Source organism: Pygoscelis adeliae, unplaced genomic scaffold (genome assembly GCF_000699105.1).
Source record: "Pygoscelis adeliae isolate BGI_AS28 unplaced genomic scaffold, ASM69910v1 Scaffold286, whole genome shotgun sequence".
In the NCBI taxonomy this organism is placed as follows: Eukaryota; Metazoa; Chordata; class Aves; order Sphenisciformes; family Spheniscidae; genus Pygoscelis; species Pygoscelis adeliae.
The window spans coordinates 3,022,803-3,090,334 of NW_008825076.1; the positions used below are offsets into that span (position 1 = coordinate 3,022,803).

The 67,532-nt window shown below is 41.3% G+C and overlaps 1 protein-coding gene across 1 annotated transcript; it reads right to left on the reverse strand.

The window, feature by feature from the left end:
* Positions 1 to 8,169: 8,169 nt before the first annotated feature.
* On the reverse strand, positions 8,170 to 57,390 carry ATP9A (ATPase, class II, type 9A). Its single transcript, XM_009326856.1, has 28 exons — positions 57,233 to 57,390; positions 56,814 to 56,958; positions 56,367 to 56,480; positions 53,032 to 53,140; positions 46,053 to 46,111; positions 45,392 to 45,443; positions 44,712 to 44,806; positions 43,415 to 43,495; positions 41,930 to 42,005; positions 38,708 to 38,784; positions 37,968 to 38,128; positions 37,056 to 37,198; positions 36,165 to 36,277; positions 33,117 to 33,329; positions 27,602 to 27,763; positions 21,477 to 21,569; positions 20,553 to 20,636; positions 19,493 to 19,663; positions 17,508 to 17,606; positions 17,137 to 17,226; positions 16,860 to 17,004; positions 16,281 to 16,345; positions 15,339 to 15,494; positions 13,866 to 13,930; positions 12,957 to 13,065; positions 11,628 to 11,685; positions 9,486 to 9,689; positions 8,170 to 8,306 (listed from the first exon to the last, which is right to left on the reverse strand). Exons 1-28 carry the CDS (start codon positions 57,388 to 57,390, stop codon positions 8,170 to 8,172), a joined length of 3,234 nt encoding a protein of 1,077 aa, XP_009325131.1.
* Positions 57,391 to 67,532: the final 10,142 nt, after the last annotated feature.

Sequence of the window (67,532 nt, forward strand, 5' to 3'; positions counted from 1 at the left end):
GGCTTTTATTCAAAACTTTAATCTCAAATTTGCAAAGGGTGCAGAGGAATTCTGCCTCTGCGGGCGGCATCCCTTGCCTTTCCCACAGGCCCAGCACCGAGCGGCGTTTCTTTCCACGGCAGTTACACCATTGCTGCTGGAGCAGGTAACATGCTTCATCGAGACCATTACATGGTGTTTTATATAACTGGCGAATGGTTTGTTCTCATTTTAAATAGGAATCCCGATCAACAGCAATTTGCATCGCTTTTTGACAGGTCACACGTTGGTGAAATCTGCCACTGTACAAAATGAATCCGAAGTGACATGTCCTAAAACCAGAAGGGCCAGCACAGGACAGATCCGTGTCTAACGGCACACAAATGTAACGCCTACAGCACAGCTACAACACAGCTTTTCTGGAGCAGATGTGAAACACATGAGTAAGTATGCTGTCTGATGAAATCTCAAGCGCAGGAGATACCTGCTTCCCACGTGCCCACCAAGGTGTGTGCTCCGGGAGTACTTCTGAGCTAAGCAGAATCGTGCAGTACAATCAATTCACCTCTACTCATGCTCTTAATTTATATTGTGGGTAATTCTACTTTTACCCTGGTAAACAAGTTTCTGGATATAGTTAAGCTACTCAGTGTACATTTAAAATAAAATCTGTTTCACATAAAAGGACAAATGAGAATGACTATTACCCCCATCTTTAATGCGCTAAATTCTTTTGCACAGATTGTTCTTGTTACTACTTCTTTCTGTGAGAGAATCTGAACGGCACACAATATTCCTCCTTACGTGCACAATTACAGCAAGCCAAGAGAGGGAGGCTTTAAAGTGGGAATGCAATGATTTTAAAGCCCTTTTTTGTAACCCACTCACTCAATAACAGTTAGGTCTTAGGCCACAAAGGGAGGAACAGCAGCAGAGGGAAGGACGTTCTTCTGAAGGCCAGATCCTGCAAGATGCTGATCATCTGTAACTTTAATTACAAGCAGCAAAAATTCAGAGATTCAGCATGTAACCTAGAGAGCCCCACACCACCCAGAGAGTTTTAAGGCCAGGAAATAACCAGCTCATGGCCCGAGGAAACCACAGCATCAGTTTTGATACTGACCTTAAATAGGTGCTGGACAGGACTTAGTGCTGCTATTAACTGCTGTCACACTCAGCAAAGTTTTTCCTTGCATTACCTTTTTGCAGTTGCAGCGATGCCATTTCTGCAGCGAACTGCTGCTCACACTCTCCGAAACTCACTGCTTTCACATGCAGTTGCAAAACATTTAGCACAGATGTAATTTGGATCTGCAGTTCCAGGTTCAAGATGGAAGAACCCAGCAAACTTTTTGGATTGGGGTTTATCAATACTCCATATAATGAGGACAGGGTTTTTGAAGCCTGCAATCACATTCCTAATTTAAAAACAGACATCTGCATACTCTGTGGAATAAGTAATCTTCCTATAGGATTGACTCCAATGTGTAAGGCGGGGAGAAAGTCTAACAATCAAAACAAGAATATTGTTCTGCACTCCATGCTCCGCCATGGACTTTGGGTACAGTTCGGAGACCGCAGGTTCCCTCTGCCCCCATCTCCTACCTGTGAAACGGGAACAGAAGCAGTTACCTTCCTCTAGTGAAGATTTACCATGACGATATTTAATGCCACGGTAACGCAACAGAGAAGAGGCAGAGTAGGTGCACAGCTGCCATGACTTGAGCCATCAGAAGGCAAAGACAGAGGGCACGTCGACAAGGTTTTCTTCTCTCCAAATGGTTTAAGGTAAAGGGAAGCTTCTGTACATCTTCATACAACACGTAAGGCTCAGCGCCACAGTAAGATACCCAATTACCAGCCAGCACCTATTCTTTTTTCCTTTTTTTTTTTTTTAAAGAAAAAAAGAAAAGAAACACACTAGTGTATAATACAACCACAATTTGAAAAATAAAGGCCAGGCATTCTTTGGTAAAGCCCAGGCTGAAAACTTATCCCAAGATGCGTGATCTTCCAAAAATCTGCCAACCCCTGCAGTGTTCAAACTTCTTGTATGACCACAGCCACATGAAGAATGAAATTAAACCCCATGGAAATCTTTGACATTTCTACTATTATGCAATGTTTGGGTGAAAAAAAAAATTGCAGAAATTCTCCTTCCCTTTCCAGAGTGAGTTTAGAAAAACTATTTCTAGATTTTTTTAATTACACATTTCACCATTAAAAAGAAACCATCCATAAATTAGAAGAACCACTAACTAGGGCTTATGTAACCCATTTAGAGTGGGAAATTGGTAACACTTGGGAGTGAAGCCTGTTACTGTAATTTCTGGAGTCTACAGCATTCATTTGATGTGTGCAAACATCACAAAAATTATTTAATATTTGCATTAACTATTTTATACAAAAAAGTTAATAATGAAAAAGGTTAAGATGCTGGCATCTGTGTCCTATAGAATCTAAAAGAAGATCTTTAATAAATGTTTAATGATCTGAGGGATAGTTTATCACTGCTTTAATGAAATACTCTCCCAAGTTATAGATTTACTTTATCCAATTTTTTTCTTTTTTTTTTTTTTTTTTTTTGAGAGTGTTTATGACTCTATTACTTTTTTGGTAGAAAACTGTTGTACTGTGTTCTTAATTAATGTTACTGAAGTTTCCCCTGCAGAGAATATTCAATGTTAAACTCCTGCCTCTCCCTCCCGTTTCTGACCCAGAAGTGGGGCAGCCAGCCCTCGCCGTGGGACTGCTGTTGTGCCGAGCCAGTTACTTAATCAAACGTTCAAGTGACGAGAACATTCCAAAAATAGCTGTTCCTAGTGCTATTGCATCATTGCTTTTCCAAGAGCAGCATATATATGTTTCAACTGAAAGACTGTCTCCTAACTCACAGCAGTGGGTGCCAGCAGGAACGACCGTCTTCTCCCTAGTTGGGGTTGCACCAAAAATTGTGAGGACGATTTGACCAGAATCTTCCTGAATGAGCTGAGTGTCTTGAAACTGAATTTACAAATTACAGGGCTTGTTTAAAATCCTCGGGACAGTTGGGTACTCTGGGACTAACTGGTTGTAGAAAAGGCAGCAGCAAAGCCGCAGCCCGGGGCTGAAGTTCCACCTGGTGGCCACAGCAGCCAGGTCCTCTTGCCAGGGTGAGCCGGAGCGCTGGCAGGACGGCAGCGGGCCAGCAGCCTGCCCGTGCCCAGCTGCAGCCTCTGTGCTCCATGGAGCTAATCCACACCATTAGATTGCAATGACGACTTGCAGAAAGCAATCTTGCAAGAAATCACTGATAAAGTGAAGGGCAGCAAAAGCTTACACCAATACTTATTAAAAAAAAAGAAAAATCAACAGTCAACCCCCTCCCCCAAAAAACTCCCACCTGTTAAGACTGTTAGAAAACTGTTTATAACAAAGAAATTAATGAAGCAGGTCCACACTGATCAGCAGAAAGTACTGACCATTTCTTGGATATGCATTTCCCACGTAGACAAGTTAAAGGGCCAAACAACTGAACCTATATACTTACAGTTCTGGCAAAACACATCTTGGACTGATCACGCCAGGACTAACTCAGGTGCATCATACACGGTGTATATGGATGAAGTAAAGAAGTTGCATAAAATTTATTTTTCCACCTTGTTTTACAACATTCCCCTTTTAAGTTTTTACACATCTGCAACATATAACTCCACAGAACAATAAATAATTGGCATTCATATTTCTCTTGAATCAAGAGTATTTACACGTTGTTTAACTAGATGACAGGTACAAAACATTGGCATCACAGTAAATATCATTTTGACACCAGAACCCATTTCCCCAATTAAAAATTAAATTAACTTCACATTCATTCTTTAACAATTTTAACAATTAAAAATGTTCTCAAAGGCATGTAAGTACATAAGTAGTAGTAGGCAGTGGTAATGGACCATATTGGCAAAGCTGTAGAACCCAGGATTTCACACAAATCAAAGAGTTTATTAATTATGAAATAACTAATCACAAATAAAAAAGAGCCCATTCAGCTCACGCTGAAGATTTTAGTGGGCACTGGACTGGCCCCAGCAACTGTGGAGATGAGTCAAACCCCATCCAAACAGTCGCGCGCAAAGAACTTGTGACGGTGAGCTGCATGCAATAGTTGTTCACATACGTGGTTTAGAGCACTGCTTGTGCAAACCAAGGATTTATGATGCATCAGATGGTGCAGCAGCTTTCTTCAAAAGATAAAGCCAAAAGACAAGCTTTAGGGATTCACACATCTAACTGTCTGGGGCTCCCTGACAAACTCAGCTCAACCATAGCAAAATTCTCCTCAGCAGTTGCAGAGGACGAGAGAGGTTGTCACGGCATTTAATTGTGATAGTTCAGTAGACCACAGAAAAACAACACCTTTGGTGCTGCTCAGTTTGGTCCAGCCACAGCTGTAGCTCTCAGCACATAGTTCTCAACACCAAGGGGACACCAGGGATGTCGCTCATCGCTCCCCAGCCCAGTTCTGATCAGACCCTGCACAGATCTAAGCTGCTGCTGTTCAATAAAGAATGTTGCATTTCAGTTGCACTATGAGCTGAACAAAACAAATGTTTGCAAAGATAAACAGGACAAGCTCTATGGAGGAAACAAATACAGAGTTAAAGAAAAAAAAATTAAGAGGGTTGCAACACACCTGGAATTACTGCAGAGATGCAAGAAGAGCACAGTGCATGTAACAAAACCTCCACGTTAACTAACCATCGCAGCAGCACAGCACAGAGCGTTGGCTCCCCTAGAACAGCCATGGGAAGCAAAAGCAGCACACTGTGAGACATACACCGCTACCCTACAGCATCACTTGGAGCACAGTCCCAAAGCACACAAGTTATATGAACTGCTACAGTACATAAACCAGAACAAAAAAAGGAACAGGAAGAACACTAAGTAAGGCTACAAACAAGATACTACATAGAAGAAGAAAACAATGCTTCATTCCCAATAAGCACAAATTATGAGCACACTAGAGGAAAAAGATTAAATTAAATTTCCAGCAGAGAATCAATTTATTCAAATGTACAGTAAGTATGAACATATGTATTAAACTTTGCTTTTAAAAACATTTTTTAAATAACTTAAGAGAAATAGATTGCAGACATAAAGTGCTAAACTTGAAAAATACAACAATCATTCCTCTTTCCTGCTGTTTGTTAGATGGCAGTTTTAATTTTCTGATTGCTTTTAAAAAAATGCAGTGTATACCCAGACAGAAATTACTTCCTGGATTTACAACCTTGTGCAAAAAAAACTAGCTGCAAAGGAATATAATTCGCACCCCAAAACACAGCTACAGATTACTATCAATTCCACTAAATATGCGTTCCTTATTAAAGTTATGATTCAATAAATATCACCAAAATCACAATTCACTCCCTTTCTTGGTGTAAGCTAATATTTTGCAAATATGGTCCACTCAGTGTAAACTGTATTGACTTCAGGAAACAGTGAATTCTACCATATATATGTCTCAAATATTTACATATAGTAGCATGGCACTGTTATTCTTGCAGGACATTTAACTACTAATACACACTAGTTAGGGACAGGGCTTCACAAAGATGTGTACGGCGATGGGTTTGCCAGCGGACAAGAGGGACTTGACTTCTCAGTCAGAAGAAGTTGCCAAAAGAAATTCTTGTTTCTTCTATTTAAATCTACTTAAATCAAACGCTGACTGGGGACTCCAGAACACCTGCATGGCCAACACTATCCAGGAGATGTAGCAAGTCACGATAAAGACAACATTAAGTATCTTTTTGGCAAAGTGGCATAAGTCACAAAAGGCTGTTAGCCCAACTCCCCCACAAATGGGCTGTTCAGGCACTGCTTTTCCTCTGTGAGACAAACCACTGAGAAGCGTCAGACTTCTAGGGCCTTTCCCAACATGAACATGCGTGTCAAATGGGCAGAAATATATATTATTATTATTATTAGGAAAAAAATTTAGAAGACAAGGAAAGAAAGGCAAATTTTCAAAATATTATGAAAAAGTGAATATTAAGAATTATCCTTCCTTAGTCAGTAGGGTGTTTCTAAAGTTTGTTGCTATTTATCAGGACTTCAGACAAGAGTCTAATCAGAAGACCGGCACAAAAGAAAAAACAGTACGTTAGATTAAAGAGCATTTGCTGTTCTTATTCCTGAAGGATTTTGAAACATCATTTTCTAAATCAAGAGGGTTTACCCCACATGAAGTAATGACAAGGTCATATGGACTTGCACATTCCACTCACCCCAAGCCACATGCATTATGAAGCACATCCAATTTTTCTTTAAATCTTCTGGAACTTGCTTCCCCTCCTCTTTGATATTTACTTATAGGAACCGAGAGCAAGGAAAGCAGGTCAGGTTGTGCAAAATATTCCCCGGAGCAATTACCACACATCAACCATGCAAGCCACGGCTATCTTAGATCTGAAAATTCAAGATGTACCACTATGGGTCAACACAGACTCCATCTCTTTTAAAGCAACACTCTGTTTTCCACTGATTTTCACACCAGACCTTTTAATGCAGCATTGTGCTGCTTGCGACAGTGGAATGCCAACAGAAGCTGGCAGTCCACTAAAGAGGTTCAGCATAGCAGAGGGACGGACCAGGGAGCTTCTGCTCCTCACACCAGCGTGGCTGCCCTGACCTGGAAGGGCTGCCTTAAGAGAGCAGAAGGGAGCTCAGGCTCTGGGCTCTGCCGTTCCTGGTGCCTCCGCGCAGCCAACCAACAACGGCGCCAAGCAGTGCCAGCTCCGACGGTGGTTTTTATGATGTGGGAATGAGACAGCAAGCAACTAATTTAGCACAGACTAAACAGATGAGGATGGCTGCCACTAAAAGCTCATCCATGTTTGATGCACGGACCCAACGGTAAAAGGTTCCCGTAACTCTCTGTCATTCTGAGCAGCCTAAGTATGTGTTGCTCTCCTCACGGTGTTATGATGTGGGCCAATGCTTACTATAAAAACAGAACTCATTAAGTTTTATTTTTGAAAATTAAAAAATCAGTAAGTGAATTTGCTCTGCACACCAGCCTAACGCATTCATACGAACCCCACTCCTGCCTCTGTGATTCAAGTTTGGTTTTTAGAGCAAAGCAAGTGCAAGGTTCTCAAAAACTGCCTCTCTGCAGGGAGCGTGTCATGAACAACATTCACCTAGGAGTGCCTCAGTTCATTTGCAGCTCATCTTCGCAGTTTCACCCTAACAGGAAACAGATTCAGTGTAGCTGTGAGGAGTAGCAGCTCTGTGACCTTTCCTTTTAGTCTCCAAGGATTCAAGACACGTCTGCCACATTGTCTGCAGAACAGTACGAGTCTCTTCTCACGTTGTCGACACATTTCAAGTCTGATCAACTGCAAATTTATTTTCCAAAGAGGATTTGCTTTAGTTTAGATAATTTTCTCCTATACAAATAAATACAGAGTAAAGCTATTATATCACCAGCTCCTTTTAACAGGAAGCACAAAAGCTTAAACAAAACTTAATTTCTTCAGTTTTGGACTGTATTTCTCTGTATTTATCAATGGCTGGATACCTCCAAAATCACTAGGGTGACCACATTTCAACTGAAGGAAAGTCTCAAACACACTCAGATTCTCAAGTGTGTGTAGAACCGACATGCTGGAGCCCCATTATGGAAACAGCATGCCATAAATCAGGAATCAGCTGTCAGCAGTAGAGTGCATCACCTACGTTAAGGGATTTCCAAGATGTAAAAAGAATGTAACTACTTAAGTCAAAAAGATAAATAATATAAAACAACATAACACAATGCAAGGAACAGCACAGATACTTAAAAAAGTAACTTAAATTTGTCAAATGTAAATTCCAAGGTCAGTTAGCAGCTTTCAGATACTTTTAACCATGCGTGAGAAACCCATCATCATCACAGTTACGCGCATTTGACCCCAGTTAAGTTGAACAAAAGTGACAAGAACTGGATGAACTAACAAGTGCCTCCACCCTCAAAAAAAATTCCCTTTTATCGTTAGGTTTCTGTTCACAGCAGTTGTGAAGTCTTTTTTCAATAAAGCAGCATGTAATAGAGATTACCACATGATCCTTATGCAAATATCAGACATATTCGTTATAGTAACGACTACATGATTTTGTCTCTCAGCTATGTGCAGTATTTGTCTCTGGTGTGCAAGAGCAGCAGCCCTAGGATGTGAGCTTCGAATAGCTTGGGGGAGAAAACCTTCGTCTCAGGTACTTCAGGACGTAGAGGGGAAGGCAGCTCACCAGAGTGATGACGGTGACTTTCCACAAGAACGACAAAGTTGCAATGAAGTAAACATCTGCAAAAAGAAAAGAGCAGAGAGTCAATGAAGATGGGAAGTATGCTCTGGGAAGAGGTGCAGAAAAGCAATTCAATCTACCAACACTTCTTAAACAGCCTCACCTTCTCCACACGCAAGTTCAAAGCTCATACGATCCCTGGTTCCTCACTCTTCTGCCCTTCTCTTCCACAAAAGATACAGCTTTCTGCGCAGTACGTTTCAGTAAGGCATGCAACTCCTCACAGGCAAGTGCCCATACATACCCCATCTGAAACAGGGCTATCCATCTCCTGGCAATACTAAGCTTCCTTTAAATGGACTACTTGTCTTCTGACTCTGGAAGTTGCCCTCGGCTACTTTGCTGGTAGTCCAGCAAATGCATCTCTCAACTCAGTTATAATACCTCAGAATCATTGAAAAAATAGTTGAAGCATCGTTCCAAATGGAGCTGGTATACTCATATGCAAGAGATCCAGATCTAGCCCATTGGGAAGTTATCCTCATTGTCTTCAGAGTTAGCAAAGAGCTTTATGGAAGAAGTAGTGACATCTTGTGGTTCCCAAACGAACACTGGCACAAACCCTACGGATCTGATATTTACAACTAGACAGCTACCGGGGGAATCTGGAATTCCTCACCCTTTTTCCTTCAGCCAGGGAAAAGGATTAGCTCTGACCCGGGGGGGGGGGGAGGTGTAGAAAAAAGAAAAAACCAAAACAAACAAACCAACCCACCCCCAAAAAGCCCCAAAACCCACAAGAGAAGGGCCCCAATGAAGCAGATAAAATAAGGTAAGTTTTAGGAGGCAACTACTTCACCCAGTTAAAAGATGAAATCTTTCAACCCAACAACAGAGGCTAAAATTTTTAGTCTCAAGTTCAGTTCTCATATGGAAACAAAGACCACTATTACATGACAGCTGATGCGTGGTGGAGCTCTGAAAGTAAGGATGAGATTCACTGAGCAGCACACAGTTTACTGACCACCTTTATCTCCTCTAGCATTTTGCTATGAGAAGGAACCATAAAATGTCTTTCAGGTGCCTTCAAATCAAATAGAGCTTATTCTGGTCAGAACCACTGTGATTGTAATTATGTTGGCTTCATCAACAGCCTTTAAACTCAATTCATGTCCTTACAGTCCTGTTACTATTCAGGTCATAAACCAACTGATTGGAGAAAAGGCATTTAACCTTACCAATAAACTCATGTAAGAAGACCAGAGAAGCTATGTAGCAGGAGAGACTAAGCAGCTCAGCCACTATCATGAGCCAGTGCCATGTCTGGATTGTCAAAGCGACCATCAGTAACTCGGTGAGAATCAAGGACGTGAAGGAAATGGCGACAATGTGGACAAATTCAGATTCAAAGAGGAGGAGTGCTCCATACATGATGATGCTACCTGCAAGGGAATGGAACATTTGGGTATTTTATTTAAACACCAGTCTAAGCTCTAAAACCCACTGCTAGGTCTTGGAAAGGCTGAAACATAGTCATGTCTTGAGACTATTTTTCATGAAACCTGATGAATGTAATGATAATGAATCAGTTACTATTTAGGAGACAGAACTGATGAGAAGACAGGGAAAAGTTACAGCAGAGGTGTCCAGACTTTTATAACAGTCTATCATATTCATAGACACATGGAGATAGGAAATTAATACACGCTATTTTGGCAACTGGAGATTTCTAACATCACGAAACTCTATCCTCCCAGAAAAGCAGTTGGTCACTACTCAGAAGCTAAAAGATATCAAATACTTCTAAAACCTACTGCATTGCCTCAGTGCCCAGATGGAAGCAAGGTGTTGAAAAGTTCAGTGGATACAAATTAGCCTCTCTTTGCACTACTTCGGCCAAGATCTCTCCCCTTTACACTTCCCCCTAAAAGCAGTACACATTAAAGCACTGGTAACGATGCATTGTTTTGTGCTCCTATTCTGGCTAGCCAAGGAATGCTCACAACGCCCCGCACAGCCACCTGCACAAATAACTCATGTTAGCAGCATGAGTAATCCGCACCAACATCCATCACACTAGGCTAGTTTCGGAAGGGAAAACCTGCAAGTGACTGGAGCTCGAGCCACAAAGTTCAAATCCAGCTGTGAACTTTCCAAAATTTAGGACTGCTCAAGTTTTCGGTCAGGCTCATCTCTGCTAGCAACTAGCCCAATTGTTTGGCCTGCTGTTTTCTAGTTATTTAGCACATCAGAAGTGAAGTCACTTTAACCAAATATTGTAACCAGATAGTGGTCTTAGCTCAAGAAGAAATCTTTCCCTCAATGCATCACCCTCTGGCTTTAGCTTTCCACCACTTGTGAGTTTTCTATAAATGCCTTGGCTTTGCCATCGTATTTGTACAGCATCAGAAGACCATTATCCCTGTCGTAGGGTTCTACTGTAATAGATTTCAGAAGATAATGCCAAGAGAGCTTTTATATTCTTGGTTTCGCTCCCTCCTGAGGATGGTAATATCTATTAAAACAGTAAGAATTAGCTGCTTATTTTGGCACATTTATTCTGACTCTTGTTGATAAAGGAGTTTTGGAAAACAAGAAATTTTGTCACAGAATCATATTGCCATTTTAGCTTTATAGCTCCACATTATTTATGTTTTCCATGATTCCCTGAACAGCACTTATAGAAAGTATTTGAGTTTGAGGTTACTTGATAAAAAAAAAGACAAACTGAAAGGAAAGACCTTCTTAGACATATACCCCAATTACTACATCCACTTTTGGAGAACAGATGCATTGTAATTAAGGCATTTGCTTAACTGTTTCAGCAGCCTAATTAGAGTGTATGGGATATGATCAAGCACCTGAGCTCTACTATAGTCCTTCATTACAGATGGCTACGAAGTAACCAGAACTATTGCCACTTCTAATAGACAGGGTTTAGATAAAACACACAAAGCTACAGATTCTGTATTTTGCATGCTGACTTAATAACCCGTATAATCCATAGGTTTGAAAACCTTTTTCAAAAGAAGGGAAGAGTCACAAACTCTGCTTTACAGATGGAGCAATTAAAGCACTGAAAGGAACTTGCACAAAATTACAAAAGGATGGTCCCAATGGGAAGAGGCACAATGCTTTGAACTTCTACATCATTGCCTACAACAGGGTTGACCAGTTGCTGCCAATATTTAGTTTTAGATAATTTCTTCTTTTGGAAATGCTACCAGCATTTTCTGAGACAAAAAAAAAATTTATTCATTATCCTGAGGATGCATTGCTAAATTCACTTCATGCCTTACTTAACTTCCTGCAATACAAAAAATTAGATAGTCTGTACTCATTAAAACATCTAAAGGCACAAGGAGAAGTTAATTGCTTACCTTGATAGATGCTTATTAAGACCCATATTAAAAATGTTTTGTATGATAACGGTCGTCCCTGGGGTGGGGGAAGAGAAAAAAAAAAAGACAAAGCTCCATTGGGTTTTCTTTTATGCACATTCACTTACCAATCAACCCAGCAATTAATAAAAGGGAATTTGAAGGTGATTTAGAAAGAAAACAAAACAAATCAACCAACCCTGAGGTACTGTCTCTTTATTCTCATTTTTCATAATGCATGAAGGAGGCCTGGGACTGTGGAAGCTCACTGCTTGCACAGTACCGTACAACCTCTTCCTTACTGCACACACAATTAATTCAATGCAAAGATGTCTCATGAGTTTAGTCATTGTACTGTGAAATATAAGATGTGTGTATACACATATATGAATATATTAATATTATATTTCTAGACACATACACACAAATCACCATCATATTGAAGGCAGATAGGTTTTAAAAAAAAGCATCTCTAGCCAACACAGCTATACCAGTACAAAAAACCCCCTATGTTTAGACCAGGCCTAAGGATGGTTGGAGAATTAGTGGTTTATGACATAAGAGACAACATACAAGTGAAACCAGATGGAGACTTATTCAGGCTGTTGGAAAAACAGGCTTTGCTTCTGAGAGTATCTGTTTAACAGAAATCCTTGAGGGAAAGGATCTGTTGAAGACTCAGTCCACCCTTTCCTTCAATTAAGAAAGATGTTCCCAGTCTGCATACCCCAGTTATTCAAAAAATCTTCCAGGAAAAAAAAAAAAACAAACGAACCTAAGACAAGATTTACCTTCCCGATATCACTATCAAATAAAGTTTTCTTTGTCTAAGGAGAAGGACCTGACTTTCATGCTAAAGCTACAAAAATGGCACAGCAACCAAACCTTTAGGTCCCTTTAGATCATCCTCAAGGCAAATTTCTATTCACAAAACTATGTGATAACCTCCTCCCTCCATCAAATGAGCATATCACTTCCCTCCATCCCCTCTTCTGGCTTCAGGATAGTGCCAAATCCCCGACGATTTCTCTTTCCCCTTTATTTTGGAACAAATCGGTAATATTAAATCCTTAGAATTTCCCACAGAATGGAACTTCTATTTCCCCAGCCGTTTCTAATAAATTGCATTTCATGTAGCTTTCAGTAACAAACTGCCAGGAAATCTGGTTGTATCTGTTAATTCAAATTTGCCTTTAAAACAATTTTGCTTGAAAACGCATGATAAAGTTCTGTATCTACTGATAATATATGAGACTTTACACATTTAGAGAGTTTCAAATCAAGACAGGAATCTTGTCTTAAACCAAAACAGACAAGAGTCTCCCACACCTTAAGAAGATCTTTGTAGAGCTCTGGGTACAACATTGCAACTTCAGATTTAACATCCTTGTCCAGAACTAGAGAAAACACTGGAAACATCGTGTAAATTGTGGAGTACCTGCGAAGAAGGTAGAAGACCAGTGAATTATCTAAGGTGTAGATGAGCAAACAGAAATGCTAGTCTTCAGGAAAGAAATACAGTATTCTTGAAGTGCCAAATGACGTACATATTATAAAAACTTGCAAATGGAACACACCAGAGTTTTGCATGTAGGAAAAACCTGCAGGATTTGCTTTTTGAATGACTTTTGATTAGAAACACTCATACACAGATGATTGGTTCAAGTATTGCAACTGGTCTTACAGGGTTATTAATGGAGCCAAGGACAGACCTGTCCCCACCCCAAAGTTTGCTCTACAGTTCAGGCTTAATCCTGTTTGCATCAGAAGGCAACGGAGATGAATTTGCTGTTTGTTTTTTAATTATGTCCTTGAAAATCTATGAAGTCATGGGATTACAAGTGTAATCCCAGTATATTTTAGACAGGAATGGAATCCTCCTGTTAAAGAAGTTGGGTCGTCCTCCCTTTCTCTCACTGCTGCGCAGGCCCCAGAGCATGACAACTGTCCCTCTGCTTTTTACTAGGATCGAAGGAGTGCTTCCTGGAGGATGGCTTGCTTCTCGTGTTCTGAATGTGACAAACTGTCCTTTTGGAAAGGCTTCTAGAAGTACTTGTGCTGCCTCGGTGGCTTTGCTCAGTGCAGAGGAGCAGAAAGGGGACAAGGATCACATCCATCTTCTGAAGCAGTGTTGTGAAACATGCAGAGCGGAGATGTGCATGCCTTGCATGTTAATTAGCCCAAATCTATTCATTATGCACAGGTTTTCCACACTATTAGTAAAAAGTGAGCTCTTACCCAATGATGAGGAAGCCTTGGTAGAGAGGAACTGAAGCAAAGTAAAATACTGATGAGAAAACAGCCTAGAAAAGAAAAGAAATAAGCTTTTCAGGCATTAGATACTGCAGTAAAAGTAACAGCTTAAAAATATACTCTGTTCAAACTGGAACGTACTTGCAGTGCGTTCTCCAAATTCCTGAAATGAAGACAGAAGAATGTAATATCAACCCTTTTTATTCCTACGCAAACCTTGGATGAAAGCTATGTTTAATAGCAAACACTGGAGAGCTGGACTTGGAAAACTTTTTATAATGTAGTTCCACAGAAAAGAACGTAAAGAGTTTCCTCCAAAGCCCACTGGTTTGATTAAAGCCGTCCAGATGTTGTGAAGGACAGGTGTGTACTTATTTATGCCCGGATGATGCCTTCACAACGTAAAGAGTTAACACTCACTAATACAAACTCTAAAGAGTTCAAGATTAATTTTTCTTTTTTTTTTTTTTGTCAGAAGTTATGCGTTTGTTTTCTGTTCTTGTTTTTAGCTGCAGAGTAAGCTAGACTGTCCCCTGAGTTTGAACCTTTTGTCTCTATGCATCCCTCTCCAACGTGTCTATTCTAAAAAGGGGAGAGGGCGGAACCAGCCTTCTCAAAAATATCAAGTATTTTATTTTAAAAAACTTAGTATTTTTAAGGAATATATCAGTACACTATGGTGTGGAAATGCAACTCCCAAAGAGTAACCTCTGTCCTTGACTGTAACTTTCACTCAAGTCACCACAGCTAAGAATGGAATTTGGCTCACGAACTCTTAAAATCTCTTTCAACTCTCCCTGCCAACTGGCAATTGCATTTTTGTTACACTGAGGCTCAGCACACATGAACAACTTAAATTTTGTGAATACCAAATCTGTTTCTAAGGTTCCCTTTGAAACAGAGAGGAACAGACCACCTCCACGTTGCTGCAGCAAGCTGCTGAGCACTTGGGAAGCTTAATACGTGCTTCAGCAGCCTTTGCAGCACGGCTCTTGCGAACACTCCACAGCATGCCAGACCGAGCTTTCGGTAACCTCAGCAGGGTCTGAGCCAGGTCCTCCTCAGTTGCTTAACTTTGGTCTCACTATTTGAAGGCCTTACTTAAAACACACCTGAACAGAAGTGCATGGACTCAGCAGAGACCTTCCTTAAGAGCAGCGCCCTGCTGCAGATTTTCAGTATTTCCTAGCATTACTAAGTGACAGCAAAGACATGCTGCATCACAGCACTGTTTTCTAAGGTAGAATACTGTTTGTCCAATTTTGGAGAAGTTGCTGACGTTTGTCCAATACCAGGAACTTTCTTATGTGTTTTCATACCCAGGTAACAACCTCAAGTTCCAACCCGTGAAAATTTTCAGAAGAAATAGTTGCATCCAAAATGAAATGCAGAACCTTTACTTTTGGATTTTGCTTTTTTACCTCTCCATTGGAAAAGCCCTCATGACAGTTCATTTACCTGCATTGTACTGATGCACAAGCTCCTGTGGATTACAAACTGACTGAGAGCTGCAGACCGTTTGTAACTGTTCCTTCCATGCACCATTAGTAAACGACCCAGATGTTTAAACTGAGTGATAGAGAAATCGGCTGCAAGTGATGCCTGTTTTCCTTCCTGTGTACAATAGCAAGTAAAAGCATAGTGAGATCATTTCATTATTAGAAACAAAGAAATATCCTATTATTATTTAGTTATCACTGACAGAATTTCCAAGAAAATTTGCAATACATTAGGTGGGGGAGAGTATTACCTCAGCACTTCTGCCTTCCACCGTGGCTTTTAAGCAAAGAGCAAAAATATGAGGAGAATTCCCATTTGAACCCTGGCCTCCAATTCTAAGCAACCCTCTGGATTATGATTCACAGCACGCATGTTAACGTGACACTCCTATCAAGTCAGTTTTGAACAGAAATTTTCAGTCTCAAAAGTTCACTCAATTTTAATGTTCTGGCTCACTGCAAGCAGAGTCTTTCCACTGCCGCCAAATCCAGTCTTGTTGCTCCAAATAGCTCCATATGCAGGAACCAGAGCTCTAACCCAGAGTTTGCTTTCTAAACTAATATACCCCGTTTTTAATTGTACATGTAGGGTGTATGTTATCAGAGTAATTACAACTCCAGCATTTGAAGCATCTACGCGTGATTAAAAACCCCAAAACTAACCACAGTGGTCCAAGTTCAGGGAATCTGCCAAGAACCAAATAATGAACTTGAACTCTGTTAAACAGTAGTCTCCCTTCCAGCCAAATTATTTTTCATGATAAGGCTACTGGTCTGATGATTATTCTTGTGGAAGCTTCTCACTTTCTTGCACGAATTTCTGAGGATTCATTTAAGAGTTAGTTGCAAACTAGCTTCTGAATTGCCATAGGAAGTCTTATTAAACATGAGGTAATCTCACCTTTCCTTCAACTCCAACACCGCAGTCAGCCTCCTGAATCATGCTAACATCATTCCCTCCATCACCTGCAGGTCAGAGCACAGACAAACGACATTGGTAGTTAAGCAACAGAGACAACTTGCAACCCCACCAAACGCATCTGCACCAGACTGTAATACTAGAAGAAGCACTGAACCCTATCAACAAAAGCAGGATTTTAAATAGAAATTGGGAATTTAAATTCTTTAAGAAGTTTTTTTTATAGACGCACAGGAATTCAAGGCCACTGATCACTTTATCTGACTTGCAGGTGCACCATTACACCTACAATGCTGAAATAACGTTCACAGGTTAACAATGGCACTTTATCTGATTGTGTTCAAGCTTTGTTTTGCAAAGATACCGCCCCAAGTATTTCTGAGTAGTTTGTCACTGAAGTCTCCATATGCAAAATTTCATCTTACCAATCATCCCACAAAAACACTGTTCCCTAGCTCAGCATTTCCAGGTGTTATAAGATGACATGGGACCGTTCACTCAAAAGAAGAAAAAATAAAGACACCATCCTACATGGTCACTCCTCCCTAACTAGTCCCTTACCTACTGCACAGGTGAGTTTCCCGGTTCTTTCCTGGAGCAATCGCACGATCTGGGCCTTCTGCGTCGGAGCGCATCTGCAGCACACGACGGCAGGGCACTGGCAAGCCAGCTCCATGAACTCATACTCATAATATTTCAGACACACCTAATTTACAGAGATAAGAAGTGTCACCTATGTTTGTGCTATGAAAGTTTCTTTTTTAAAAAACAAAAATTCTAATTCAACCACAAGTGTTTTGGGGCTGTTCCTGAACAGCCTGAGGCGTTTGGAGCCCACCTCCAGCGAGTCACCAGAAATAACAAGAGCGCAGTCGTGTTTCCGGCGGAAGGCGTTCAGCTCTAGATGGGCTTCTCCGCGGTTAGTCACCTGGGGACAAAGATGGCAACTGAGGAAGGGTTTGCTTCACTGGGGTGAAAAAACAAACAAGTCTCAGAGGGAGCAAAAGTAATATGGACAGGCACCACACCGAGTTATTCAGAGCACACAGTCAGATAAACAAAAGCTCAGGGGATAGAAAGCTGAGTGAAAAAGAATAAAAATATTCTGGGTCTACTGCTGGAAAACAGTTGTGATCTCAGCACCCCTCCTGTTGCAGAATTTGGGGTCCCGAACAAGTCATGAGAGAGGGAAAGGTGGGTGTTACTCACTAGTCTGAATATATGGATGTCCTGTGTCCGTGTCACCAAATGTGCGTTCTTGGCTGTACATGTGGCTGTCTCTAACTTATCCCCTGTCAGCATCCACACCTGGAATCCAAATATTTAATGTATTAAATACCAAACTTAACAACCATGTCTGCAGGACATCTAGAAGTACCACCTGCCAGTTCAGGCATATAAAAGGACTGTTAGAATATATATACAAATTATTTTTCTAAAAAAGCCCGATTTTAAAACATACAAGGAAATTCTCACAGATGAAAGAAAGCAAAACTTTTAAAGAGGCTGAAATGCAAACTACGTTACAAACCATGTATAACATTTTTCACACCTGCAATATTTCAAGATTCTGCTGATAAACCCACAAAACGCAAGCTAAAGAATGTGTATGCGTGTGTTAATGTGTCCCACCCCAGCTATTTCTCGTGCGCTGAAATAAGCGGGCCTTGCTGCAGAAAGATCCCTCATGGCCCTGCCTGAAATGTGGATGATGCAACTGGGGTTAGCTCACTGCTGATGTGTGCGTCTGGAACCGACTAAGTTGGTTCGGGGTTTTTTTTTTTTTTAAATATACACTGCTCCTTTTATTTTGTGCTGGTGAGGGGGGGCATTAGAAAGCAATGTCAGCAGCAATACTCAGCAGCAATACCCTGTTATAATCTGGCAGGGAATTTCCTCAACAGTGTAAATATATCAGAGTTTGTTTTGGTTTTTGCACTGGTGTTTTTATTCTTTCAAGACACCGCCCAAGAATATTTAACGAAACTTAAAAAAAAACAACAACAAAACCCAAAAAGACTCACTTATTTGTTTAATAATCTAAGATTGGAAAAAGATTTGATCTTAACAAGATGGCCCCTGTAATGAATTATAAGACTGCCTCCACTCTTGATTTACTTCTTGCATGCAATACCCTAACAAACATGCCATTGCAAGGAGTGCTCAGAAGTGCTGCACTCGCTGTGCGACGACACCCTCCACACCCTGACTCCAGCCAAGGTGAAGAGGAAAAAAAAAAATGAAACTGCTTTGGAATAACTGGCCTGGACTATGCTGCGCGGGGAGAAAGCCACAATGCTGCTAATGAGCTTTGTCTGATTCTGCTCATCTTACTTCTCTGCTGAAGTCCCTGTTGTTTACAGGGATGGCTCCAAACAGAAAGCACTTTTGGAAGCCTGTCTCAAGCCTTGAATTCCAGTTCCCACCTAAATCTCAAACACACAGCCCTGCTTTGGATTCACAGCACAGCTCAAGATTTTTGCTCACTTTGTTATTTAAAGCAGAGAAACCACAACCAGAACCTTTTGCCTACTTTTCTTGCCCAAATCTGAATGTTTAGTCCATTATTTTTTTTTCTTTTTGCAAGTCCGAGATCTGACTGACAAGTTTTCAGCGAGAGAAACTAAGCAGGCATCACGCTGCTTCCCTCACCACTGAGCAGAGCTCAGGCCATAGGTGTCTGAGTCTCAGATGCCAAAGCCCGGAAAGCTGGAAAAAAAAATGTCCAGTCCCTGATTCTCTTGGCTCAGACCCCCTCTAGTGGCTACTGAAAACATGTATATTCACAGCCCGGTGCTTCAACCCCAGCATGGGAGTTTGTGCACCAGAGACCAAACACATCCAAAGCGGTCTTGTTTCATGCAACCATCTGAAAGAAACAAAAAGTCTCCTGTAGCTACCCTCCTGCCTACGCACTCAGTTTCTCTGCAGAAGGAGCCAGAGCACGTTAGGGGAAGAAAAGCACAAAAGGTGACATGCTTTCATGTGTTTAGTTAACATTTACTACTTCCAGCGTATTCTGTTCCCAAAGTGATGTCGGCCAGCCCCACTGTTCCCACTCGCAAAGGGCACCTGGTGAACCGTTTACCTTGACAGGGCCCCCAAACTGTCTTAATTTACTGTCTGTAGGACAGTGCCACATACTCCAGAGGGTCTCGGTGTTCCTGCTAGAAGTAACATTAGGTTAGGCAGACCTTAATGCCAGCATTTCTCAGCGTCTCCAGAGTGGGTCTGACGTCTGCCTGCAGCTGATCCTCCACGCCAGTGAGACACAGCAGCTCCATCTCCATTTCCAGGCTCTCAATGACTGTGGCTACCTTCAGGGAGCGGTCGTGCACGCTTAGCTTTGCCTGGACGTAGCGTGCCTGAGGACAAAGCAGACACAGCCGCAGTCACTCACACAGCCAGCCTGCACTTTTGTGGAATACACAGTTAACCAGCATGAGGGTTAACCAGTTAACCTCCCTCTGTTAACTGTCATTCAGTAATGACAGTAACCTGTAATGGCTGGCGAACACGAGGTGCGTGTTACAGAATAAGGTGGAAAATACTTCAGGAAGTTTTTGTCATTTTGTTCCTGCCCTGTGCCAGCCAGGCAGCACGGTGCACAGCGCGTCCTTGTGCACACAAATGCACAGCAGCTGCTGGCGCGACACCTGCAGAAAGCCTGGAAGCGACTCCCTCGCACCACAGGTCTAGCCACGGCTTCTGTGACGAACAAACGAGGGCAAGAGAGAATCCTAAACATTTCCACCGTCTCATCTCTGCATTTAACTGAACAGTTCTCCTTCACGTTTGGCCTGCCTGGGGTATGCAAGTTAGTGCTGTGTGTAGAGACCCATCTAACAAACCCCATGCGTGAAGCCCGTGTTTCCATGAAGCCAAGCTGGGTTATATTCTGGTTGTTTGTAGTTTCCCTGGCTGTCGGAATGCAACAATGAAAATTAAAAGCCAACACATTTCCCCACACAAACACAACTTGTCTAACAAATGATGAATATTTGCAGAATTTATAACCGCAGAAGATTGTAAGGCAGGATTCAGGAACTGTTTTGGAGGGTCCTGGCTGGGATCCAGTTTCATACATATCACTTAAAAAGCCACTTTGATTAAAAGAACAGCAAGACATTGAAGAATGACAATTCTAGCAGGAGTAGGGAGATGAGAGGCAGCATTATCACGAGAGGTCTGTGAGAATCACTTCAGTGATTGTTTGTTTAAAAACAAAGAAAAAAAAAACCCCTAAAAACTTACTTCAAAGTCTTGATACTGCTCTTCCGTCAGAGACTTCTTGGCTACGACAAGAACCCTCAGGCCTTCCCGAGCCATGTTACCACACTGGAAAGAAGTATCACATTGTAAACCATAAACTGCATCTCAAGTAAGATGATTTATGCACAGCATTGCAGAGATGGCAATGTAAGATAGCAGGTTAAGAAAATAACCGTCCCGTTTGAGTAACCCCAGTGAGTCTATAATGTCTGATAAAGTGCATGATAAACCCGAGAGGAAAAAAGGAGATCTGCAATAGTTTGTAATCTATCCCAGTGATCGGAAACAAAAATGTCCTCTCTGCTATACCAGTGTGGCAAAAACAACCCCATTGATTTCATTTTCTCTGTCTCCGAGTAAAAGGACACAAGCCTTTGATTTGTAGACTTCACATCTTTGGCCATAAACTCTTTAAAACAAGACCAAGGTATTATTATTTCTTTGAACACCAGAGTTTGGGGGTGGGGAGAATCAGTAACTGAAGCTACTGCTATGAACTCTGTGTCAACATTACTACTAACCTGACAAACATATCCCAGTACAAAGCTGCCAAATGTAGTTTTGAAATTAGAGCTTTCAGCGTAAAGTAAATCCAAACACAGGATCAAGCCCAGAACAAATTTGGTGATCTTGAGTGGCAATCAGTTCTGAGCAAAATCCATTTTATTTACAGGACTTATTCTGCCCTAAATATATTGAACTTGCCACCTGACTTCCTTGTTACTGCATATATATTTGGCTGAAGACTAATCCAATGAATTGCCAAGATCCGTGACCTTCTCGCTTGCAGGTGTTTTAGCAGTTATGTCCACTCTGCCACACTGACAAGCTTGTCATGCGTTGCCCTGGAAGGAGAAAAGCACTTGCATGAGAAACCCTCCCTATGTAGGAGAGATGGCCCCATACCTCCTCTTCCAGCCAGTCGTTGTACTGCACAATCCCAGCCATCACCACATCAGCCCCCTTCATGTAGAAGGTGATCTCTCCTGTTGATTCATCCTGCAGATAAGAAACAGAAGAGTCTAAGCTGGGCCAATATCAGCATATTTGGAGTGGCCTCAGCAAGCTAAGTGATGAGTTTTCCGCACATCAGTCACAAAAATGTCTGCACTGTGTCAGGCTGAAGGTCCATCTGGCTCAGCATCTTGTCTCAGGGCCAAAAGGAGATGCCTATTCAACTTCAAAAAAAAATACTTTAGGCAAGGATGATCAGCTTTTTAATCAGCAACATGTGATTTCCATGCAGACACCTCTCAATCCTGACTACATGTGCCTTTGGAATAACTTCTAGCCCTCACCCTGAAAATTTATTTCATACTTACCTGAAAAAAATAGAACAGATGCACAAAGCTTAACAGAGTAAAAATCACTCTAGTTTACCCCCTCTGATACATTATATGGCATAAGCATAATTAAAGTTTACGCTTGCCGCAGAAAGGTTAGATTGCTGCCTGCCTTATCTGATCCAAGTAATTTGTAGGCTGCAAGCAAAGCATATTTACATTACCACAAATTAAAAAATCCCTTCTAACCAGGCAGATACCTAAGGAGGTCACAGCTATTAGTATTACAAGCTAATGGAAACCCTGGCAATTTCCTCAAAGGAGAAAAAACAATGAGTAAGGAACAAACTGCTCTGTAAACCAAGATAGCCACCAGGGATAGGAAGAAAATAAACTTAACACGCAAAAACAAAAAGCCCAGGAAGGTCTGGAAATAGACATCTGTGAACGAAGGGGGAAAAGTACTTCAGGAAAGAAAGAAATGAAAGAAAAGCACAGTGGACACTTTTCCATTCTCATACTATTTAATATACATGTCAGTCTGTCCCGCCATTACAGAAACTAGTGGTTAAGGTTCTCACACATGGAGTTTGAGTCGGTAGGTAAAAGCCTAACGTCCTGTGGCACTGGCAAAACAGAGTTTACATCTATGGCAAAAACAACAAAAAAAGCAGCACCTGATGTGGATACTAAAAACGCAAAGAAGAGAAGTAAGTGTCTTCACTAGGGAAATTAAGAAGTAGCCAAGGATAATGAAGCTCCTTTACTGAGCATTTTTGCCAAGCTCATAAGAGATATTCACAAGGAAGATTCTTATAATTAAGCTTAAGCATGGTTTTCAATGTCCTGAAACATCCAGCCTTCATATACCGATATCCACACATCCCACATACCCAAAGCAAAATGAGTGTCACTCTACCAAAACAACTAGCATCTGCTTAAATAAAACAAAACGCTTTTGGCAGCATCCAAAGGTAAAGGTTTATCTATTAAATTATTTGATTAAAAAGTGTCTAACAACATCTCTGTAGGAAACTGAATAAAGACTCCACTTCCCGTGCTGCAGAACTGGCTTAAGATAGTTTAGATTTTTTGTCCAATATAAATACTGTATGAGCTATCTCCTTGCATTAGTCATTTCCTCTCACTGAGTTCAATAGGAGGTTAGTGCGTTCTCATATTATGGTAAGATCACACTATAAATCTACACAGAGATTTGCCAGTTATATTGTTTTGGAGAGACATCTTTTTCCACCGTGGTCTGACTCTGGCCACGGTTCAAAGGCTTCTTTCAATTCCAGATATGACAATAGCACTATCTTTGCTTTACAACAAAGATCATTCCACATGGGTAAGGGGAAAAATAACGCAAAGAAAAAGAAGAATGGAAAATATTGTGGTCAAACAAACAGACCTTCTTTCAAGAAGATAAGTCAGTAAACAGAACGGTGAAGAGTGGCTGCTTTGGTAGAACAAGACTTCTTAGAACTGAAATAACCAGGTACAGAAATGACAGTTGATCACAAATAAACAAGCAGATATTGCAAAAATATCCCAAACGAGACAACATCTGCTACTTGTTTTCAATATTAACTACTACTTTATTTACTAAAAGTTATATGTTGAAGGAGATCTTTTTATAGGAGCCAGAACAGACAGGACCAGCAGGAGAGACGGGCGTCCCTGCCAAGGATTTCAGCAACAGCATTACTGGGCTGGACACATGAATCACTTGCTGAAACTCTATACCCAGATTGTACAGGAAGCCTGGCAAGATGATCACAATGGCTCCCGCTAGCCAAAAAAATTGCAGTTTATAAGAACGGGCAATATCTGTATAGTTGAACAGAAAATATTACCATTTGAATTCTACTCACTACAATCCTGAGTGCAGTTTCATTCTGCAGCTTTCTCCCTCCCTCCCCTCCCCGGCTGCTCACTGCATTTGTTGTCTTCTGGATACTTCACGCTACTTTCCCTCCCCTTACTTCTGTTTTTTAAGCAAGCAGCACAGTTTTAGAAGATATATGGAAGAGGTAAACACCTTGCAAGTTGTGGATCAAAACCAAATGGAGTGTCTACACATGCATACATATATGTTTAATAAAATAAAGTTTTACTTGACAACTACCTATTTATAAACTTTTCTTTTTTCTTTTTTTTTTTTTAATGAAAATGAAAACCTTGCTTGAAGATATTATTTTGGAGTATACAGGAACGTGGCAAAGTAATACCCAAGCAGCCAGCACCTGCTACTCAAAACCTACTTCTGCATAGGGTGTACAGGGAGCTGATTTTAGCGGCTTAGCAGCAGCTCAATGGCTACAAAACAAAGACACTCAATTAACAAGCGCAACAGAGAGGAGCCAATGCTTCTATTAACAGTATTTACAGTCAGGATCTGGGCCTGATCTTGCTCCCACCGACCACAAGTGGGAGTTTTGCTGGTTTTGGCAGCAGTAATATTCTAATACAGAAATGCAAAATAGAAACCTTTTTCTTCCCAAGGTGGGAGAACATAGATCATAGATAATTTAAAAGGAATAAGCCTCAAATCAAAGAGGAAAAAAAAAAAAAAAAAAAGAGGACTCCTTTCCACTTAGATGAGAAAATTTAAGGGCATCCACTTATCTGCTGAGCATACAAACACAATTTAATGAAGCATACCCTGGCTTCGAAGGTTAGCCCACTTCTTACACCTTGGATAAAACAGCACCTCATCAAAAGTTTGCACTTACAGTAAGCAATGGGGAGGGAGGTTGTTTAGTCCTCCCTCTTTTATTGTTAATATTTTTATTCTAGATCTTAAAAAGGTTGCCTGAAGTCTCCACATCATTTTCACTATAAAAATAATTAATCTGAAGAATTTACACTTGCTGTATTTAAACGGATATGCAATACACTTGTTGCAGCTATCCCACAGAGCACGAGGCATTCGTGGGAATACTGATGACTGTTGTAAGTTCAAACGCATTCAGTTGGATCTCCAGATTCACAGATTTAACACACTGATTACTTTGTACAAGCTCAGCCTATCAGCCCACTTCAACTAACATTCCTGCCCTTGGGCATGTTTTAATATTCCAAAGTGTGGAACAACTTGAAATACAGATTTGTCCCCCCTACACCGTACTGTGGTGTGTGATCCAGAACTTAAAAGCAGTTCCTTGAGCCACAGGAGATCCAGGTCCAAAATACTCAGGTAGGATAACACAAATACAGCCATTTGCATGAGCTTTAATGATTTTCAGTCTGCACTAAACACAGCTTGTCCTTCATGGGTTTGCGAAAGTAATTATATGCACATATTACAGTTCCATCTTTATCACCAAATCTCTTGGTAACAGGAATACTGAAGTTCTCCGTAATATTTGTTGTTGTTGAATACAACTGCTGCATTGCTCCATTTTACATCATCCTTTCATGGTGCCGTTTCTGACAGGGGCTGTGCTCTTCCAGGGGTCCAGAGAAGTTGAGATTTGTGAAGCTATCAAACATCAGCCAATAAAGCAGACCAAATTAATCTGCCATCGATGAGACCCACATGTGCGATACTGATCCCGACTGTTTCTAACTAAAAACAAAGGCTGCTCTTCCTACTGTTGTAACTTAAAATAAGTGAGGCAGAAGATATACTTACACCCTATTTCCAGATGCCCCAAAATAGACATGCAGCAACCCAGTTTTGTCACAAAGTAAATGGAGGGGGGAAAAGAAGAAAAAGGGGGGGGGGGGGGGGGGAAAAAAAAAAAAAAAAAAAAAAAAAAGAAAAAAAGAGGAAAGAAAATTAAATAACAAAGCTGAAGATCCCATGAAATGATACAACAAATCATATCTTGCCCTGGATTATAGGTTTCATATTCATGTTTTAGATTCCTGGTACCAATTATCTGTCTGTACTCTCAGTAAAAAATAACAAGGATGTTTTAATTATCTCCAGAAGAATTATTCAAACTGCTTCACCTTGTTTGCTTTGCAGGCAAATGGAAGTGCTTTACCATAGCTGGCTTTGTTTATCTTACTAACATTGATTCTCTAGCACTATCTTGAAAACTAATGATGATAATGGTGACAACTGATCTCAACTGTTTTTAACACCCACACTTTCTTCTTCTTCTTTCTTTTTAAGGTAATTTTTTTCTGAGAGTCCAACCTTATATTGTATTTGTATATAAAACCACAAAGCTATGTGTACAGTTTCAGCTGGGCACGTATTTGGCGTGCACAGTGCCTGCTGCTGCTGATAAAGGTACTTGCACAAATGCACCCTTTTACCTTAAATCAGCTATTTTCAAACCCTGCTCATGACACCGTGTTCTCAGCATGGCTGCGGGCTCTGTTAAACAGCTTAAAAAAAATCTCCACAGTTCCCTGCAGCTATAAATGCCTCCTCCTGCAGCGTTGTACTTCTGCAGGGTCTAACAGGAGTTTCGATGCCTGGCAGAGATCTGGGAAGCACTTCCACAATACCTCTAACAATATCCTAAAGTTATTTGTTGTGGCATCGGTCCAGGATCCCCTCCCTGCCTCCCACTTGCTGCCACCTCCATCACCTCCTGTTGTACCACCACACCTGCTTTGGAAACACAGCGTAAGCTGGGCCCGTGAACCTGTGCTTTGGTTCCTGTTCCTGGCTGACCCCGAGGGGGGAAAGCACTTGTGACCTGGGTCGACTCCAGCCCCATTCGACCATATAGCCCGCGCAGCAATGCCAGCATGACCGCAGCATGGACACGACAGGAAGGGCAGGAGCTTTTGGGCAGATGAAAAGACAACCCCAAGGATGCAGACTGAGGCTTCAAAGTCAGCTCAAGCTTCCCTGAGACACTGCTGGTGCCTGCTCACCTGGAGAGAGTAGTCCTGCTGCTACCAGGCTCCTCTTCCTCCTTGCTGTGTCAGCCACTGTGGGAGCGGACACACAATTCAAGTCCCACGAGACAGGGTAACTCTGACTATTTCTTTTGCTGGCAGTGCTGGCTTCAAGCTTTCCTGAAACAACAGCCTTACCTGAGAGATGACACATCATCTCTGCTGATTATCAAAGCTGTTGAGCCTTGGTTCAGCACAGAGACAGCCAAAACATTCAGATTTTAGCTCTTCTGCTCCACCAGTCCCTCCTATGTCTCCTTCCACCTTGCACTTGTAGCAAAAATGCTTTCCCAACATTTTCCAGCATCCCCAGGGCCCTCAGTTTCACAGTTGGAGGGAAATGCTCAAGCTCCCTCTTCCTTCCCAGCACCATCCTGGAGGCTCCATTGCACTGCTGAAGATATGCTTTCACGGTTGGTGGCACTGCTGGCTGGCGGACTGGCCAGACATCCATCCCCAGCCTGACATTGCCCCCAGCGGTGCCCGACAGGAACCAATGTGTGCAGACAGAGGAACTGTACGGCTGAAACCCACCCCAGTGTACATGATGAATTGAAAATGTGAGCGGGAAGGAGCAGCTGGAGGAAGCTGGAAGCTTAGGCTCCTTGTTATTTTGAACGAGGGACCAAAGATCAATAAACTAGAGATGTCTCAGGGCACTACAGCACTTACCACCAAATATGGCCAAGGAAAAGGATGTATCACTAAACAAACCCAGCAATGAGATGCTATTAGCTCAAAGCAGAGAACCAGCTTATAGCCTGAGGTAGGAGAGACTGCAAAACTCAGCCAGGAAGAACAGCACAGCTGAGGGCAAATGTTTTCTGTGTTTCACGTTGTGTTAGCAGAAGATTCACAAAGACATGAGAAGCCACTTACCCGAACAATTATCCCCATGCGCTTGCTCTCGTAAGTGAAGGGGAAGATCTGGAGGATGGTGAAGTTCAGGATGTGGCCACCCGGTGTCCTCAGCTGCACGGAGGACTGGTCTCTGCCCACCAGCGTTAAACCCACGCTCTCGGTCCACTGTACCAGGGCCACCTGAGAGGAGAGGGACATGGTGAGGGCAGGCAGCCCACACCACACCTCCCCTGAGGGGACAGCAGGTAGGGGCTGCAAAGAAGTTCATTACTCATCAATGGTGCTATAGAGTGGATTCGTTCATATACGCAGGTGCTCCTATATGGCTCTTTCTAGTGGGCTTTTTCTGAAGTTAGAAGCTTACTAACAGTATTTTTGGGGTTTGGGCAGCCCAGCTCCTGTCTGATTCAGCTACCAGGCTGTCCTAGACTCTCAGCAGGAGGTGGTCAGCTCCCTGCCTTCAACTGCCACATCCTGAAGGACAACCCTTCAGCAAGGGCAGGCACAGGTACCCTCCACCCAGGCCTGGGGTGCCCGACCCTCTGCTTGGGCACATCAGGTAAATCTCTTTACAAACACTTATTTTTTGAATATGCTATTTCCCAGCTTTCTGTTTATGAAATCAAGAATTCAAAACGATGCATTCACCCTGGATTTACAATATCAAAGCCAGAAACACTAATGCAGAGCACATTAAAAATTCATACTAAAAAAGCAAACAAACAAAATGAGCTCTGTGTTATACTCTGTTTGGTAGTAACAATTCATCAACATCTTTCAACCTCTCTACTGATCAGCCAGACAGCTGAAGGCTGACTCACAGACACTTCTTAGCAGAGAACCCCTTCTCCCCAAACATTAAAAAAACCCAAAACAAAAAACCCAAAACAAACGCCAGATTTTTCAATGCACACACCAGAACTCATTTGATTGAACTTATGTGGGTATCATTCTGATTGCAGCTTCTAATAGTTAAGGAGCTACAACACTGAATTCTTTAAAAGTTTTCACTAGATCACAACCAGAGTCATGACAGAAGACCAAAGCCTTTATTTTGCTTCCCTGACAATCCCCCCAGAATCCCCACCTCAGCTGACACATCTAAGACTTAGTCTGCTGAGATACAGGGGTTTAACTCTAGAAGCTGTCTTGACATAACGGATGGGAGCAGCAGCGGACATGAGCCCCTATATCGCTGGCCTCCAGAAAGGATCAAGGGATACTTTCTCCAAGCAGACACGAAATACTGGAAGTATTTTGCAGTGACATTTTCAAAAGCATAAGAGTCTGGGCATATGGTTGCTGCTGACTTGAAGGTTAATTATCCCTTGTGCCTTTCAGGTTCTGCCTTTACTGCCTTAAGTGACCACAAATACCTTAGACAAAAATGGATTTATTTTGGGAAATCACATACATGAGACACAGATAAAAATGGAATCTATAAATACTTGCATTGAGTCAAGATTTTACTACATGAACTGATACAATTGGGTCTAATTGGAGAATCTTTTGTGGACTCATCTCCCTTTCATCCACATTTAGGCTTACAAGACAACCTAAAATAAACTTTTCCTTCCATAAATCACCAGATTGAAAAAAAATTAGTTGAGTTGGCTTTGCCTTGAAAGACCCTTAAACCAATTTGAATCAATGTTTGTTTTAATATTAGCAAGTTTTTGCAGCCTTATTCACAGAGATTACAACAAATCAAAGGTTCTTTCAGGCTTATCTTTTTCAAAAGTTTCTTCAAGCCATCCTTAGTGCATTAAAGTGTGCAGTTAGATAATCCTCCTAATGGTCTCCCAGAGCAGAGATGGAGCTTGGGTTTCTAGTACTCTGGTTAATAAATAATTATCGAGAATTTTTCACAGCATGATGTTAGGTGATGTTCACTGTGCTCAGCACTGGCTGTTAATTTGCCTATGTTGGTAAGCTGCAAATGTCTGGAGATACAAATCTCTGCTCCCAGCTCAGCCCGTTAAAGCATCTCCTTTGCTACTTTCTTTCACAGACACCTCCTCCCTCCTTCCCTGCCAGCATCTCATTTAAATCCTCTCAGGAAGCATTTAAACCTCCCGAAAGAAAAGCCTTGCAGAGAGGAACGAATGGATGAGCAGCACGTCAGAGGTGCTACTTCGTGCACATGACACGCTTCAAACTAACTGCACTGCATTGCGCAACACCAGTCGTTTCGGATGGCCCCGAGACCACAAAAAGGTACGTCAATGGAAGGGGAAGAATAATTAAAGAAATCGCCCTTTCCCATCCTGCTCCCAAGCAGGCATGGGTCCTGTCAGCCCTTAATGGCCCTCTAGGTGAACCGCATTCAGCACCCGAGGGGAAGTGGGGCTGACCCCTTTGAACATGCCACTTCCCAGCCTCTATAGTACTTAATGAATAATTACTGAGAGAAAGTGATATAATTTTGAAGTGTTCCTATCAGATGTACTAAAAGCATTGAAATTACCGTCCCCATTCAACAGGCAACACAATGGGCCCAGCCTCTGGGAAAGTGCCACGGCACCAGCGGACAACACCAACGGCAACAAAAGCGCCGACGGCTCTTCTGGTAGGGCCTGGGCAGCCCGGGACGGGGGCCACGTTCCCAGCTCGGTGCGAGACAGAGAGGTTTACTCTGCACCGTGCAAACAGATAACGAGAGGTGCTCTCAGTCACAGCGAAAAGATGAGAAACATTCAAGATGCAAAAATATGTTTACAGCTTAAACCGAGGAGATTTAAAAGCAGGCGTGAAAGCCCTCAAACAAGAGGGTCTTCAAGAGAGCCCATGCTCACTGACAAGGGGAAGTCAATGAAGTCCCTGACCGCACTCCAGGAGTTTGCAGCTGCGCCCAGGCCAAGTCAGATACAGATCTGAGCATTACAAAGCAGAGCAGCTACAGCAGCTCAGCACACTATCCCCCAAACTTTGCTCTTTCCGACAATCAAATTACCCAAGCCACCACTGAAGTGGATATCGACTAATAAATTTCATTCTAAAGAGACAAATTGATCCTTCTGTGCCATGAGTTGCTCTACAAACGTCCCATTTAGGGTTGCCTAGGCAGACAGACAACAGGCAGAAACCAATTGATCGGTGCACCCTTTCATGTCCTGGCAGCTGCGGCGGGTTGTCAGGGTTAAAGACTGTTTGCCCAGGAATCCCAGGCACTCTTATCTCTGATCAGATTATATCTATTTCATTTCCCCTGTTAGTTACTGTATGGCTACAACTGACACGCTTGCAGAGCCCCAAGGCTGTAACCGATATCTGAATAAAGATACTTCAAGACTTCTAAATGGCAGCGTGCACAGGAAACAAATTTAGGAAATCCTGCTTTCTGTTACAGGAAATGAATCCTATGCCAACTGGTAGAAATTACTCTTGCTGTTAAAGTAAAGAGAATACAAGTTTTTGTACTCATTTCATAAACTGACCTTCCCTGCCATGGCAATATTTTATTGATATAGGATTTCAAAGGCTGGCTTTAACAGGAGTCCAAAGCCATTCCCCTACAGGGAATGTTATTTAACAGCATCGCTCTCTTCTCAAGGACTCGACTTGTGCTGATCCTGCGTTTTGTACCATCTAGTATGACATACACAGAGCATGTCTAAACAATATTTGGATATCTAAGACCTACAGACAAGATTTCTTCAGTGCAGCAAAGCATATCTGATTTCTAAACCCGCTGTAATTCTCTACTTAAGACACCACAAGAAAGGAAAAAAGAATTTAAACAGTAATCTTGGAAGGATTAGTTATCATGCTATAGTAAAACAAACAAACAATAATCCCTTGGGTATTTGAGACAAATTGCTGCATAAATATTTTAAAGACAGAACTGTATAAAGCAAAAAAGGAAAAGAAAAATCACTGACTTCACTATATACCACAGAATATATGTAAATAAACAGAGGATCTGTGCAAAAACAGCCAGTAAATGCTTTAGGGAAAAAAAAACCCTTAAATGCAGATCAAAAAAATTACCATCTGGAAATCATTCAGGACTTGTTTCAGTCCAAAGGCAGTTGATTTCCATAAGCTGTCTTTACGTGGGAGAGCAACACATTAGAGGAGAAAAGCAGGTAAGCAAAACACCGACCTAGATTATGTGGTGGGAGAGAACACACACATACACACACACTGCTCACCAGCTCCAAGCCAGGGAGGAGGAAGTGCTTGTTGTTACTGTAGGCACGTCAATGGAAGGGGGGGGGGAAGCAAAGATGCAGCTCTTGTATAATACAGACAAGAACACATCCTATGAAATGAATGAATTGTCTACTTGGGAAGAAAAACACTATGGGGAATATTTTGAATGTACATGAAATGCGGAAACTAACTCTGTGTGCCAGTCTTTCATTAATACATGCAACAATTTCAAAATCCTCACATAGCGGGGCTAACAAATAAATTTATTTCTATGCAAACAATTTCTCACCTCTAACAATGAGGAAAGCCAGCTTCTCTTTTGATATCAAAGGTGAAAAGGTTATTATCGGAGGCAAATCTGTTTTATTTGGGGAAATAAATGGAAGAACCCTTCAAATGTAGTCAAATGGGCGATACGATCTCATACCATCAGTAGGATTCTTATGGGAAGTTTCAAACTTCAGTCTCTTTCAATGGCATAGAGCAAGTGTAATTGTACACATTAATAGAAAACAAATTGTTTTACCTTGGTTGCACTAAAGAAGACGTATCCAAGAAGCATAGCCAATACATGAAACCATATTTTATTCCTCCTGCCTTCGTCACAGAAGGAAACAACACTCTAATGAGATTTTCCAAATTTTGCAAAGGGTGGCAAAGAGCACTTTAATTGTAAGTCCTGTACTGAACCTGATCTCCCAAGTGTACAGTAAAAGTCTCCAGCGAGTCTCTGGAGAGCTGCAAAGTTTCTCTCTACTACACCACCCTGTGTAGCCCTGGCTGGACTGGGTGCCGGCAGAGAACTGGCAGGGCATAGCTTTGCTCAGAGACACACTCTTGTGCACTTCAGTTACTCTGCAGAATTAATTCGGGCTCCGGGTCTGTCCCATCTGCATGGGAAGGGACGTGTCGTGGGTTAGCAGTGCTACCCAGCATGATTTACAACTTTTCACTTGGTCTGGAAGTTCAAACACTTTGCAGATCAGGGACAAGCTGACTTGTGGGAGTGCTCTAACCCCCTCCCACAAGTCGTGTCCCCCCCAAACAAGACAAAATTGCCTATAATTTACCAAACCTGGTCAAAGGGACTCATGGCGTTGAACTGCAAAATATACCCCGGGCAAAAGGTGGAGAAACATGAGCAAAACTCTGCAATGCGGGGGCTGATACAACAGCCAGATACTAGTCACCATGTAGCTCTGTAGCTTCAGGCAGAGAGGCAGATTTGGCTGAAGTATATCAGCTGAGAGGGTACTTGCGGTTATCAGTGCAATAAATGCATTAAAATGTAGACTGGAGTACTTTCACCAAATAGTTTTTTTTTCAGCAACAAGCAAGGTTCATATTTATATTTTTATATACCCAAATGGATAATGACCTCATCAGGACTGGAGGCCTGGTACACCCTGCAGGAGTCCTCATAGTGTCTCTCGGCTTCAGCCTGGTCCGTCACGCCGTTGGACTCGTACACCGGTGTCACGTTGTGGCACAGCGCGATTGCCTTCACCGCCTCGTGCACTCGGCTGCTCATGGTTTTACGCACCTTGGTGGCTAAGGTAAGGCCCTTCACAGCAGGTGGGTCCTGAGATTGCTTATAAAAAAGGAAAGCAGAATAAAGTCTTATTGCAGAAAAAAAAGATTTAAATTTAAGTTTTTACTTCAGTGAAGACCATATATGTAGCAGATGTGCAGACTCTTATGTCCCCAGGAATGAGACGCACTCTTCATACACCTTAACTCAGACCATCACTGGGAACACACCCCAGAGTAATGCGACTTCTTTGTCATTGTTACTGGTGGAGTAAAGTGCCCCAAAAGATTTACCTAAGTTTTTGGAACAGTACACCGAGAAAAAGACTCTTTGTTGCAGATCCACCAAACACTGATGGGTGAAAGACCAAAGTCAGAAGACTCAGTGAAACCACTTTTTGCTCCACAAAAGACCAGTGGCTCTGCAAATTTAGAGCCCATTGGGTTTCATGTGCAAGAGAATATAATTGCTGAAAACAGAAAACAGATGACTCGTATGGACCTAGAAAATCTTAATTACATTCATTTAATTTTTAATACTATTTTTAGTATCAGAATGGGAGTCTTCAGATAATTGCACAATAACTAAATTATCCTGGTTGAAGAAGGGACACACAGTGATCTAGTTTCCTGCTCTGTTAACCTTTAGTGTCAAGAGGACAAAAGTTTCACTTCCAGGTCAAAGGCCACAACATGGTAAAAATAAGAGCAAAGAATAAGAACTACAGTTCAAAATGAATCATTGCCAGCAAATGCTTCTCATTATAAGGAATCTCACTGGGTAGTGATAAACGTTTTATGAGACATATCCTTTACCAATGTAATTCCACATGTTATTTTCCACACTCTCGTGATTAGGACACATAAGAACTTCACATTTAATATTGCTGCTCATCAGCACTGTTGCAACAGGCGTTAACCAAATCAAACAACAGCAAACCCCCAGCTGAAGTGCATTTAGATTGACATATAGCACTAGTCAAATACTGAACTAGTCACAGTCACCAAAGGTTCTTGACAAATATTGAATACTTTAGCAAATAATTAACCCATAGTCAAGTTTTCTCTGGAGATTGAGTACAAAACGAGGGCAAATAGAGCTGAATTCTGTTTTTTTTGTTTTGGTTGACTTTTTTTTTTTTTAAAGTACAGTTCAGTCATTTAAGGGTCTCAACACCAAGAGACGAATGCTGAGATGCTAAGAAGGCTGTGAAAGCAGAGGAGGGAAAGTGAGAGATGGCTAGGAGTTGCAAGTTACCTGAGACACAGGCCGGTGAAAAAGATAATTACTCAAAATACCAGGTATTTATCAACTATCATATGCTTAGTTAAAAGCATATTGTAGCCTGACAGTCTGCCTAGGGAAAAGCTATGCCACCAAACAGATCACTGAGGTCAAGGAAACCCGTTGTACGTCTTTACCACCATGAACAAAATCCAAAAATAAAAATCCTATTTACAGTAAGTACATAGTGCCTTTTTCCCGGCAAGCATGCTGGCTTCATGTTTCACTTTGTGGAGGGTATAGGAAGCGCACTTCAGTCTAAAAATCTCTCGAGCAAAGCAAAACCAATGTGACATGAAAAACCCAGTTCACTGCATTGGGTGTGCATGCCCAAGGAAAAGCATAGGCACTTTGAAAACTACTTCTGCAGTTTCTGTAGGAATGAAGCAATTCCACAACTATTGAGAAATGAAAATGCTTGACATATGACACAGGAGTAGTAACTCATCACTAACATCTGCAGATTGTGTCTGTGGAATCACATTTTACAAAAGAGAAAATCTAATTGTCAGTAAGTCACCAAAAAGTTATTTCTAGCTGCAGTTGAAAGAACAGTTACTAACAGAAAATGAGAAATAATACTTCCATGATTACATAATTAGTGACAATTCTTAAATCTTTTATAAGTACCAGTGGCTGGAACACAGCCACTGACAGCTGATTATTTTTTTAAAAAAGGTAGTAATATTCTTAAGTAAAACCTCATCCCTTGTTTTAAGAAGGCAGTGCGTGTATCTATATGAAGTTTCAATTGATAAGCATCTTGTTTGCTGTAACATGCTAAGGAATACAGTTTGCTGACCCAGACAAGTCATATGGCATTACCTGGTTATCATGCAAAACTGAAATAAAAGTCTAAGAATAGAGATGAAGGCTTTTTAGATGCTGGCTCACCCAGCGATACTGAAAGAGGAATGAAAGGGAGAGACTTCCCAAAACAGGATTTTCCTGTTCTATACTTTACATGTTGACTTTGCTGCCTTCTTTAGCTGTAGATATTTCTCAAAGCAGATGTCAGTTATGCACCATATAAGATCATTGGTGCATTAGTGAAAGAATCCCACTTTCACTGTTCTGGTTTTTAACCATCAGGCCTAAAGCAGTGATACTGGCACACCGTTCTCTGTTAATGCTTACTAAGTACCTATGGTTCCTCTTCCTTTATTCCCCAGTACACAGCATTTAATTTATTTATTCATTTATTTATTCATTCATATTTCATTATATTTATTATATTTAGGGGACTTAATCCACTAAACATTACCCAAAGCCAATTTTTCAATCAAGCAAACACTGTGATTGCTGTAAGTGGTGAATATCTAAATGAAAGTATGCTATTTTACAATCAGACCTTGGTAGCAAGACACAGGCACATACACTTGCAGATCTGTGCACGTGCTGTGGCAGTTAAAGACTGGTAGATGTGAAAAAATCTACAAGTGTAATAAGCAATCATGATAATATTTACATATTAAGCATCCAATGACCTTCAGGCTTTTCCAAAAAGTAGTAGTTAATAGGCAGATCCCTGCCATATTAATTCACTGTTAGCCCAGTGACCCGGAAAACTGTTTTGTGAACAAAGAGTTAAGTAATGCAATTTAATTCTACCTGCGTGTATATACTGAATATGTGGCTCTGCACTTCATCCATGGAGTCCAGGCCGTAAGCTACTGTTCCCAGATGAAGTCGCTTGAAGACCATCTCATTCTGTGTAAGAGTTCCTGTAACAGGAGCAGCACCAGACATGGAGTGGGAACCAACATGCCTATTCCCCAGCACACGTTCTCATCCCCGCTGTACCCCAAATTCAAGAGAAACTGGGCCAGAAGCTGAATCAGTCACTGCACCAGGCTCTCAGCACAGGCTGAGGCCAGCAAAAAAGATGATATTAACAAACCTGAGGGCTGATTCTCCCAGGAAGTAGTGGTGCACATCACTGTGCGAGTAAAGAATGAGATCTACCCCAAAGCCAATGCCAGCAAGAGCTGCAGGCATAATTCTGGTCCTGTCGGAACCAAAGAAAACTTCTGGAAACAACTTCAATGGGACCAGGATTTTACGTCAGATCAAGCTTTTCATTACAGCTTAGGTCTTCTGAATTTAAACTCAACTTTAACAGTGTAAGAACAGCAGCAGACAGACTGATGGTATGTTTCTGCCTACACGTGTAAGTGATCTTCATCTGGCTTTGAAAACTAACTCTAAAAAGTTGCTTTTAATTTTATTTTTACCCTCAGCTTTTGTTTTAATAGCACACTTCAAGTGTTCTTTGAAGTAGCATAATATTCCTGTCCTATCTTACTTACAGTGCCTTCAGAACAAAAAAATGCAAATTTTTTTTTCAAAAACTGATTAAATCATATTGTCAAAGTGACAGGAAATGCATATTTCTTCTAGTCCAAAGAAATCTTACATTATACTCTCTGGCTGGCCAAAAACGTAACAAAATCCAAACAAAAAACATACCATGACTCAAAACTGTATTTTTTACATAGATACCTGTTTTGTCCGTAAGCAAATAAGATATCCTCCCCAGCTGCTCAGGAATAGTGCTGGACCGAACCACAGTCCCAGGGATTTTGGAATCTCTGCGGATCACCCAGCTGTAGACAATTTTCCCCATGTCCAGATTCACACGTAAACTATGCAGGAGGAAGGGGAAAAAGAAAAAGAAAATGTATATCCAGTTAAACTTTGGAAAAAATCATTGTGAACTGCCACAGTGCAATGAAAGGACACGTCTTCCGTGCTGAATTTGAGCCGCCAAAGGGGGTGTTTTGGGAGAAGTATATGAAAAGTCAGTGGTCGGGTGGCAAATGGTGAGAAGGACTGTGTATTGCTGCAGTGGTACTGTAATTCAAAGACGGATGATAAAATTATGTTGAGAAGAACAGATATAATTTGAGGGGAAGATAGACACAGACTAGTAAGGACAGCATGATTGATATACAGACAGCAGGTTAAAAATGGAACTGAAATGAATCCCAGACCTACACCAAAAGTAACAATCTACTTATTAATATACTGCAATTAAATATTAAAGTTTCAGTCCCTTCTAAAAGGCAATGGGGTCCTATTACACTACATGCTGTATAAATATCTCCCCTTTTCCATTTTTCACTCTGCTCTTATCAAAGTAACCAGGTAGCCCAAACACTGAGAGAAGGGGCCTTAAATGAGTAATCCACAACCTGAGTTAAGAGTCGGTGAACAGGTGAATATGCTAAACAAATTCAGCAGAAACAACAAAGCAATTCTTATGTTTGAACAGTAATTTGATTTCTTTTTCTAGATTTGCTTACTTGTCAAATGAGGACTAGATAAGGGTTTACATGCTTGTTCATACCAGAAGCGTGGAGGAGGATGCGAAGGAAACAGTATTTTGCTGGGAGGAATTAGCGGTCGCCTTACCTAATGGGAATGATGTTTGAGAACAGAAGGAGAAATCTTATGATCTGAAGATACCAACGGCCAGCAAAGTGCTGAAGGGCCACCATGACAAGCGAGACCACCACAAGAGCCCCAAACAGGATCTTAGTAAGACAGTTCACTTCCAAATCAAAAAGACCAATCTAAAGAAATAAATTAAAGACATTTCAAACACACAAGAGAAGACGTTAGCTCAATGTAATATTCACAAAGGGAATGAACTGCCATATCCAAAAATACTTCTCTTTTAAAACACTACAAACATTTAAATTTATAAGCAATATTGCTGGCAGCTTACTAAATAAGACTTCCATCCTTTGGAAGCTAAGCAACACATGAAGAGGTGTGAGAGTACTCATGCTGCCAAAAGCTGCAGACTATATAAACATCCCTGCACCTTGTCTTAACTTTGCTGTAATAGAAGAATGCAGCAAAATAAGCTTTCCTATTCTAACTGGGACTATCTCATTGTAACCATATAAAACAACGGCTTTACCAATCTTAAAAAAGTGAGAAGACACATGTATAATCGGATCAAAAAAATAAGGATAAATAGGTTCTGCTATGGTAGCTATCTTAAATCATAGGCTGGAAGATATGAATCATTATTCCTATGGGGTTGTCCGTATAGTGTGTACGTATAGCATTTGGAAGGATTTTCTTTAAAAAATGACACATTTCTGCCCCTTTTTATTTATTATAAGACTGTTTCCTTACCATACCTTACTTCTTGGGTTTGAAGTATTCATCACACTGCGCAGTTCCCTTCCAGTGTAAAGGACAACTCCCACAACAGTACCTGAACAAAACAGAGCACACATCAGCCAAAGAAAAACAACCTCTGTTTCTTTTCTCTCTAAAAATACTTGTTGGATCCAGAAGCTTGACAGTTGGAAAGGATTTTTAGCAGGTGAATTTCAGAAGCAATACCAACCAGAAATTATAAGAGCTGGTACCTGAAATATAAAACCTATGAAAACACAAACTTTGAACAGAAGACGTCCTACAAAAAGTCAGTAAGACTTCAGCACTGCCCATATGGTTGGACTTGATGCAGCATCACAGACTGCATCAACTAATGTGCATGGAAAGAGCATTCACCTGCTTTGCTCTCTCAACTTTCCCTGACCCCCTTTTGATGTCAGTTGTCTCTCCCCACTATAAATAAAAGCTGCTAAGGACAGAGGATTTCCTGGTTTTCCTCCCACCACTTTGAATCCCACTTCGGTGTGGGTAAGTTTGCCTTACACCAGATAGCGGTCCTTCATTGTGCGTCAAAACTACATCAGTGCTCTGGGCTACAGTTCTTTATTGGTGAAGGTTGCCACAATCAAAGTAAAACCAATGAATTCCAACAGCTTTCAAATACAGAATTACCTTAGTTTAAAATCTACAGTTTACTTTAAGTATTTGTCTAATTGCTGTTTCCACTGAAAGGCGAATCATACCAACTGCTACCTTACTGTAACAGATGGAGCTGCTGGGAGCCTATCAGTGTATTTTAATGCTATGTCCCACAGTTGCTAAAGAGTTGAGAGCAACAAAGTTATCCCTTTTCTTCTCGCAAAAGCATAATACAGTTCAGCACCATAAATTACTGGGTTTCTACAGATTTCTCTTACAGACTTTGCAAAAAGCCATAAAGAAAAAGCTATCTACCATCAAGAGTTTAAAAGCTGCTATTGCCAAAGTCTAATTTTTTACTAGAAAATTTTAAGGGTCTGTAAAAATGGAGAAAAACAACGCTGAAAAAAAAGCACTGCTTTTTTTGGCAAATACATTGCCATTTTATACTCTGCTATTCCCCTGCTCCCATTAATTATCAAAGTTTTAACAAGCTGCAAGTGAATTATTTTTAAGTAAGACTGATTCAAAAGAGGTGGTTTCTAAAAATATGCTGGGAAACATTCCCTTAAAAGAAAACCAAAAAACAACAACAAATCACTGGAGCCAGATGGCAGGTGGTGGTAAGATCATCACAATTCAAATCAGCAGATGGCACAGCTACTCCAAATCAACCACAAACAGTCAGAGTCAGACCCATTCCTACTACAGCAGATGGAGAAAGCCACGTAGCTCTGCTTCGTCTTACAAGCAAAGGCTGCCCCAGTGAGATGGCATCACCACAGCCTGACAGCTTTCACTTACAGAAGAAGAAAAATAATATCCACATTTTTTCCTAACAGAAATAACCTACAACATCCTATTTATTATTACCATAGGAGAAACAAAACTGAGTATTATACTGATCAAGTCAGTCAAAATGAGAGGAAAAACCTGCCAGGACTAGAAAACAGCTTGAAGGCACACTGGTATATATAAAAAGAGTGTTTCTAGTTGTTTTATGGCCATTCAAAACAGACTCAACTGCATAAACCATTTGAAATGATGAAAATATTTGCAAATGTTATTCCTATTAACTGAACTCACAGAGATGTCTATCTACAAATAACTTCTTCAGAAAGGAGGATTAGATTCAAACAGTAAGCTCATTTGGGCAGAGAGGAGGTCATTGCATGCCTTGATACAAACACCAAGACCACCCGGGACTTCGAAACAGCAACCAGGTGGAGCAGAGTGTGCTCTGTGCCCTTCTTTGGAGAAAAATGTCTGCACCCATGTGTATACTACATGCAGCTGAGTGTACAGCAGAGGAAGAGCTTTCACCCTCAGCAGGCACTGGCTGTGAGCGTGCTGAGGGCAGGACAGCATTCCCCTCTGACTTCAGTAGGACTATTCACCGCAACAGCCCCCCGTGTTAGGCTCAGCCATGGCAGTGAGATCTGCAACGGTTCAAGAACTGGTACAAATTAAAGCTTCGGTACAAGAGGCAGGAAAGCCCCCCGCCCCGGGAAAGGGTGCTGCAGGGAGAACAGTCATACAGGACAGAACCACAAGAAAAATGGCTTTCCATTTCTCCATCTATTTTGTTCAAAAGCAGGATGAGCTGACACTCGTGTATTAAGCAGCCTGGTGGGTATTTTAAGCTGCCAGGCTGACTGCATGTGTCTGCACTCAGAGGGGAGGAAGGTAGGTTACTTACTGCATGGCAATTACTAATCTATAAACATAATTTACTTGATACAATTTAATCAAGGTCCAAATAAAATTTAATTTGGACAACTAGGTTTTTTACAATCCCTTGGTCACAGCACTGTGACAACACTCTAATACGTTTCAAAGAAGAGTCAGAGCAGGATTAGATAGAAACATAAAGGAATAAAATTTATTCACTGTTTTCTGCTTTTAGAAGAGCAAATAAAAATCTTTTCAGTGCTTCAAAAAATCTTTTGAAGTTCATGCTCCTTCCTATTATTATTAATTCCATGTACACCTTGGTACCACACTGCCAAATCTCTCCATTTGACAACTTTAATTCCAGAACTGTACTACGGAATTTCACTCTCCTCCAGCTATTGCCCTGAAAACTTTGCAAGTGCGCTGGACAGAAAAGGAACAAGGCTTTTACTTTGACAAGCCTCTACAAGAGGGCATTGATTAATCTCAGGCCTTGGGAGCTTATCTTATATATAAGCCAAAATATGTCACAGAATTTATTTTTTTCCTTTTTAAAAGTATATAAGATGAACTCAATGGAAGCACTTACCTGGAAATCTTTCATCTTAGCTTCTGTTACCAGAATCTATTTGACACCATTTCTGTTACAGATTAGGATGTCAACGTGGAGAGCAATTAAGTGCTATTCTGGTCCTAGATGCTAAAGAAGTGCCCAAAGGCCACTCCAATTCTTTCTCATCTAGGAATGTCCAAGAGGCAATTAGATGTCAGCTCAGCTCCCCAGAGGTGTTAGGACAAGTGGGAAACCTCATTCCAACTGCTAATTTCTCCAACTGAGAGAGATTATTATTCCATTACAAAAAGACCTTTAAAAATTGTTAACATATTCCCTTAAAAAAAAAAATTTACACATTCCTCCATCTTACCTGATGCAATCACTGTGCTGGCCCATAGGGTGTTTTCTATGCTTAAACTTTCATTTACTGGAGGGTCACTGTCCTCCTACAATGGAAGAAAAAGAAAAATAAGCATTTTGCATTACTTGTCAGTAATGCAAAAGACCAGTGGGTGACAAGAGTCACACAGAGGTGTTTGGAGAGGGATGCTGGGAGAGTTGGTAGAGGGCTTCTTGATAGGATAGAGGATTTTCATAAACCCAGGTAAATCTCTGGTTGGGTTAAAAACATGAGCACTTTCTTTCAGTGGAACAGAAAGGTTGTGGGGGGGTGGGGGAATCTATTAAGATACCTCTGCCTGCTGAAGGCCCCCAGGAATCACAAATGAGAAAGAGATTTGTCAGCAGCTTTCCAGGGACTACAGGAAAATGTTCCCTCACTTGGCTCATGCGGATTAATAGCATTTGTCCTGCTACTGCAAGATCTCACCGAGAACCTGTTTGGACTGCTCAGTGATGCCTGGAAAGTTGTCTGATACGCACCAGAAAACAGTTACAAAAAAGTGCGATTCCTCTTAGGCACCAAAAGATTAATTCTACACAATTGTACCTTTGCATGAGAAAGGAAATTAATGTCTGTGCAGGTTTTCTAGAAGAACTGCCTCCCCAAGCCACTCAAACTCCTCTTCCGTGCCAGCACTATTAAACCAGATTAAACCGTGCCACAAAGATAAAAGGGCAAAACCTACAATTTTGAACTAAAATACCAGCAAACAACTTCTAAAAAGCTGTAACTGTCTCCTATTTGTTACAAAACCATTTGTTCTCTGAAAGCTCCCCAAGGGTATTAGATGACTCTCTCAACATTTTCATAATCCCACTGAGAGAAAAAAACCCAACCTTTTGCCCCAAGTAGGCAATGCATCTTCCCAACAAGTCAAAAGATATATACTTTTTAATGGTGATATTTCACAGTAGCTCTGAGCTGCTGCCCTCTGAAATAGGGGGCAGATATAACTGAGTTCACATAAGTTGCATGCGATTGAAGGCAAAAAACCAACTGACTCAGAATTAAGACTGCTATTGCCTGATCTAGCTAAGATCCCCTGTCTTTTCACAATTAAAAGATTTTAATCCTACAGAGTCCATGGTGGTCCAGATTTCCTTCTGAACAGGCACCATGAATACGTAACTACTAATCTCTGTTCAAATGTTCAGGTCTAATACCTTCAGAGTAAGGTCCTTTACTCCAAACAGCCTATGACATTGTCTCCAAGTCAAAGCTTCAATAATCATATTTTTGTTTCAGATTTATTTCATGGATTTTATGAAGAAAAAAAAAGGAAAAAAAGAAAGAAGAGACAAGGAATGGCAAGAGAGACTTTACTATTTCTCCTGAAAAACTGGTAGCATTCAGCAGGTTTGCATAGCAAACACTACATATATGATTTCAAGCATATATGTACATTAGCTACATATATGTAGCAAACACTACATATATGATTTCAAGACTCACCCTTGTGAAGGTCCCCACAAAATTATGTATATCAATATTGGGTTCTTCTGCATATACATAGGATCGAATTTGCAGTAGGTCCTATAAAACAGACATGTTTTGGCAGACAGTTAGACAATGACATTTTAATAAGGTACAAATGTTTCTACCAAAATACTTTGAGCAAGAGTTACTTATCAAGTTAAGATAATTACTAAATTATATTACTTACTGGAGCCCAACTGTCTAAGAGAAAATACAATTGTTGTACCAGCTTCACTGAAGAGTATTTCTTGAACTGATACCTGAGAGACTCCTGGGAGTTACTTAGATGTTGGTGCCCCATAAAAGAAATTTCAGCCTGAAAAATCAAGACAGCCTAAGACACTTATTACTTCGTAGCAAAGAAGGTTTGCACTAGTCTTCCAAGGCAACCAAGGAACACCCTATCACTCAATATTCAGTTCAAGATGCCAGTGTCACTAGGAACAGTTCTGTGGTGACAAGAAGGTATGCCAATTCTGCACAGTGTTTTCACTGCTGACTCCTACACATGCATGAACTATTCACTGCATGGAGAGAATGCCTTGCTTCAAAGCCTTTGTATAAAATAAACTTCTTGCACTTTTTACAGATAGAACATCAAAAGAACAGGTACTTAGATTCCTCCTCTTTTTAAAAAACAAAACAAAACAAAACAAAAACCAAACACACAAACTACTTTAGCTAGAGATTTTGGGAAACAGCACATTTGTGGAGGTTATATGCTTATTTCGGCTCATACAGTGGAGCTTCCATGGTGACACTTCTCCTTTCATAAAGGCAAGCAATGAAAACTTAACTGCCTCTGAAGCCATTTAATGAAAATGCATGAATTGCGCCTCCGAACATACTGCAGTGCAAGGAATGAAAGGGAGCATTTGAGAAGTACCACTGAGGGTACCTATCCTGCAACAAGACCTATTGTGCAGTGAGTTACTGCAATGGTCTCTGGAGAGGAAAAAGAAAATAGGAGCATCCTACCATTAGCCACCTCCTGCTGCAAGGTCATTCTCTAGCTGCGGTGACAGCCATGCAGCACAGAGACACCTAGTTTCACCTTACCTGAAATCTTGCCTGGAGCTCGGGAAGAGCTGGCTTACCCTTATATTCTTTGCTGCCAAAGCTGATCTGTAACATGCACTGAGCCCTGAGCAGAACAATGCTGCATTAACCTGTTTCTCAAAACAGCCCATTAACTGAAGCACCTGAATGTTTTTCAGGTAAAACAGATAACACGTGTTTACCAAGTAGAATATTTTGTATGAAGACAGCTTACAGAAGCAGTTGGCAGTCTCTGAGTACAGGTAACAGGCAGACGCAATTTCCAGTCCGTCTCACCATCCAGCTGGTCAGTGCGAAGGAAGCAAGACCCTGTAGATTTTCAACACCAGTCAGTGCTCTTTCCAGGTCTGTCTTAGGTACATCTGTAGCTCATGAAATGAGCTATGTTTCTAAGACACCCTTCTCTCTTTGGAAACAGTATAAACAGTATCTGATTTCAAGTAACATAGATTAATAACGTAAGAATGATATTCTTGCATCACACATTCATTTCCTTCCACTAGTCCAGAATTCAGTGAGACTCTGCACCGTATCTTTAAGACATTTGAAATGTTCTCATTAGTCTTTATGTTTTTTAATGCTTCTGATCAAACATTTCCTTATCCCACACTTAACAAAACAAACCTGAATGGCAAGTAAAATGATTTACATCTATAATGCAAACCATTGTGCAACCTGATTCATTTACCCTGGATTCAACTACCCAAGTTCTTTGATTAGCAAACAAAAACAGAGCGTAACAACCTGAGAAGTGGTGGTCCATAAAAGCATTTGAATTCTCTGTCTCTAAAATTTTACTATTATCTACTTCTTTCACATTTCCAAAAGATAATTTTCTCTAAACAATCAGTGAAAGGTTAATGGCTATTTTGACAATTGGTTCCAGATGTTTACCATTCTTCTCCGACGTCCTCAGGAAGATCATGTCAGCAGGGACCCGCTGGTTCTGTTAGGAGAAGAAAGGCCATTATTGTGCATACACCCCTGCACGCGTGTGCAGCCGCCTTCCACAGCCCCACCGTGACAAGCAAAGGGGGTATAGAGGAGAATGAGGATTTCTTTGTCAAACTGAAGCTTGGTATTCATTTTGCTTTGAATCCGAAACTCACTTCCCTGCAGAATTCCAAGTGCAGAATAATAACTGGTGCCAGCTCCCACTGACCAGACCGACCAACAGCTAGGTTTACAAAAGAGCTAGTGAGTAACTCTAGAAGTATGAAGAAATTTTAAACTACTGCTGGTTTCCTTTCAAGAAGTCCCATGCTAGAATAAAGCATGTATCTGGAGTCTACAGCTACCATTTGTCTTTTTTTTTTGTACTGAATATTTTCAGACTAGTAGTTTTAGAGGACATAGCTGCTTGCACAGAGAGTGTGTGAAAAAAGGGGGCGGGGGGGAGAGGGAGAACCCTGAAAAGTGATTAAATATTATAACTAGTGTTCAACACTTCATATTCTGAGCCTATCGTAAAACAAATGTGACTTCAAAATATCTCATTTTCTATGGTCTTGCAAAAAAAGTACTTTACAAAGAAAAGATACACATAAAGGCTAACCTTTTCAACAATGATGAGGTCGCCTACTTGTATGTTAGAGCTCTTCACCTTCACAGTCCCTGAAAGGAAAGATATCAGCGCGTTAGGGCAGCAGCAGGACAGGGTTTGTGGGTGCTGTGCGATGCTCCTTACCTCCCTTCCTTCCACTTCACTATTCTGGAGAAACCGGGTAATGTTTCTATCACGAGAATGAGGCAATGCTGCCCTGTAAAGACTTACCAAGCCTACTGCTCCCACTGGGTAAAGCAGCAGGTTTCAATCTGTGGAAAGGGCTGAAAGCCTCTTGTCTAACAGCTCCAGACCTCAGCCCTGGATGCAGAAACCCCCTGGTCACTCTCCAGTGACAGCTCCGAAACAAGCCCTTAAACTTTTCTGCAGTTTAAGGCTTTAAGTTAAACTACTGCTTAACCCAGGAATTTGAAAATACTTTTGGTGCCAGGTAGACAACAAAGCAAGAACAGAAAAATTACAATAGGGAACCATCAAATCCTGACTCCTCTTCCCCAGGTGGTTGAAAATTTAAAAACTCAACCTTCAAGCCAAGAGCTGGAAGCCATAAGTAAAATGGGCCCATCTTAAAAACCAGGCTCATTTCCTTCCGTGCTGCAGCTCTTGTATCTGGCTCAGCTCTACCACCTCTCCTTTGCCTCTTGGCAGACACAGGCTGAACAAGCCCTACAGAGTACGGGTCCTACAGAAAACGCATAAATATTTATTTCTTTGCAGCTGTCAAACATTTCCCAGTTGCTTTAAAACAGGGGATTAATTTAACAATTGGCTAGTAATTTCAAATCATTAGCCAGCTCTAGATTTCGCTTCTCAGACTAACTAGTGATTTATAATCAGCTAATTTGAACCCTGCCTCTATGTGTCTGTCTGTTATATTTCAACAAAAGCCTCTTTAATCTGCTGTGATTTGAGTGGAAATGGGGGAGGCACGTGGAGCTCACCCCAGCACGGACAACACTCCTACTGTACCTCGAAATTCATGGGCTAACTGGCCAGATAGCAGCTCAGGGGAAAAGGAGAAGGGGGAAGGGAGGGGGAATAGAAATTAGCACAAAGCACAAAGGTCACTAGGATTTTACTACTGGCAGTCCCTTCATTAGCATCCTTCTCAGGATATGCTTCAGTGTTTCTGCTCCAAATTAACAATGAAAGCCATTCTGGGCTCCCGGCAGCCTGCTGCTTTGGTGACACACTGTGTGCTTAACAACATGCTTCATCACTGCTGCTAATAAATGCAGACTTCCTTACATGCTGTAATTATTCCTACAAATTATAAGCAGTCATGGCCCATTTCACAAATATCTCATAGGTCTTTCGTGGATTCTGGGTTGTGCCTTGCAAGATTTTTAGTTAAAAAAAAGGGTAAACAAAACGAACGCTGGGCTAAAGACATCTCTGCCAGGGCAGGAAGCATACTGGGGATTAAGAGTCCATTACGCAGAGGCTTGAAAAGAAAAGCCGCACTCCAAGAGGATCCAAAAAAGCATCCCTGGCAGTCTTCTGTATGGGCTATACAAAGTTAGGTACTATGACACTAAAAGGGTCTGACAGATAACATCTCTTCCTCCCCTTTTAATACGGTTATTCACGAAACACAAAAAGTGCTTTTGAATATTCTCCTGTGTAAAGGAGGGGAAAAAAAACCCTGCGTGCTCTCCCCACACAGGCATAGCAATTCCTAAACCACTGTGCAAAGGAGCTCTTGGAAGGAGAGGTGGATTTGTTTAACCATATTTTAGGTATTTCTCTTAAAGATCACAAGGATTTATTTGGTGACTGTCAGTATAGGAAGCACTACCTGCAGGGTTCAAGAATGGAAATTTATTTTTGTAGCGCTTTCCTTAATGATGTAAATTCACGCTGGAAAAGAAAGATTAATGCCTGGACAAAGCTACAACGTGATGATTTCCTACCATTATGCACATAAAAGGCTTTTTGGATCATTATTCTGAAAACTGCTTTAAAAAACATCATCTGCTTTAAAATTTTTCCAATACGAGAAAAATCAAAGCAGCTGGAGCACATTTGTCTTGTTCAATAAACCTCCCAACCTCAGCTGTTTTAAGGTAAAAGAAAGAGAGGACCTTTCTAACCAATACACATTTTTATAACTCCTGTATCAATTAGATGCCCTTTTTAGGTAGCAAAGCTAATTCTGCTTTTCCAGCCATGCTCCTGGCCTCTCATGGATGACATCTCTGCAGTATGTACCATATGTCCTGCTAAGAAGGCGCGGGACCAGATGTTTCCTTTGACTCAGGACTCCCATAAAGCAACTTACTTGAATTAGTTTTATTTTGATCTTGGGAATTCTGTAATTCCTTTTTCTTTCTGTGGGGAAACTACCTCCTAAACATTAGATGTTTTCTCCTGCATGTTTAAGAAACTAGCTAATAACCCAACTGCTTCATTTCCCAATATTGCTCTGCTGTTAAAGTATTTTTGTAATAATAAATTACTGCTTTTATAAATGCATCTAGAAGTGCTTCCTCTAAATATACATAGCTTTATTTAGCATTTACAACGCTTCCAGTTTATATTTTCAGAAGTTAATTAGAATACAAGTCAGTGATTAACACAATTTTAAAAAGCAACTAGTCTTGATCTCTTATTTAAAAAAAAAATCAGTTCTTAATATTTGATTGATATTTGTTTCATTCTTTGCTGTATCCTGATCTATGTGTTTTTTTTTAAAGACAAAAAAGTAAACACAATAAAATGCAAACAGTTTGTTTCAACTTCAGCTACAGCCTTTGGAATTATCACCGAATCTGCAGCATGATGGATGTACCATAAAGCAGATTATTTAATTTATTAAATATACTAGCCAGAAGAGATGTTTTTTCTACCACGTAAGCACTTAAGTCAAGATTTCACAATAGATCTGCAGAGCTTCACTAAGGTACAGATCAAAACACTTAATTTGGCATTAAAGATGAAGCCAGAGTTTTATTAAAACAAGTCAAATGCATCTGAAAAAAAGGGTTGTTTGGATGTGCTGCACCAAACTTCTGGCTTTTGCAGCCTTACGCTGTATAAACTGTGGAGCAGGACTCAGAGGGTTTGGGAAAATATTGTTTTTATATGGCTGGTAAATGCCAATGATCTGTATCTTAAGTAGCACCCCGCAGTAGGAGGTCTCTTCCCATTTCTTTCTGTGGAGTTTCTCTCTATTATGCAGTGTTACCCGGGGCCGGGGGGTGCGAGAGAAGAAAAACAAACCAAGAATTTGCAAGCACAGTTCTAGCTTTCTATCAAGCAGAAAGTCAGCATACAGACTTCTGAACACAAGGCAGCTTGTAGGTTTATGAATAGGGGATTGAAATTTGATTATTTTTTATTACAATCCAAACAACTGTCCTTTAAATGGAGAGCTTTCTATTAAAAAAAGAAATGCTTTCCAGAAGTCTGCTGGTTTCATCATTTTGGAACATAAATGGATCATATTGGCAGAAAGAGAAAAGAAGTTCAGGGTGGAGTTTTTTTGATGTTGTAAAATAAAGGAACGCAGAAAATACAGTACTGTCTACTCTGCCTCACGCCGCCCTCCAAAAAGATTAGTCCCTGGAATTCAGCAACCATATTAAAAATAAAATGTGATCCAAAGAGGATTCTCCCTTTTTCTCTGCAAAGCAAGCAGCTTAGTGAATCTTAAAAAGCTTAACAGGAAGAGTGCATGAAAAAAGTTTCACGTACAGGAGCAAAGCTGCAAATCCAAAATAACCCCCCAGGGGTGGGGGACCAGGCTGGTGGGTGTGCTGGAGCTGGAGAGCTCCCAGCCAGCGGCAGGAGCTGTGCCCGGCCTCACCGCAGCCGCGGCTCTGCACAGGGTGTGAGGAACCGCACACAAAGAGGACAAGAGGATCCCGATTTGGGAAAGCACTTAAATCTATGCTTACTTCTATCCCTGTTCAATACTGCATATAAGCATGTGCTTAAGTCTCCCTGACTTCATTCAGACCTAAGTACGCATTTACATCCATGGGGTTGCACTAGGAGGCCAAGGTTGGAGATGGGAAAAACTATTCTCCAGCCACGTTAACTGCATCTTAGTGCAAATACTCAGGAGAAGTAAAAATAGCTTGGAGAAAGCTACAGCATTCTATTAGATCCATTATAGCCAGTCTTCAAGACAGCAGTGCTCAGTGTCGAGTCTCACGTAATCCCCCTCCCCTAAAACACTGGCTTCAGAGGTGAAACTGTTGTGAAGTTTAAAAAAAAAAAATTATATAGCAACAACATTTCAGAGGGCTTTTGTGCATCAGTACCCTTCTGCACTGCCCCTTTTCAGTACAGGGCTGTGCCAATATGCCAAGCATGAACAGTGCTATTCAACAAGAAAAAAAAAAAAAAGAAACAGCATGTAAACAGTCCAAGGCAAATCCTACCTGGAGTTTTGTCAGCTACACAGAAAATTAATGGTTAAGATCAGCTGTTCTCAACTTATTTCGATATCTGCTGCTTCTACTTCTGACCTGACGAAGGGCTTCCTTGAAAGCTTGCCTACTTTTTCTAACTGTACTAATAGATACAATAAAACAAACCCCTCTTTCATCCCCCAGCCATGGTGGCCTCACAAGGTACTTCCCTGCTCCTAGGTGATTCTCAGAGGTGCCAACATTTTAATCAGTGGAAAAGTAGATGTTCAGGTCTCCTGAAAAGCTTGAATACTGAGGTTCAGTGAGAGGCAGAAAATTACTTTTGTCCCAAAACCACGAGACAGTCACAAATAATTTTCTGTGTTTTTCCTACTCTAAACTATACTGCTAGAGACTCTCATTCTTGTTTCTGCACCAAATTCATGTTAAATAGTGGCTTAAGATTTTCAGCTAGTGCCCAGCTGCCAATCCTCCTTGGTTTCTTTCACAAAATTAGAAAAGTTAAAGGACTGGGGGGAGGGAAATCATTCATGGGAAACGTAATAGCAATATGAAAAGAACTAAAGGAGAGGTCAGGCCCCTTATAGATCATTGAATAGAATCCAGAAGGCAACTCTTTTATATCTTTAAATAGATGTAGTACACCCCTCTTGGATGAGGCTTTTGTTGGTTGCCAAGCATTTTAAGTGTTGTAGTAAGAACACGTTATTAAAAGGGGATTTAATATTCAGAAACTCAAACTCCCTAGTTCGGAGTTGCCTCATAATTCCCGGCATGTGAAATATATACAGCCTTAAGCAATTATATTTAAAAAGCAGCCGTATTCTTAAAAGTGCAAGTGTTGAAAGGAGCATATTTTTACTACACCTAGTTCACTGCATCTTAATTCAGGGGTATAAACTTTTATAACAAAGAAACTGGAAATAAATAAAAAAAAAGTTGCTTAAATTCAGTTCATTCCCTTTTTAAAAACAAAACCCTGGCCTGACCATCATTGTCATGGTATTAGGAGTAACTCCATAGTGAGGCAGCATTCAATTTTTCAAATGAGAATTAAAATGTCTTTGTTAGGTATGGCACAGCTGTAAACAATGGCCAGAGCCAGGGATCAGACACAGCTGAGCTGCAGCCTGGGCTCACTTACAAACGAGGTCTCCAAACTCCTCACAGTTGGAGGAAGGGGCTAAAGATGATGTATACAAAGAAATACAAGAGAAGGTATTGCCAATATTGAGGAACTACATCAGTCTCTGCTAACAGAAACACACAAAAGATGTGATAACATACCACACAGTCTCTTTTAGCAAAGGACTTCCATGATGTAAGTCCCTGTCTGATACAACCCAGAAAAAAACTATGAAACTCAACTGGCACTGCACGTTCAATAAGTGATGGAACATGTCAGTATGTCAAGCAAGTCACCTTAAATTTAACACATGCACTCACAAGCTCCTTCAGTACACAGAGTACTTGTGCTTAACTATGATTTGCGGTACCTGTGCTGACAGGGTCCCAGTCCTAGACACTAGAACACAGCCTACCTTCACCCTCGTTAGTTGAATCTACCTCTGCATAACCATCTTCTGACAGTTTCACTGGCCTAGATGTAATTCTTCTAGTAAAGAGCTTTTGCAAATCATCTGCCTATGTGGATCCTCCTCCCTTTTTTAAGCACGCATTTGTTGTTTCCATTAAAGAACGTGAATTGGTAGCTTATAGGAATCCTTCTTGCATCTCTCTCTCTCTTACTGACAGGGTGAGCAAGCAAAAAACACATGCAGGGGGAAGACAGATGCACTATTACCAAAACTAGAAGAAAACCAACCAAACAAAAAAACCCCAAACAACATATCACATCTACTGTAGCTCCATACTTGTTTTCTTCCTACTATGCTGTTTGCTGTATTTGCCTCTCCCTCCCTTCACCCAATGCAACATTACAGAGCACTTCTCTCACGTCGCAGCTTTGCGGGAAGGAGAACACATTTTCCCTTCTGAAAACATCTACCTCCACAGCCTAGAGCAATTCAGATCCAGTTTCATTTTCTTTGGTGACTCCAATCCACCAAGAAGGCACAATAATTGGGAAAGAAGTTTTGGCCTACACTGAAGTTAGGAGCAAACAGGGTTTAAACATATTACATCAGCTGCTTGGAAGTTCACCCCTGCCTGGTGCTGGCTACAGTGAACTCCCAGCCCACCAGATAGGCTCCTGCGCACATAAACACGCTGGCTGCCTACTCCCCATGCCTCGAGTCACCAAGATGATGCTCTGAAGTCATCTGAAGCAATTAACACACACCCCCCTTGCATTAGCTGTCCATCTCCCTAGGAAACCCTCAGCAAAGCCCAGCATCCACCGCAGCCTGGCAAGGAGCCATCCACAAGAAGCCACCCGGACCCCCAAGGCCTCTGCAGCGGCAGGAGCGGCGGCGTGGCCACAAAGCCACGTGCCTGCGAGCCCACAACCCCCTCCCCATTCCTTGAACTCTGCTTCTCTGACTGTCAGCAGCGTTTGATTGAGTTGCAACTCCCGGCACTGCCGCAGCCACGCCAGGATGCAGCAGGCGCGCTGGAGCCGCCAAGCTGACCTCTTGCTGTGAGCTTGCTGTAGATCTGCGAGTTCACTTCCTTGTCGCGCATGTAACATCTGATCTCCTCCGCGGCCTCTCGGATGACGGTAACAGCAAGCACAAATCCCTAAAAGGAGCATGGAGGGGGGGGAACAGAATGGATGAAAAGGTCAGCAAAAAATCACATCTGCCTCTAATAAGAGCAATATTTATCAGTACCAGTGCCAACAATCTGCATTTCCTTATTCTATTTTCTCTCACTAAATCATTATAGGAATATTATGCATTGCTGTCCAGAACTCCCAACAGCAAACTGACAACAGACTTGTCGCTTAAAAAAATTATGGTTGTGATTCTTAGCTTTACCGTGATGCTCTGCCATTACCTCCCAAGCAAATCTTTGTAAAGTTTATCTGAAGAGTATAAATGACATATTTCATCTCACTTCACAGGTGAATAACCAAGACTGAGAGGGGTTACACAAAAGTCCAATGTAAGACAGGATCCCTCAAATCCCAGTACTCCCTCCACCACAGAGCCATCAAAGTTAGCTCACCTAATCTGGGAGATTTCGTTATATAGAAATCTATCTAGAAATTTACACAACCCCTTTTTTATATATACAGATATATATACTTATAATGCGCGTGTATTCATGTGTATGTATACACACAGTCAACCTACACAAATAAGCACTCTAAACATATTAATGTGAACTACTCATAGTATAATTACACATTTGTCTGACTAGGGTTTCAGTCCTGCTTTTCTGTGGATATAAGCAGTCATTTCACTTCCTTTTGTCATGAAGAAAATGCCCACATCACATCCTTCACTATACAAAAAAATAACTAAACTAATGCAAAACAATTCTTTATGGGGCTAGTACCACAAAGTCATTTTTTTGTTAGGCACTATTCAGCTCAGACTCACTAAACAGTTAAAACACTCCTCATCCATTACAGAAGAAAAATGAACTTTTTACAACCTGTATTCAGGTTTTCTCAGGAAAGTCTTGCTGTGGAGCATTGCTAACGCTACCCAACACAATTCAAATTCTCACTTTTTTTTTTTTAAACAAAGAAAAATGATGAAGAATGACCTAAGAGCTACTAAGACTGAAGGAGAGAAGTTTCTTTAATTATCAAAATACTGAGGAACACTTTACCTGCCAGCTCGCACAATCCTATAATAAAACTAAATAGTCCCTAATTCTAGTACATACATAAGCGTCTAAATGCATGATCTAGATTAATTAATATCAGTCTTGAAATGCAATGTAGTATGTTTCTGCACTTTTTAAAAGTGCAGACACATGAAGAGACCCAAGGATGGGCATTTACTTTTTAAAAAAAATGCCTGTATTCACAAACATTGAAAGTAAGAAGCCACTAATACAATATTTTCAGATAAGCGTTTCACCCCCCAGTGTTCAGGACCACGACCGTCTGTTTTGCACTACTGTGGAAGACCTCTCATTCCCATAACCAACAAATCAAGAAGAGAATGAACATTTCTCTTCTATTTACAAGTTGCATTTGTGCTTTTAGCTAGAAATTCCTATCTGCTTTCCAAAATAAAATAAGAAAGCATCAGGTATTTTCAACTTAGGTTTCAACTGTTTGAAGAGTCTTCAAATAATCGCCCCAAAATACTCCCACATGTGCCGACTCACTGTGTCATCTCATATGTCATTCCATCCCCAACACTCGTATTAGCAGCCAGTAATGAACAGAGACCTTTCTTATCCTGCTTTCTGGCAGCTCATATGCCAAATTCTAATTGCTCACCTGGCACAGACAACTGCCTATACAAAACCCAGAAAGAGAGATCCTCTGTGTGCATGTATACTTTATTTATAGGACAGGATCTTATGAAACTAGTGTTAGATTCATACAGCAAATGCAATACAGCACACACTCGAGAGAGCATTCAGCGAGATCCAGGGTTTAATACAAACAGAATTTTAGCAGGGATATCCCAAAGCTGGCCCTTCGCTTCCTTCTGGCTTTTACTGGGGATTTCACTGTACTGAAAGTCTAAAAGGCAGGAAAAATTTCCTTTGCCCCTCCTCAGCTCCCTCAATAGAGCCACGACTTTTTTCCAAGCACTATTTCTCAAATCAGTGCACTAGTAGTGTCTTGGAAAGAGTCTTGTGCTTTTTTAATCAATTTTCAGTTGGGTTTGTGTCATTTCTTCGAAGTAAAAAGGATGTCTATCCTTGGAGATTTTCAAAACTCAGGGAGATGAGTTAAACCAACGTAAGTTTAAAGACAGCCCTGCTTTGAGCAGACAGCTGGACCAGATGTCCTTCTGAACCAAAATTACTCTACAATACTACAAGCTGAAGTGCAGCAGAGACGTTATTCACATAGAAAGAGAAGTAATAGTTTTACTGGGATAAAAGAAAAAAATATATAGGTACCTATATTTAAGCATCTAAGCGGTTGTAACTGGCTCATGCAGTGCTTTTTTGAGATTTAAGAAGCCCATTCTATGCAACTACTCCTCTTTCTGTCCTTTGACAGCACTGGAGTTTCTGCTTCAAAACTGATTATTATCAATTTCCTTTGATCGCAGGTGAAACCCATGGCTATCAAAAGAAAAGGACAAATAGTTTACAGGAAGGAAAGAGTATCTGCACCTTAAGCAAGTGTGAATATGTCTCTATATATTTATTTTTATACGTGGGAGGTTTGTGGAGGAGTGTTTCTCAGCTTTTTCATTTGTTTTTTACAATGTGGTTAAACTAGGAAACAGCCCGTTGACCTATCCCAAGGCCACAGGTCAAACTGTTTGGCAGAGGAACATAATTTGCCGTCATTGCGCATATGGCCACTCATTAAGGTCACTTTTGAAAGGCGCCCTTCGGTCCTTCACTGCAGTTGCTAGGCTGGTCTGGGCTCCCGCAAGCACTGGCCCTTGTGTGATGACCCTGGGAGGGCGCAGCACCCCATGCAGACCCTCCATGAGCACACCCAACGTTCAGATCCAGCCGTGAACAACACACACATTGCCAGGGAAATACATTTGCTCTGGTCTCCATTTGTTTTCTCATGTTATTCATGAAGCCCCGCTGCCCTGCCAGTCATCGCGGCCAGCGGCGAGAGCTCTGTGCCTGTTATGATGAACAAGCTGGGGGCAGAGTCCTCTCACATCCTTGTCAAACTTCCACAAAATAAAGGTGAAGGCCAGAACTGGCATCTACACTACAAAATGTACAGAGCAGGCCTGAAGAAGTAAGCTAACAAAATGATTTAAGGTACAAACTTAACACCCTAGAGAAAAGGCAGCACAAGGAATTTTGTCAAACACTGAAACTTTCTTGAATAAATAAGCCTTAAATGACCTACCAGAGGAACCCAGTACGTGTAAAGTGCGCCAAGCCTCATTTCAACGACAAATTGAGAGCAGGCCAAAAGCAAGAAATAAAGGTTGAAGAAGTATTTGAACTGGTTAAACAACACCTAAAAAAAAAAAAAGAAAAAAAGAGGAAGGAGGAGATTAATGGAGTTCAGAAGTTATGCATATTGAACTAACCACCAGAAACATTTTTGCATGCTCCTCTAGCGTCTAAGTGCTAACTTAGGGCAGTCTTAAAGTAGTCCTGGACACTCAGGACAGATCCATGTCTGGTTTGCTGCTGCCCTAAGGCAGCCTTTGCAGAAGGCCCACCAAACACAACCCAAACATTAACTATTTCCTCCAGCTCCAGGTTCTGCACCTGCCTACTGTAAAACCACTGAAATTGGGGAAAGCATTGGGGCGGGATGATGAAGAGCAACTTTCTTCACACTTACCCCAGGGAGAAATGTAAAAAAGTTGTATTTCTGATTGTTGATCACATTGCGAGGGTATCTCTGGTCTCTCTTCTCTGGATGGCCAAGCCAAACAGTACGAGGCCTTGGGTCTCTCCTCCCACAGCATCTTAAGCACTCACAACACCTATAGAAGGAACATTAATTAATTAATGCATTAATTTTTAACACATTTCTATGACTCACACACACCCCCCAGACCCTCTCTGCCAGTCAGGCAGAACAGCTGAGCATCACTTCTTCATCTGTCACCCACCACCTCTCGTCTGTCTATTATCCATTGTATTACGAGCATCTTAAAACCCAGAGCTTGATTTTCTACCAAATACAGACACTAAACCTGCTACAGCCACTGCAGACCTGCCTCGCAGTCCGCCGAGCTATGAGCAAGCATCCCGTACAGCGTTGGAGCTGCTACTAAAACATCACGCAACCACGTGTTCAAAGCTGGGCAGGCCTGCGGTAGTGCTAGAAATGTGCCTGCATAAACAAGGGGTGGGGAGGCTCCTCGTTTTGCTCTCAAGAAAACAATGCATGGAGAAGCGTGGACCAAGCTCATCGCTACACTGAGTCAGTGCTGGCTGCTGGGAGAGCTTCCACCTCCTGTGAATGGAAGGGCTTCAGGAAGCAAGGAGGTGTGGGGTACAGGCAGAAAGGTCCCCTTGCACTGATCCTGGATTGCAGGTTTTATGCCAGAAAGCTCCCATGAAAAAAATAGTAACAGGTGCTTTCTATTATTTCTTCTGTTTCCTTGTTGGTGTATGGAAACTCCCTCAAACACAAGGGGGCTTTCCCATTTACAAACTGAACTTAAACAGGAATGCATCTATGTAAAGTGAAAAGAAGAGATGGAGACAGAGATTCTCCTCCTTCTCCGCAACCCCTACTTCACAGAAATTTATACCTTTTTAACAGAAGGGTTTAATATTTGCATATTTGAATTTTCACATTTTAAAATAGTCTTGCCAAGGAATAATAATCTATAATCCTCTAAAAATGAAACCTTAAGAGCAATCTGAAAATAGATACTAAGTGATTACTGATTTTATTTTTACACAGTATTACAGTTATTAGCTCTGCTTATGTTAATGACAAATTATATGTTAACTACTGATTAATAATACACATTCTCGTCAACTGAGAACACGCACTATAGATCCAGCTATACAGTCGCAGTTTGTTACTTTAGCTGTAGTAATTCGTGTTTTCAGCTCTTCAGGTGACACTCCCGCTGCAGCACCACCGCGGGGGCTGCGAGTTTGGGCAGCCGAGACCAACGCCTGGACCCAGCACCACAAACCCGAGCTGCCAGAGAAACGGCTGCAGGGATTTAAGTTCATCCTATTTTCAATCAGGTTAGTCCGATATAACCTCTGATCTAAATTTTTTCCTGCATTTTTGTCTACTTTGTCAGCAGTATCTGTTCTTGTTCCATTAAATATTGTCATGTTTCAATTATCCAGCACAACAATTACTTTTTATATCTTGCAATGCCAGTTTTCCAAAAATTGTTCAAAATAAATAAAACATGAACATGCTGGCGTGCTGATTTTTTACTTTTTCAACTCAGGCTTATATTAAAGCCATTTATTTAACATCATTTCTGGCCTTTGCTAAAAGTTACATGAGAATTCAGGAAAGCCACGTGAACTTCACTAAAACTGATACGGTTACTAACGGATTTCCTCTTCTCTCCGGAGGAGGTATTTAAAATCCAGGCTACGAGACCTGAGCTAAGCTAGCTCTCTGACCACAAACCAAAACCACACAAACACAACACCTCACCCACCTCAGCAGCCCCGGCCCGGCAGGCGCCCTGACCTCTCCCCGCTGCTGTCGGGGAGCTCTGGACTCACTACAGTCAATAAATAAATCCCAGTGATGGCACGTGGTGCCTATATTTGAAATTATCCAAGTTAAAATCTCCTCCAGCACACAGTTGGGTGCCATACACAACAAAACTGTATTCCCTGTTTTGGAAACCACTACGCTGCCTACAAACTTCAGGCTAGATGCTGCTTTTCTCAACTAAAAGACCCTGGGATGAGGTGACAGGAAACACTTATTCTCTAGAAAAACATGGAAGATTAACATGTAATTCGTTAGGCAACGGTAACATCAGAGAACTGCGACTTTCTTTCCACAGGCTGGAGCCCGCCTGCCGCGGCCCCCAGGCCGCCCCAGCCCACCCACCACCAGCTCGAGGTGCCTCGCGGGGCCTTCACCCTGGCTGCTGCGGCCAGCAAAAACGCAGCTCTCACACAAATTTTAGCTAATAAAACCATGCACTGCTCGATGTAACGAATCCTTACTTGAGGCAATGAATCAAACAGAGTGTCGGTTACTTCGTGGGAGATGCAAGGACTTATCAGCGATCCCTCTTGTACCTTGAAAAAGCCTCTCTGTTCAAAATTGCAGCATTGTATCCTCCCAATCCCCCAAAGGGTTATTTTTCTGTTGTCACTGCTTCTTACTGAAAGCCAATCTCTTCCCAATCCCCCTTGTTCCTTTAAAACCAGCCCTATTGAATTTCATTGACATTTGGGAAAGCCAGTATCAGCCAGATCGATAACCAAAAGCTTCAAAGCTCTTACAAACATCTTTCCAGAAACCACCACTAAGATCTGTTCTTGAATCACAGCATTCTGCGACAACAGTTCAGTTAAATGCACACCTAACTGAAATAAATAACTATTTAAGGAAGTACACAAAGCATTCGGCTCTTGAAGTCACTGTCTTGCCAGAAGATACATGCAGCATGATGAGCAGAGTTTACAACTCACCACACAGAAGGTGGCTTCCTACAAAGATACCATTTTTTAATGTTTTATGCCCTGTTGGATGCAAACAAACAGAAAGAAGTGTTATCAGTTAAGTCAGTTCCTTCGGTAGATGAGAGGAATAAAAGTCAACTTTGCTTCCAGGTAAAGAAATGGTGTCGCCATGTGATTCAGTCCTCCATGAGCAGGCATAGACATTAACTTCACAAGGCTGACTTGTGAGATAATTTCTCACAAGCTCTTAAAACTAGACAAAAAGCTTTTTGCATAATCAAATTACTCTGACATTATTATATTTCATGAAGAGTGACAGATGAGCCCTGAAAAGTGGATTTTCTCTAGTCTGTGCTCAAGACCAACCTAAGCTGTAAGCATACAGGTGCCACCCAAACACACGAGAGAAGGTTTTCTCACTCAAAGCAGCTTTCAGACCAAAATGCTGACAGGATAGCAGAGCACTACACAGCACCCACGCATCGGTGCTGAAGGAACATGAAATCACAAGTTTTGGATGGTGCCAAATAGCCTCGTACCAGCTCCATGCAAGTCAAACTCTCCATTCCAAAACCAGAGTACTTGAAAGGTCCCCCAATTTCGATAACAATCCCATGGCTTTCACCTACACACATTTATCACTGGCCATGTAGAGGTCAGCTTTATCAAAGCCTCTGTAGTTGTCAACTCTGACTTGCAAACTGTTCGTTTGCTGAAGAAGAGAAAATTAGGAGAATGCAGGAAAATCTCACAGGAATAAACAAACACAGTGGGTAATGCGAACAGTTCAAAACCCTGATAGCAATGCACACCCAGATCAAATTACTGGAATAAAATAATTGGAGATGCTTTACTGTTCAAGTATATACAAGGGGCATCGGACTTCCTACAGACTTGCAGCACCGCTACTGCCACCTCTGCTTACCTTTAGACAGGGACATTGCCTGTTATGCTGCATTTGTAACGTTTCTAAGACAATGGACTTCCACCTTTGACTATTCCCTAGGTAGTACCAGAGCACCATAATTAACATAAGTACCCTAAATGTAACCCACTTCAAAAAGTTACACTTGCCCCTGAAACTATCAATTTTTGTCAAATCTACAAAATTTTTTTCTTATTAAGAAAAACTAACTAGATGATCTTTCTTCCCCACATGATTGTGTATAATACCTGCATCTCAAAGGCAGTTACCAACATGAGACAAATAGTAAAGTTGGTGTTAAACACTCAAATTCATAAACTTTATTTCAGAAGTATATTTTATTAGCTCAATATCTTTTAATTGCAGTTTTCTTTTGTGTTTGCAGATGAAGACCCAAGACAAATAGTCACTTGTATCCCAAATACATTTTAATGGAAAATTGTGAAAATGGTGGTATTTGGATCGCAACAGAAAGATTTAAAATTAATTTGTGGAACAAACTTGAGGCAAAAAAAAGAAGAGATGTGGGGGGGGGGGGGGGGGGAAGAAAAAAAGTGGTTTTCCTTCTTTCATGATGGAGAAAACCACACAAGATTAGCCTTGATTCCATGTTTTAATGGCTGTGAATTCAGAATGACCTCTACGATAAGGCTCCAAATAAGAGGTTTTGCCCAAGGGAGCAAACCTGGTGTCCACACACCCTGTTTCATCACAGTGTGCTTCCCGGTTAGAGAGAGAGTCAGTCAGTCCTTGTAATCAGACATCTGAAACCAGTTACCTTTGTTTATTTTTTAGGTTGGACCTCTTCTAGGGATCGTACTCCACAGCAAAAATACCTACACACCTATATCATAATATTTACAATAGGATAAGGCTCAAAGAGGGTACTACTATAATTTAATCTATTTTTCACTTGTGCTGGGAATTGTTTTTACAAAGTAAAATTCACCAATACGCTCCAAAGAACTTTCCAAATATCTGGGCAGATCTTCAAACCAATACCTAAATCTCCAAAGCAGATTTCCAGACATTTTAATAAGTTCAATGACTTATCAGCATTTTTTCTTCATGAATGGCAAATGAACCCCACAAACTAATCAGACCATTTTACCTTTAGAAGAGTGCACTCTGTCCAACTGTTTACATACAATTATATTGCTTTTAGTCTTTTCCAAATTACTATGAATTCACTAGTCTGTGAATGCTAAAACCTAGCACTGCAAAATTGCTTACACTTGTGTGGTTCTAAATGAGACAGCAGCCCCCAATACTGACAGCACCTACAAAGGCAGGGAAGTAGAAGCAATTGCACGAAAATGAAATTACCCAAAATTTAGCACACATTCTGCAATCAAAGCCGTGACCTCTCATAGCTTTCCCACTACAAAGATACTTGTGGCTGTAAAAATTTTAATTTACAAATGCTATGTTACTATAAGGTTTGAGGATCAATCTAAAAAACAATGCAGTTCCAAGTATAAGCAAGCATGGGAGAATCTGCTGTATAAAAATAACAGTTTTGTGAAATTCCTGCCTGGCTAGAGTCACAGTTTTCGCAACCCCCTGAATTACAGGGAAAGCAAACTGAAAACCTAATTAGACAAACAAAAGAAAAACTTCCTGCCTAGCGAGTTTTTGAAGGCGATTATCAGTCGTATCAATGCTCAAGTAAAGAATATCCAGCATTTCTACTAAGAAGTCTCCTACACAGTCTTTTAGCATGAGGTTTCTATGCAACGTAAAGGAATCTAAAAAAAAAAAAAAAAAGTCCAACCAATGAACACAATACTACAACCAGCAATAACCCGAGTCCCACGTTGCAACACTTTAACTGGGGAGGTTTATCTACGCTCAGGAATCCCATTACATCATTGTCTTGAAGCCTCCTCCAGAATGTGCAGTGCTGAGCAAGGAACTCACGCACCTGAAAAATCAGCAAATGCTGATCTTTATCCCATATACATTCAAAGATCCCCAAAGGGTTTTTGTTATGAAGGCACCTAGTCAACGCCAGTGCTGGCATTTAACTCTTACCTATTCTGTGACCTTGTTCTTCCCTCTTGCCCCACAAACCACCCAGCAGCTGCCTGTGCTTTGCTGGGCAGGCACAGAGCAGAAGCCCACAATCCAAACCCTGGGCTAGCATGAATGTTAAGCGGCGACGGTTATCTCTGCACACTAATTGCGCAAGTGCCAGTCCGTGGCTTGTTGAAATAAGTTAGAAAAGGAGCTTTTGGTAAGAACATAAACATTTCTCAAGCACAGAACCATGTGCTCATTCTTACAGGCAGGTGTTTATCACCTCCCCCCGCCAAGATATTCCATTGCCATAATTTTTTTAAACTTTTCAATAATGCCTTAAACTTCATTAAGAAAGAATACTTTACTAGGCTCATTAGTTCTGCTTTAAAATCCTCTATATGACATCTGTGATCCTTACAAAGCGCTTTACACGAACAGGAGTGGCTGCAAGGGCATATCGTGTTTTAATAGACTAATCGCAGGTGTCATTAACCTACCAGGGTCTCGAACAGACAGGACAGTTTCACTACCTGAACCCTTTCTGTCTCACGTGTGCCAATGTTGCAATGCGAGTAAACACCGGTCTCCACAGCCACTTTTATTACTGCACCAGGTTGTGTTGGCACAACACATGGTGCGACACTGGTGAAAACCCGGCGCTCGCCCACACTGCATGGCTGCTGCACACTCACAGGAGCCAAAGCAAAAGCCCCCGGTGCTGCCAAGGACTTGTACTGCAAGGAGAGATGGCCACGCTTAGGGTGCAAAGTCCTGGGCCGTGCCACTAAATATCTGACCTGGGATGCCCACATGCTGGGATGACAAAATACAACTCATACTGAGAGCAAAAGGGAAAGAAGACGCAGAAAGATGGGTGGTGAACCTAACAAGGAACATTTCAGACAGTCTCCTTCTCCCTTTCTTCTCCTCTGGAAACTGAATAATCTTAACCTCAAAAAAGACATTCTGACAAATCCATTCAGTTGGGTACCAGCAACAAAGTACTCTGAGCACATACAAACAAGTACACAAACGTGTTTTCAGATTATCCTGGTGCTCATTAAATAAAAAGTCCTTGTGACTGGGGCTATCAGCTTTTTCCAGTTAACTTACTTGTTCCTCCCTGAAAGAATTTTACAGGCATTGCATAGTTCTGTAATCTACTGTTTCTTTGGATACCATCCTTCTCCTGGGTATCAAGCTTAAAGACCTGGATGATGAGGGAAGGGGCTGCTCAGGCCATCACATTACTCCAAAGTTTTCTGCTCAGGGCAAAGTCAGTGTCACTGGAGAAGTCAGGTGTTTCTGGCAGGAGAGAACTATCGGCATTATTAGGAATAATAAAATACTTTCCATCAGGAAATCAGAAGACTACGTCCTTGAAAGGGAAAGAAAGATTGTCTAGAAAAACAGCTGAAAGTTTACATAGCTGCTTAGAGATGCTGATAAAATTAGCATGCACTTTCCAGGAATGGGAATCACAAAGTTATAGAAGCATGAGCTGTTTTCTGTGAAAGTTTAGGAATACACATTCCTAAACATTTCTCCTTCTCCATTTTGCAACTGAAGCATTGATGAATAGTATTGCAATAGCCCTGCAATAGCCCCTGAATAGCAAGTCACTGTACACCATGAACTTTTAAAAATTATTATCTTACAGAAAGAACATGAAAAATACATGAAGACAGCTTATATGGGGAAGCTTATACAGCATTGTGTTATTCACACTTTAAATCATAACTTGGCAAAAATAATAATAAAAAACAAACTCACAAATCCCCAAATAAAATCACAACCACTCAAAAGCATATCCTTCAACGTGAACTGTATCCGAAACTTTGAGTCCTCTAAGTGATGTGACCCTTAATCTGCGCAGGGATCTACATGCATGGGGAGGTGGTGAAGAGCACAAAGGTCTACTGTGTGCTTCACTTGGGATGATACTTGTTTACAGAAACGCATTCTTAGTGATGATGTAAGAAGCAGTAACATAACAGATTGACTGTCAGATGCCAGATTAACAGCCATTACCAAGCAGCAGGTTTTATTTATAAATGCAGCATGTTTGACAGAGAAGTATTTGAGAGAGCAAATGAAAAATGCTTCCATAAGCATTTTTCATGTAAAACAAACCTAATGGAAAGAAAAAGTGTCACACTTGTCTAATACTGGGGTAGTATTTGTCAAATTAGTGCTGAAGTTCATCAACATATTTAATCACTTCTACAACAAGCGCATTTCTCAGATGATGTTTCTATGTTTCTCACAGGCTGTGCTGTTAAGTCCCTGACACCTTTAATATACAAACCAACCTTCCACATTTCATTATTTTAAAAGCATATAAAGAATTTTCCATTGATTAAAAAAAACAGAGCCATGCACAACCACCTAGCCTTTTTATGCACCTCCACATGATTCAAATACTCCCCTGTTTCAGCCTGTGTGACAGCGCAGCTGGGGTGGCTCAGGAAGGGGCCAGTAACACTGCTATTCCTGCAGCCCACCTCTGCCCATCCGCCAAGTGCCATTGTGCAAAACAGCTCGTCTGTGGGAAACCAGCCCAGCTCTGCACGCGCCGAGGCACACCCACACGCAGGCAGACGGCGGGCAGGAGCTCCCATCTCTCTCTGTTGACTTTGAAATGGAATTTGCCATTTTAAATAGAGCCAAGAGTACACACACATACAATGGAATGGCCGCATGAAATGTTACTGTAAAACTCCTCCTTCCCCGTCTCATTCCCCATTCTTCCCCCCACATTTCTGGATCAAAGCCTTTCTACACTGCAGAGGCAGCATGAGCACAGCAGTTTGCCAGTTTCAAAAAAATGCCTTGCAGGATTGTGGACTGAGACTATAAGCTATTTAGTGAAAAACTTGTGTCATGCACTGAACGGAGCATCTGGGGTGCTTCAGGAACTTGCAGCTCCCTTCCCAGCAGAGCTCTCCCCCTAGGAAGCTCAGACTCACTTACCATCCCACTAACAGTCCTGCTGCAGCTAATGCTATCCTTCCCTCCTAATTGGCACGTATCTCATAGTGGTTTTCAGAGTGCTGCAAAGCATTTGGAAGAATATGGCTGAATTCAAGGCATATAGAATTTAGAGCTTAGCCTTTGGAGCAAGGAAGATCCACATTAAAGTTATGCTCAAGAACAGATAATGACTTCTCCCACTGGTTTATTAAGCACATGGTTTCTCTTCAACACAAATCTCAGCTGTCTGTGCCATCATTCATCTCTGCAAGGCTACTGTGCAAGTCTCTACCGTACTTTGAAGAGAAGCCAGGAAGGGACTGAGGCTGTAATGAAAGCCTTGCTTGGATGACACCTGCCCTTTGCTGCCTACATGAGAATTAGGCATTTCTTACTTTTTTGTTAACATACATGAAGATTTCTATGAAGCCATTCAGTACATGAACAGAAATCTGTTCCCCACTCCAGAAGACCACACTGACAAAAATCTCTGTCGGAGGACTTACCCCCACTGGTGGGGAGGAAACTCCCACAGTAGAAATTGCAGTCAGGGCTATGCTAAGGTGAAGTCTTTCAAGACTTGTTATCCCTGGGTTTTCATATGTATCAGGGAAGATGACTTGGAAGCGTTTTTGTTTGGGTTTTTCTCAGAGGGAACAGAAGAAAGGTGGTCTTGATTATGGCTTAGGATTCCCAGGACTCCATCCTGGATGTGACACCAGGGACCCTCCCTGACTTACTGGCTGATTTCTCCTTCAGTTTATAATACTGTTTTGGATTTGCTGGACTTCAATGCTTTGTTATCCACACTATCATTTGATCAAATTACTATCATATCACAGGCTACTTATCAGTAAAACAAGAGTTCCCAATATATGATAAGTCCCATCCTCAGAGTTACCGTACCAAGTAGAAATCCCAAATCCAAGTTATTCAGACTGCTATTGAGAAAAATCCTAAGCAATCTTCCTTCACAACTTCTTGCTGCCAAAATTTCTTGCTAACACAGGAAACATCATCTCTGTGACTGCTAATCAGGTAGAGTCCACGACCAACGAACCATAGCTTAGGTTAGAGGAGGGCAATTTCTGTTAGACACTACTAACCACATTGTAATCCCCAAGAGGGCTTGGTAGAAATTACAGAACTTTAGGAAAAGAAATCATTCAAGAAGCTTTGAGAAATTTCTCAGGCCTCCACCTCTCTGATCCCTTCCAATCACGTCACCAAATTTAATGCCACGGTGGCTGCACCTCGTGGAACTTGCCCAGTGATGCATGTGACACAGGCGCTGGGGAATTATTTGCTGCATCACACACACCTCCCAGCTCAGTATCAACTGGCACGGATATTGCTACATGAATTATTAGAAACAATGTTGATTATAAGGAATAATTCTAATAATGAATAAACTATGTAGAACAATTTCAGTTAGAGGAATCTGAATCAAAACTATCAACCAAAAACGTAACAAACAAGGGAAAAAGTATCAATTTCCTCTTGTTCTAACAGTCAGGATTTCCTTTGATATTTTGGTTTATTTTGCTAATCTCACCACATTTTAAAAAACAAACTATTCAGGGACAAATGAAGCACTGCAATAACTGACAGCCAGGTAACTGGGATACCCTGAACACCCCACTGTGTACGAACCAACCTGTTTGGATAGTAGTGCAATTTCCTACCAAAATAGCATTAAAGGATCATTTTTCTCATTTAACTTCCTGCTTGGGAATATCAGGATAAATATATGCATACATCTCCTTTAGGAACACATCCCACACTCAGGATATTGCAACATCCCACACTACGGATATTGTAATGCTTTAACTGGTACAGTTGAACAGAGCCTTCTGCATTTAGACAGAGACCTTTGTTACAGATCTACAAACACCGTCTCTGGTCCAACGCTACCCCTCAGCGAAGGCCGAGCGCTCGCCCAAGCACCACCCTGCAATTCTCCAGCCCCGCGCCAAGCGCAACAGCGGGGCTGACAAACAGGACCAA

Coding starts and splice junctions, on each gene's coding strand:
- ATP9A (XM_009326856.1), bottom strand. CDS start 57,390: ATGAGCTTGGTCCACGCTTCTCCATGCATTGTTTTCTTGAGAGCAAAA. Junction 46,112..53,031: donor CAGCAAGCTCACAGCAAGAG/GTCAGCTTGGCG, acceptor CTTTCCTTTCAG/GGACTGTGAAGGTGAAGAGC. Junction 37,199..37,967: donor TCAAACATCATTCCCATTAG/GTAAGGCGACCG, acceptor CCTCCTGCATAG/TTTACGTGTGAATCTGGACA.